This window comes from Notothenia rossii (assembly GCF_949606895.1).
Source record: "Notothenia rossii genome assembly, chromosome: 12".
NCBI lineage: Eukaryota > Metazoa > Chordata > Actinopteri > Perciformes > Nototheniidae > Notothenia > Notothenia rossii.
The window spans coordinates 11,747,218-11,819,306 of record NC_136911.1 but is presented as its reverse complement, the minus strand read 5'-3'; the positions used below and the strand labels follow the sequence as shown (position 1 = coordinate 11,819,306).

The 72,089-nt window shown below is 40.3% G+C and overlaps 1 protein-coding gene and 1 long non-coding RNA gene across 2 annotated transcripts; one reads left to right on the top strand and one right to left on the bottom strand.

The window, feature by feature from the left end:
- Positions 1-17,276: 17,276 nt before the first annotated feature.
- Positions 17,277-56,093, top strand: LOC307026488 (uncharacterized protein). Its single transcript, XM_079661885.1, has 7 exons — positions 17,277-17,320; positions 47,318-47,483; positions 53,484-53,753; positions 54,809-54,871; positions 55,393-55,460; positions 55,592-55,635; positions 56,020-56,093. Exons 1-7 carry the CDS (start codon positions 17,279-17,281, stop codon positions 56,066-56,068), a joined length of 702 nt encoding a protein of 233 aa, XP_079518011.1. The 5' UTR covers positions 17,277-17,278; the 3' UTR covers positions 56,069-56,093.
- A 3,752-nt stretch (positions 56,094-59,845) lies between these two features.
- Positions 59,846-61,126, bottom strand: LOC307026555. The gene is made up of 2 exons (XR_013804401.1): positions 61,041-61,126; positions 59,846-60,874 (listed from the first exon to the last, which is right to left on the bottom strand). It is a non-coding gene; the product is annotated as an uncharacterized lncRNA (long non-coding RNA).
- Positions 61,127-72,089: the final 10,963 nt, after the last annotated feature.

Below are 72,089 nucleotides of genomic sequence, written 5' to 3'. Positions count from 1 at the left end.
CACACTTCATTGTAGACTTATTGTAGGGGCTTTAAACTTCCAACATTTGAAAATAAATAATAATAACTCACACCCTCATCAAAACGTATGCCATTTGTATTAACACAGCCAAATGATGGGAACATTTAAAAAAACAAAAATATTCCAAGCCAACGTAGCCATGCACAAGGATTAAAAGGCGGGGGGAATAAATAAGAATCATACCACACACAACGATGCATGGTGCGCTTGGCAGGTCATCAACTTCCGATGGCAGACAAGTTTCATCAAGTTTCAGGAACATCTTGGCCTGGTCTTCATTGAAATGCCTCAAAAGAAGCATCAGACATCCGGGAAGATCAGCATCTAGATGCGTTGCTTTGGCTATTTCCATGTCTGATAGGATGTCCTCTATTTTGCTCTTCTTCTCACGGGACATGAGGTATGACAAAACTCTTCTGCATTTGCTTGACATAGCTTCTTTGTCAACATTCATACCTGTGAGTTATTTGAAGTGAGCCATCATGCCGCACATCTCAAACAGATATGGCCACTCTCTTAGCAGAACCGGGGTTTCCATTCCCTTTATGATATCATTTCTCTGGGTGTAGAATGTTGCCACCATTTTCTCCTCAATCCTTTTGGTGTCCTTGCTCCTCGTTATGTGCATGTTCTTTAATTCTAATTTTAACTGTTCTTGAGTCTCCCCAGTTTCACCTGGTGGTGGTCGCTGTGGCTGCCAATTAATACACCCATAGGTATCGAGTCTCATTGTCTTGGGAGGTTGGTCTTCACCCTCACGTGCGCTTGTTGCCTTTCTTTTTAAGTAAAGGGAGGTTTTTCCCTTTTTAAATTGTCCACTCTGCTCTGCAGCTGCTTGGTTAGAGAGTCATAACTGGTACCTACAACTAAGTATTCAATGTAGTCTCGGAATGACATTGGATACATTAAAACCATCTCCCTGGCAATTTCACTTAGGTGTTTTTTTCCTGGCATAGGCCAGATGGTTAGGATCTCCCCTGCGATCAGGCGAATCACCTCACGCCTCTCACATCCCGTTGGCCGCTCGTTGTTTACAAGCTTTCTTGTTATCTCTGATGGCATTTTACTCCAGGGGATCTCAAAATTGAAGTGCCAGTTATTGTTCAATGGAGTTCGTCTATGCAGAGTTGAGGTAGACGGGGCACTTGAGGTAGACGGGGCGCTTGAAGTAGACAGTGGAGAGTTGGAATAGTCTGCAGAGTATTCGCCTGCAAAGGGAACCAAATGATGTACAAATAGTGATTAAATACATTTTTGCATTTATTATTGGCCCTAAACACAATATTTCTACAACGCACAGAACATTCTTGATAGATTTTGGCTATACTAGATGTGGCTCTCGTCATGCATCTCATAAACCTCTATTGTTTTAAAAATGTCTATTAAACCTAGTCACAGAGCTCAATTAAATAGTTTATCTTGCAACTGGTTTGATGCCTACACCTGGCGTATGGGTAAAATGAGAATATTTCAGAGGAGATAAAGTAGAAAGCAGGCATCGACCAGGTACCAGGTTTTTAATAGGTGGGGAAGCAGTAGGGCTTGGCGATATATCTACTGTTTAAGGCAGTGGTCGCCAACCAGTGTGGTGCGGGTAGATCGGACCGTTAAAAAAAAAGTAACAAAAGAAAGAAAAATAAAATTAAAATAATAATGTTTGAAAAATACGTTTTTAGATGTAAACCTATCATCCACCACCCCATTAGCAGGTGCCACTTGATTGACGTATATTTGAGACACCTCAGTAATATAATACATTAACCGTGCTTTACGTGAACCTCATCATGACCAACCCAGTCTCACGGCATTTCGTGTTCACCAACACGATTTTTTATCTATTGATTCGTGTTCACCAACACGATTTTCCCCTTTTTTTCGTGTTGCACAGCACGATTTTAAAAGCAATGTATTTCTATTGGTAGTCTCACAACATTACGTGTTATAGGAAGACCGGAAGCTGTGTGGTTCATAAAAGCATGTTCTTACTCAATATCAAGCCACAATTATTGCTTTTATTTTAAATCGTATAATTTCTGACTTTTGTTGCCGTCTGTTAGGAAAATAAATGGGGCTGAGAGCCTCAGGATACTGAAATCTGTATATATGTAAATCTTTTTTTCCTTCTAATTTATTATTCTTTTCAAAATAACACACTGTTATTTACTCACCAATAACACACAATTATCCTTGTTTTTATTTATTTGTTTAATTCCATAATGTCTGTTTTTTTTGGCGTCCGTCAGGAACTGAATTTCAAAATAAAAATAACCGGAAACAGATGTACGCATTTCGAGTTCAGGATGGCCGAAAACACTACACTACCCATAATACCCAGCTATCGTTTAGGAGTACAGTCCCCGTGATTAATCTTCAAGCTCTGGGATTGAATGTTGGAATGGCAGTGCGCCAAGGTTACGCAGAGCGTCAAATAGCTGTTTGAAATGGAACGAAACCACTCCAGACTATCCAAAACTGGAATCGAACGCCCCCCCAGGACTACACATGCTATGGGACGTCTCTACTGAACGTTTTCGTTTTTACCACAATTAGAAGTTGCCAGTATTAAACACATTGATGTTATCAAATGTAAAACATATAATTAATAAATGCGTGAAAATCGCTTGTGTCCATAATGCGCAGCATTAATATATACCCACATGACAGCTCATTGTTACTTTGTAATTCTACTCCACTACAATTCAGAGGTTAACCTGGTATTTTTACTCCACTACATTTATTTGAGTTACTTTGCAGATTCTGATTAATGATGTGAAATATAAACAACCCTTAAAGCAGATTTTAGTTACACCTGAGTAAAATTCAGGGAAGGTGATTGTCAAGTGCCAACAATCAGGAGAGATATTTGATAGTTGGTGCTCGAGAAGACTAAACATTTATCTGCAATTGACATGAATGGAAACGAGTAATAAAGTATATTCATTTCTCGTTATTCTCTACTAATAGTTAATTAAAGACTGTATAATGGCTATTTTGCACATCCCTTTCAAGATTTCAAGATTTTCAAAGGTTTATTGAAATATCATAATACACAACTGTATATGCAATGAATGAAAAACTTGGGTCACAGGTTCCTCAACAGCGCATTACAAGACATCTATCAATATGTGTGTACCACCATGGTACCACCACCATTAAACTGTCATATTCTGCACATTCTTATACTATCTACATACATAAGAGTATAATTCATATGTATGATATCAGTTAAAATAAGTGCTTCAACATAGTCAACATTGCAGGAAAGCAATATATTAGACGTTAAGTACTTTGTCGGGTTTAATATTTATCTGTAGATACCCTGAAGTATTATTGGAGTTATTTGAAGTATTAAAGTAACGTGTTATGGCAGGAAAGTTCAATCTGGTATATTCATTTTAATGTCACCTTATATAGAATATGTGTTAAACTTGTGATTTCTGCATTGAGTGACTTCTGCCTAGCAGATACCAAGAAGAGGCCCCTAGGGTCTCTCTGTTAATTATCAATAGTCCTTGCAATTAACAGGGGAAGTCCCAGATACACTTTCAGATGATGTAGTTAAAGTCTTGTAGAATTAATGTTTATCTCCTACACATCCTGCAGGCCTGGAGACTTGGGTCACCCAGCAGTAACCAAGATAAACGTCCTTTTGAGCTTATCAATAAAATGTATTCATTCCTAGTAAGCTATATTTGGGGTGAAGGGAAGTTCAGGGAAGCCATTAAGCCACAAGAACAATTAAACTTCTGTTAATCAACCAAAACTCATGACTTTCAGGGGACAGGACATTCGGACCTATAACAAGGGTCACTTCATAGAGAATATGTGTGTGTATTTCTTACTGTGATCAGATGTCCTGTATAATCATTTATCAACTATTCCTGTATTGGTGTTTTATTTGATTCCTCTGCTTTTATTCTTTCATATGTGGGTACTGGAGGGCTACAAACAGTGTGGAGAAATTAGCTTAAACATGTTTTATTACTCTATGGGAAATGGAAGCAGCATGTCAAATGATCAGGGAAATCTACTTGTTTTAAATATATGTTTGTGGTTGATTACTTTGTATTAATAATAGCAGTATGTGTAAAGGGAGCTGGAAATATGCAATGTGAAACCTTTTATTTGAAATAAAGATTCTGCAGGGAATATTCTTAAAGAACAATAGCTCAAGTGTCTGGAAGAGCTGCAGGCTAAATGAGTGTGCGGTACTTTTTACTGCTTGAGATCAGAGCTGAGGTTTTCCTCTTGTTATTATTGTTTGAGGTTAAGGTAACTCACATGTGTTATTTGTATAATCCAACTATACAAAACTAAATCTTAAAACTATCTTTATAAAATGCCAAAAGTATGTGAAACTTGCAAGGAGGGGTTTGTTATCTCGAATGTAAGGGTCGCCTCTGGCTCGCGCTGATTGGCTGTCTTTTCTAAGTGGAGGACCCCTCGGGGGGGGGGGGGGGGGCAGCCGCATAGCTCCTCCTTGGGTTTTGGATATAAGCCTATGTTTTCTTTAGACCAGGCTCTTCTTTTCTTCAAACTGACCAGATCCGTGAGATTGGAGGAAGAGCAGGAAGTACTTCCTTTGTGTTTGTATTTGTATTTGTATTTGTTGTATTGTTACTTTTTATCATTAAAACAAGATTATTGTTTAACTTGCATTCTGGTGTTTCTTAATCCCTTCCTTTTTACGAATGTACCCAGCTTATCAAACGACACGCGGAGACGAGGTTGGTTTTGAACATCCTCCAAATCTCCAACAACCCCCAAAGCTTTTTTCTTATTTAAAAGAAGACCTTAATCTAAAGTATTATTTAATGTTTGAATAAAGGTTAATTCGTTTTTCTGTTTTGCACATCCTCATATTAATATCTTTGTACATCCGGCACTAAACTGTTTTATTGTAGAGATCACTTACAGTATCTTCTTGATTTTTTATATTCTATATTTCTATCACAGACCTTCTACTTTCCCCCTATGAAAGTATGTACTCTTAATATTTTTTTAATCAAATATAACATATAAAAACAATAATTCAATAACATGCTTTAACCACTAGGCGGTGCACACAAGATGCACACAGCCATAATAACTTTTTATTATTAGTGTAGGACACTTATGTATGTACAACATCTGAAGATGTGTAGTTTTATTCATGCTTTCACATAATTTTACAGCATATTGCTATACAATTTCAGACTCAGTATTTACATTCTTATATTCAAAGAAAATCAGTAATATCTTTAAAAACTACAAGTCCTTTTATATCAGCTGTGCACCGTTATGGTGTAAATATAACCTATCTACCAATTGGATCAAATGTAAAAGTCAGCCGAATTAGTGTTGATACTGCAAGGAGACGAATTGTGTGAAGAAAAATTGAAGATGTTGTTTAATTGTTGATATATATATGATCCACGTCAAGTCTTCAGTTTCGGCGGCATTTCTTCCAGTGTTTCCAAAGGTCTTCTCATCAGGGTTCTATAAATAAAGAACTACGGCAGATCTGTAATATTTAATGCAGCCGAACCGTCCGTGTATTACAATGCCGTTATGTGATGACTTTCAAAGAGAAAAGCAAGAACACACGGAATTAAGTATTATTTTATTCTTTTAAAATGTTTTCCGGATTTCATATCATATAAACACCAAATCCCAGCATGCATTGCGGCTAAAACATCCAATCGGCGAGCTTAAACCATAGCTGAGGATCTTGGGTAATCGCTCGAAATGCCTACGTCTGTTTCCGGTTATTTTTATTTTGAAATTCAGTTCCTGACGGACGCCAGAAAAGCCAGAGATTATGGAATTAAACAAATAAATAAAAACAAGGATAATTGTGTGTTATTGGTGAGTAAATAACAGTGTGTTATTTTGAAAAGAATAACAACTTAGAAGGAAAAAAAGTTTTACAAATATACAGACTTCAGTATCTTGAGGCTCTCAGCCCCATTTATTTTCCTCACAGACGGAAACAAAAGTCCGAAATTATACGATTTAAAATAAAAGCAATAATTGTGGCTTGATATTGAGTAAGAACATGCTTTTATGAACCACACAGCTTCCGGTCTTCCTATAACACGTAATGCCGTGAGACTACCAATAAAAATACATTGCTTTTAAAATCGTGCTGTGCAACATGAAAAAAAGGGGAAAATCGTGTTGGTGAACACGAATCAATAGATTAAAAATCGTGTTGGTGAACACGAAATGCCATGAGACTGGGTTGTCATGACACGAGAGGACGATAGGACTGCAATTTCCCGTTTTCAGTGAATGCAACAGAGGCAAGACACCAGACCAATCAGAGCGTTGCATGGAAATAAACATGTGCTTGTGTCATTCAAGCTCGGCTCTGTGTGCGTGTGGCGATAGCGTATTTAGTGTGATAGAGAGAAGGAGAGGAGAGAGGGAGAGAGAGAGAGACGGAGAGAGGGAGAGAATGAGAGAGAGGGACCGGTTCTAGCGGGGACCGTGATGTTAGCATCTGGTTAGCTAGCTGCACTAACGGACATAAGGAGCTGTTTCTACAAGAAGCTGGAGGAGAGTCCTCCCCTGTCAGACTGAGGGGCTCAGGTGAGCTAAAGGACTCTCAAAGTGTTTAGAACGGTTTTGTCACAAATGATTCAAAAGATTATTTCCGCGGCACACCTTCATATGATCATTATAGTTATACAAACAATAAGAGAATAAATGAAAAACAGGTATGAAATACTATATGGCAGTTAAACAAAAATACAGTTTAAAAAGGGGAGTGATTTGTAAAATATCCATAAAGAAGAAGCCAACCTCCTATCCATCCCCACCCACATCAATCACCGGACCTGGGGGGGACAGAGCCTTCTCCGTCGCTGCCCCCTCCCTCTGGAACTAATTCCCACAACCCATCAGAGACTGCACTGACCTCACCACCTTCAAAAAACTTACAAAAACTCACCTCTTCAATCTGGCTTTTAATGTGTGATTGTTTTTGTATTATTTGACTTTAACTTTAACTATATATTTATTTGTTGTTCCTTTCTTTTCTCTTTACTATATCTGTAAAGCGTCTTTGAGCACCTGTAAAAGCGCTAACAAATTAAATCAATTCTTATTATTATTATTATTATAAAGAAAAAGTAAATCTGTTTACAGTTCTGTTTCATATGGGTGCTGAGAGATGAATCCATAGATCTCTTCATGTTGCTCTCAAAGTGCACCAGATTGATGCTTTCAACTTCAATATTTAAAAAAAAATCTTCCCAGGGGAGCATCCCCCCGGACCCCCTACAGGAGGTGAGGACCTAGAGGAGGTGAGGACCCCCCTAGGGGAGGTGAGGACCCCCCTAGAGGAAGCGAGGACCCCCTAGAGGAGGTGAGGTCCGCCCCCCACTCATAAAAAATTGCACTTTACCCCTGCCTATATGCCGTGAGCTGATTATGGAAGCTTCATTGTAACAGTAATTCAGATGCAGTTAGCCTATATAAAAGGGCTCAAATTGGAAGCACTGTCTGGGCCGTCTTTTTCACTCAATTCTGCAATAGGTAGATCTCGCCTTTCACCTAGGCCGAGGTCGGTGATCTTGGGCTTAAAAAGGTTGGTGACCACTGGTTTAAGGTATATCTATATAAGATGAAACAATACCATGTATATCGATATAGTTTGATGTTGTGTTGCATAACCTGTTTTCTCTGTAAAGCTGTGCCAGTGTGTTTGCCTTTCTTCTCTCACACTCCGAACGACCTCCCCCTCCCTTTTTTTGGTTGGAGTGCAGCAAAGCGGGAGTTAGTCCTGGACTGAGGGACTGACTAGAATGATAACGTTGCTGAGTGATGAAGTTACTCCATTGGTCGAAGTGAGTTATAACTTTAGAACATCAGCCGACAGTGATTCTGCTGGTTATGTCGCCTCCGCGATCAATCAGCTGATCAACTCAATACACACGCAGATGTTTTTTTTCCTGTCGGACTATGAAATGTATTTTTTCCTGTATACCATTTTTATAAAGTCATTTATATTTTCTCACACATACTTGCAGGTGGATAGTCTCTGCGTGGCTTTTCACTTCTCATTATTCTTCTTGGTGTGGCCATAGGTGTTTCTGGCTCAGCTCTGGGAGGCGGGTCAGGAATCCCACTAACTCCCACCTAACATGTCACCCATTGAGCATGTTTGGGATGCTCTGGATCGGCGTATACGACAGCGTGTTCCAGTTCCTGCCAATATCCAGCAACTTCGCACAGCCATTGAAGAGGAGTGGACCAACATTCCACAGGCCACAATCAACAACCTGATCAACTCTATGCGAAGGAGATGGGTGACATGTTAGGGTTAGGGTTTAACCCTAGGGTTTTCGGACCCCCCCAGACCCCCCCCAATAAAGCAAAACTGCACGTTTCAGAATGACCTTTTATTGTGGCCAGCCTAATGCACACCTTTGCATAATCATGCTGTCTAATCAGCATCTTGATATGCCACACCTGTGAGGTGGGATGGATTATCTCGGCAAAGGAGAAGGGCTCACTATCACAGATTTTTTCAGATTTGTGAACAATATTTGAGAGAAATGGTTATTTTGTGTATATAGAAAATGTTTTAGATCTTTGAGTTCATCTCATGAAAAATGGGAGCAAAAACAAAAGTGTTGCATTTATATTTTTGTTCAGTGTAAGTAGGTATTGATCAATGTGTACATATAGTTTACTATCATTTGTAGTCATGCATAGTAGGCTACTGCCTTCCTGATTGCTTTATTTTTGAGAAACCTATTCTGCACCTACCTTGGTTTTAAGAGAGTCCAATACCCTATGAAAGCCTTTCCCAAACTTAGGGTCGCGACCCAAAATGGGTCGCGGACCCGTTTTGATTGGGTCGCAGATAAATGCATTGCTACACACACACATCGTCAGAGCTGATGGCTGCGTTGCAAATACAATTTTTTTATAATTTTTTATTTTGAAAATGAAATTATGCAATATAGCATTGTATATTGAATGATTTAATTTTCTAAATACAAATAAACAAAAAATAAAAGATAGTATTTGTATCAGCTCTGACGCGTCCCCCGCGGAAGTTTTCGCGCTGTCTGTTTATTGTCTGTTGATTAATCCCGATAGTATATGATGGCAAAAAGATGATACAAAGAGGAGTTTTTAAACGTTGGCTTCACAAAAGCTGTTAGAAATGGAGAGGAGCGGCCTCAGTGTGTTTTATGTTGAGAGGTGCTCAGTAACGAAAGCTTGAAAATGAATAAATTGGACCTGCACCTCCAAACAAAACACCCTCTGCATCGGGACAAATCGAAGGATTTTTTCATCTGCAAAGAAGAGTCTTTCAAGAAGCAGTGTTTTGACGGCGGAAAAGTAAGTCACTCATTTTAATCATTTGTTTTGTGTGTTTGTGAGTTTGTTAGGGTCTGTTGTGAAATTGTTTCGTTAATGCAAAGTTGGATGAAATGCTGACTGAGCCCCGGAGCGGACCGCCAGCTGCGCGCTCTCGCGCGTCCTCTACTCGCTCCCGCGAGTCCACTACATTCTGCAGCGGCACAGAGCGGTGTTTCAACTTTTACGAGCCTGAAATATTTTTAAAACGGCCGGGAGACAAACAGAGAAACAATAACCACAGGTAGATTAGAGGGAAAGTGACCGGCAGTATGAGAAGGAAAGCGAGAGAAAGTATCAGCCGCACGGACGTGACTGCTGCACTGTGATGCACATAGGAATACATATGGGGGTTATTCCCTATCTTTATTCAAGAGCATGCAAATTTGAGAGCATACTTTATTGATTTCACGTTCAGAATATGTATTTATTTCCCTCAAACCCTGTCCTCACACTCAAATAGTGCCTGCTTGCGCTTAGATTTGCTCTGCTTCTGCTCAAACTGTACGCTTGCAATCAGATATATTGCTGCTTACAGGTTTCCTGTGTTCCAGCTTAAAACCTTCTCCTCGCACTCAGGCTGTTTCTGTGCGCACGTGAAATGTCTGCTCTCAGATTTCTTCTGTGCACGCTTGGATCTTTTGTGCATTAACCCTGTCAAAATTCCCTCTGTTGGTATTCCCCACAGTATCGAGTATGTAAGTCGCTTTGGATAAAAGCGTCTAACAAGTAACATGTCATGTAATGCGCTATAAATGCGGTTGCCAGGTCCACATTCGTACGCCGGCTGGTGTTAAAAATCACCCAATAACCCAGCATTGTTAATGATAATATCTTCTCTGTTATTTTCAGGCATTCCAAGGGAACAGAGGGGCACTGAGGGCATCCTATCAAGTCAGCCTCCACAAAAGAAAAGTTAATCAGTTGCCAAGTGTTGGAGTTTCTTTGTCTCTCTCTCAGAGTGTTTTACAACAGCTCTGTTCATTTAAAAGTGTTTAAAAAATGTGTGTACATAGTTTTTGATCTAGTGACAAACTTAATGTTGCACATCTTAGAATTTAAATGTGGTTTCACCTCCGATGTACTGTATACACTTGACTGAACTTCAGTTAGTGTTTTGTCCCTTTCTGTTTACAACATGTTTGTTCTTTGTTCATTTAAAATAGTTTAAAATGGTGTGGACATAGTTTTTGAGCTCGCGATAAACTTAATATTGCACTTTTGATCATTTTATAATTAAAATTTGATTTGTACTGTATATACTTGACTGCACGTCCCATGTTTCGTCTTTCTGCTTTGATCCTTATTTTTTCTGGGCAAGCTCAAAGGGAAGGTTGTTATGGTGAGAAACCTAATTGCTGCGATGCACTTTTATAATTAAATAAATATTTTCATTTACATTTTAAATTCATGGTGTGTTGCATTCTTTGTTTATAACTGTAGATATTATGGAAAATCATGACATTTTTTGAGCTTGGGTCCCTTAGGACCACAACATTTCTGTTTTGGGTCTCATGCTGAAAAAGTTTGGGAACCCCTGCCCGATGAGACTGTTCAGTCTCATAAAACATGCTCAATTAACTTATTGAAAACAAAAGCTCACAATCAAGTCAGATGGGAGATCTACAGAAGCAAAGTATGATAGAAAAAGATGTATTACTGAGATTATTTTTTTAAACAAACAGAAAATAAATCTTTGTTGTTCCACGAGGCCGTTGTACCTACATTCACTTGTTAATCCATTTGCTATAGCAAATGGATTAACAAGTGAATGTAGGTACTTAACCTTCAACTACCTTCTGCCTGAAATCCCTAAGACATTAGTGTTGTAACCAACAAGCTGTGTGGGACATTATCACAATACATATTTAAGCTAAATGACTTTGATTGTAAAAGATCTTTCGCTGTATTACTAGCTTCGTCAACATGCTTTGCTAAAGGCCTATTCTTTCAATATGATGGACTTGAATAGTTGGATATTATTAGATGTCTAAAAGGACAACATTTGGTTGTTTGTTAGTAGAGTTGCTTTACTTTAATTGCAATGCTAATACCAATTTAGCATTGTGGTAGCACTAACTGCTAACAAGGTTTTGATACAGTATTCAGAGGCTGGCTGTAAATGCCTGCTAGCATGTTCAATGTTTTGGGCTGAATTGTACTAGGCCTAGGGGAAGATGCTAATGTTATTTAACTTCTAGATCCTTTCATTTTTCACTTAAAGTGAAACGCAATAATTGTTTTGCATGCTGTCCGCCAATCACTCAAATATTGAGGTAAATCACACATTTTAGAACATTGATACATTTCATAAAGCTACTTTCCTAACAAACGCGGTGCAGTTGCAGCAATCGGTACGAGAATGCACTCTGTGTTAGCTGCACAAGGCACTTTGCGAATAGCTTCACGTCTCTGATGATCTGAAAAGCTAAATGATGTCAGAAATATACACAGCTTTTTCTTGTGTTGAAAGAGATTAGCAGCTCAATGTTACTTGGGTTGTGAACGCACAACAGTTGCAGTTGCTTTACTGTAATTGCAATTCTAATACCAATTTAGCAGGTAGCTAACTGCTAACAAGGTTTTGATTTTCAGAGTAGATTGGCTGTAAGTGCTTTCTAGCATGTTCAATGTGATGAGCTTTTGCTAGGGTGATAAGGCCTAGGGGAAGATGCTAATGTTATTTAACTTCCAGATCCTTTCATTTTTCGATTACGGTGAAACTCAATATGTTTTTTACATACTGCATGTATATGCTCTGTGTGTTTGTGCACATATCCTCCCTGTGTGTGTAATGTGTGTAAACACAACAGAGTAGGGAAAGACATTTCCCTCTGAGGGATGAATACATTATATCTTCTTCTTCTTCTTCTTCTTCTTCTTCTACTGAGAAATCATAAGTGAACGGTTTATTCTTGTAAATTGAATAGGATTTCCTGTAATTATGAAATACAGTTTTTTTTTTTTTTCTGGGGTGTGTGACAGGGAGTTGGTTGGCTCCTCCCAGCAGCAGACGAGACACACCTTTCCACCTGTTGACATAAAAGCCCAGTCCTCTTGCCACTTCCCTGCCAGATAATTCCTTTGTGTTCGACCCTCCGGTGTGTCTCGCTGCTCACCTCGTCCCTGTGATCTTTTCGCCTGGATTTTTGCCTCCTGTCCCTGACGTCTCCGTGCCAGCCAGCTTCCTGCCTCAACTGCCATTTACTGTGCCTCTGCTTAAAATAAACTTTTTGTTTTTGACCATCTCTCTCTCTCTAAGTCTTTTGCTTTGGGGTCCAATATCTCTAGGCCGTAACAAAACAATTGCTAAGCTAAAGGTCTGCACTCTGCTAATCAGCTGTTGTAAAAGGCTGCTGGATTGAGTGAGCAGACTGTCCATCAACAAAATGTCTGCCAATACTCCTTTGGGTGGGTACACAGAGTTATGCTTATTTTTTTAGCAAGTCCTTCAGTCAGTCAGCCACCATGGTTAAAAGATTTAGCACTGTAGGTAGACATCACAATGTTTATTTTTTAGCATTCGAGGGATGGCTTGATTTCAATGGATTCTGATGGGTGTTAAAGAGGACATATTAGGCTTAATGTTATAAAAAGTGCTTTATTTTTCTCAGCACCTCTTTCACCCTCTGTCGGCAACCAGAGCCCAGTCTGCTCTGATTGGTTAGCTTTCAGTTTGTGATTGGTCAACCGCTTAGAAATGTGTTGTAAAACGCATTTTTAACCTAAGTTGTATAAAATCAGTCGAAATGTCAACATTGTTATTTATTTAGAAGATTTTACTCAACAGAGACCCAACCCTAATTCACACCCAATACAGTCTGTTGCAACAGCTCTTTCTTATTTTCTTTTGCGTTTTGAATTATAAGCTTTTTCGTTTAGGTTGCTTTCCCCTACTGGAATGTGTCACCACAATGGTCTGGTCTAGAGGAGTACTGTTTCTATATCAAAGGTACTGCTCAACAAAAACTTTGGAAATTATAGTAATAATCATTCTTGGTGCATTAAATTGCATTTCAACATTATTTTCTGCACGGACAGCATTGTACCCTCCAAAACGATCGGCTGTTTACTTAACAAAAAACCAAGTGGCTCAATAAAGACAAAAGGTCCTCTTCAAAAGAAAAGAGGTCCTTCGAGGCAAAGAATCAAATTGACTCAAAGCTTTCCAAAGGTATAATGGGAAACTGTACAATGTAATGTAATGTACACCATTCCAATTAAGACCCAAATGTATCTAAATATTTTAGAAGTACAAGAATAAGGGTAAGAAATATCCCTTTGTTTGAAGCATCATTGATATTATTAGGCATTTGCATTTCCTGACTCCTGTAACTGACCAAATATGGCAGGAAGTCACCTAAGCTTTACAACATGACTTCAGAAACCCATGACTGACTGGGTTGTTTTTCCTATAGTCAATGCACTGAACCCAGACCATCTCAAGGGTAGCTGCTCTGTAGATGACCCTGACCAGTGACCTGCCCTCCTCAACAAGAGGGCAGAAAAAGAGAGAGTTCTCCCTCTGGACTCAATAGAATATCAAATAAAGTTCATTTGTACAATATCGAGAAGTACACAACTATATATATTTATTTTGTACTTGATGCCATTCAAACCATCAACAGATGGCACACAAATAATGAGGGCTTGATGCCATCGTTTCAAAAATGAGGGATCAATCCCATTATAATTAAAATCTCAAACCTTGCAGCCTTTGTTGTACCAAGACAAGTTTCACAGAGTTGTCTAAAGGTGCCAGTGGACAATGGAAAGCTCATTTACTTCTTTGCACTGTGTAGCTTCCTCTTGCAGAAAATGAATATGTCATTAGCCTGGTTAACCCCAGAAGTAAATTGTTTTAAAACCGGGCTGTGTTATATGCATTATGTAAAGAGGTCCTGGATATGAACTGGACCATTACTTTAAATCATGAAGTCTACTCCACAATTCATTTGAAATGATTGTTCATAGAGAACAAAGAAAATCTAATTTATTTTTGATTTACACGTCATATCGATTTCATGCTTGCATGAATAACATGGCTCGATTAAAAAAAAACTCAGTTCTTAGAAATTAATTATACTCTCGTCTCAGGCATTTGGATCGTTCTACATTGTTCTTTTATGTCAATGCAACATATGCTTTTAAAAGCTTATTTGAAAGCAAATCAAATGTAATAAATGTGTGCCGATCCACTGAGATTCTTTGAAGAGTAACAGAATAAGTCTAAATTAAAAAAGATTGAGCACTGCTGTTAAAAAATGTTTAATGTGTTGAATTTTATACAGAGAAGTAAAGACTGCAATGCATTTATTTCTAGATGTTTCCCAACACTAATATTCTGTGGCAATTTAACCCTTAGATGCAAACAAATCCAGTTTTTAATGTAGCCCCGCTGCATTTTTATGTACCCATTTAACTTTTTTAGAGAAAATAATATTTTCGTATAGTTGCTGTCACAATTCTCCAAATCTACAATGGGTAATGACTTTCGACTTTATGACATTATGTTGACGTCAGTGTTATTTTTTCATCTTTGGATACACACAAGAAGGCAGGAATAGAGAAAAAATAAAACACTTGTCACCAATCCTGCTTTGATATTGATAGTTAAAATTGAACGCTAATTTGGAATGAATTTCAATTTAGAATCAAAATTCTAACACCCCTAATAATTACCCATACTTCACATGAGTGGCAGTGGCCAACTGTAATTCATTATTAACAACAATAATTGCTTATAATGCAGGCATGATCTCTCAGTTAGGCATACATCAATTGAAAAAAGTGTCAGTCCTAAGTAGGGTTGGGAACCGAAACTTGGTTCCAGATGAGAACCGATAAGAAAATACCGGGTACCGTGTACCCATACAAAATACACAATTTTGGTTCTGCTTAACGGTTCCTAAACACGGTAGACCCTGTATTCTACCGGGTCCGGCAGCGACCCGGTGGAATTCAGTGGCGGACTGGCCATCTGTGTGTTCTGGAGAATCACAGAACAGCCGGTCGTCAGCGGGCGGTTGACGGCCGGCTCGGTTCGCTGACGGCCGGCACCGTCCTTCATCTTTTGAAACGGCATCATGTAAGTTGCGCAGACAGGCGACATAGGTCCATAGTTGCCCCGCTGTGAGGCTCCCCCCGCCCTCACGTAGACAATTCACGAGCTCAGTCACTTCATAAAACAAAAGATGGGTCGGGGTAAATGCTCTAAAGTGAGGCTCCAATACACTAAAAAAGAAAAAGACAAGGGACAGTGTAATGCCTGTTAATAGCTTGCCACAGGCATAGCTCAGTTAAAATAAAGCACAGCTATTGTGCATTTGTATTGCATGTATATTTTTTATTTGTAAAAATGTCAGTTAAAGCTTAAATAAATAAAGATATTTTTGTTATCTAAACGTTTGACCTCTTTCTTTTACAATTTTGGAATCCAAACGGGGAATCGATAAGAACCGGAATCGATAAGCAGAACCGGACAATTTCAAAACGATACCCATCCCTAGGCCTAAGGAAGATTCTGCTATCAGTAAGTTGTACATTCTTTAAATCTGACAATTCAGTGATCTCCTAGAAATTTAGAAGCATTGCTGAATATAGAGCAGGGGGCCAGGGAAGGCCAGAAATTGGATTAGCCAGTTGGATGTGATGATAAGCTAGTGAGGATGGCCGGTGCAGCGACTTAGTGGCCTTTCTGATAACAAAGCTAATCCATCCATTTTAGCCTCTTGGCCTCTGCCTTGATTCCCCTCATCAAACATCCCACTGCCCTATTGTTAGCTATGTTTGCTGCCTATCCTGCTGCGGTGCTTGGACCATAACTCTTCACTCGGCAACGTGGCGAGCAGGTCAACTATTAATTTAGGTGAAGTGCCATGTCTGTACCTGCTGTTCAGCTCAGCAAGGCGAGTCGAGCTGCTCGGCTGAATGAAAGAGACATGCTGCTTGTCATCTTTCACCTGCCTGGCACCCTCACTCCTCTGGGCCTCCTTCACATGTGCTTGTCTTCCAAAAGTGCCCACTGTGACCGGCAAGACAAATTGCGATATTATGGCAAAACTATAAGCAGGACATTTACTCTGGCCAAGTGTTAAGCTGGAGTCATAAATCAATCCTAGCAGACAGCCAATCATAGGAGATGGGAAGCAGACAGAGAGGGAGGAAGGGGGAATGCACAGGGTGGGAAATACAAGATAGAGGCTGTAGTTTGCAACAGTGGGTGTTTGACAGAGTGGTATTAAGCACACACATTTGTACGAGTACATTTTGTTTTGGTATATTCGGCTTCAATTAAGCCCTTATATCTTAAACTCTACTGTCTTGCTTCTGGACAATCAATCCACAATTAAACAAATGTAGAAAATTAAACTACAATTACGTGTTTAATATTCCAATTCACCCAAAGTGCAGCAAATAAATCATACTGGTCAATTCAGTCTAATTAGACAAATGGAAGTGATCAGCATTCCACTGCCAGATCGCATCCCCCGACTTTCTTAATCAAGCTGCAATGCTGTCGCCTTTCTCTGGTCATTTGATGCTTGTAATCATCAGACGGCCTGTGGCTCTGAAGAACACAAAAAAATCATTTTAAAGTGCACCTATGATGCTATTTTTAGGCAATAGCATAGGTCTCAGATATATCAAAATATATAAAAAACATGTCTATGAAGTGTTTTGCTCCAAATACCAAACAGATCACTAGCCATGCCTCATATCCCTCTATTTCACTTCCTGTTTCAAAAGTGCTCCTCTGATTTGGGGTTTAACGCTTTAAAAAAAAAAATTGATAAAAGAAAAAAGGAGGGGGATGAGCTCATGCGGGAGATTCTACCGGCAGACACTGCGGTGATGAAACGCCATATAATGGATTATCAAGGATTATTTCTGAAACAGTATGGAGCTCAAAGGCTTTCTCTCTTGCTGGTTATACCACAAGGTGAGTTCCTTTTTATTTCCAGCTTCTTCACACACATGCTCTGTGCAGTACAGGTTAGCTCTGAGTGTTAACGATGCTAATGTAAACATGCACCGACCATATTACGTCTAAAACAGTCGGGCATTGTTTCTGATAGCAACGTTTCTGATAGGGCCGTGGGTGTAAAGCCAGCCTACATTTTCCGATATTACGTAAATGTGACTGCTGCATTCCTATGCTCAGGCTGCCCAAATATAACATTCACAAGAAATATGTCATGACCAGTGGCGACTGGTCATTAGAGGCAGGTGGGGAACAGCCCCATCTAGTGTCAGCAGAAAGTAATTCAAATAATAATTCCAAAGAAATGCAAATAAATGCAAAATAAATACATCTTAAAATATATTTTAAGATCATGTTTAATCATCTGACTCGTCTGTAAATTGCTGTTTTAGTCTGTGTTCTTATAATTAGTGTCTACAGTGTGACTATTGTGCCGTTTTGAGCGACGTGGGTCAAGCCCCGATCTAGCCCCTCTCTCTCACTGTCTAACGGTACGTCCACACAGCGCTTCTGCCCATTCACTTTGAATGAGGTGACGTCAGTTTGCCTCACTTTTCACCGAACTGCATTGTGGGAAGCAAAGCAGAGATTTCCAGGCATCTCAGGATTCAAAAGTTGAGCAATGTTCAACATTTGAATCTTCTAAAGCTTTCGGTGGAAGAGTCAGCCAATCAAATCATATGCCAGTACAAGCTCTAGCCAATCAAACCGCTGCTTGTGTGTCAGGGGCGGGAGATTCATGTGATTGGTCGAGCTTGAGACACGCCCGCCGGCAAGCTTTTTCCAACGCCGCTGTGTGGACGTACCGTAAGTCAGGGTCTCCAACCTTTTTTAGGATGAGGGCTACTTTCAAAAAATAAAACAAATCGTGAGCTACTTTAACTCCTCTTTCTTTCTTTTTTTTAATATATATATATATATATATATTTAGCACATTTTAACAATATTATATGCTTACCTTTAACCTTTGTGTGCTGTTTGGGTCTGTGGGACCCGTTTTCAGTGTTTACTAAAAGAAAATGTATGCAATTGAATTGTTTTAACCTGCTTTATTTGGGGGTGATCCGGGGGCATGCACCCCCGGGAAGATATTTTTGTTTATGTTGAAGTTAAATGCATCAATCTGGTGCACTTTGAGCACAAAATGAATGTATGGATACAGCTCTCAACACTCATATGAAAGGGAGCTGTATACTTTTTCAATAATCCAAAAATCTTTAGAATATGATCACAACCAATAACAAATAATCTAAACTTGTTTATTCTTGTCTTATGTTACCTAGTTATTATTTTTTCTTTTTATTTATGCATATTTTACTAATCACTCCCCTTATAAACCTTTTTTTTTTTTTACTGTCCTGTCCACATTGGAATGATTTCTTATTTTATTTTGTACAATTATAAATTAAATAGATAAAGGTGTGGTCTCTCTCGCTCTCTCTCTCAGTCTCGCTCGCTCAGTCAGAGGCGCTGTGTGCTCCTCCGTGGCGATGACGGCTTGCGATAAAAAACAATAATAAACATATTTGTAAAGTGGGGGGACACAAACAGGATTTCGAAAAGTGGGGGGGACATGTCCCCCAGGGGGGGCAGGTACTGTAGGCTAGGGGCCTTCCCAAATATTTGTGTCACTGCATCCTGGTAAAATACAAATATAATGTATAATGTTTGTGTCTTTGACATTAGCGCTGCTATGCAGCCACCTGTGCCCTGTACTACGAAGCCAGTTCAACATACCCTGGATATGTTTGAGTTATCTTAACTAACGCTAACAAACGAGATCTCGCTAAGCGGTCCTACGACGCTGGTTATGAACTCGGTAAATCAAGCCAGGGTTTTTCTCTCCAGCTGAGAATGCGTTCACATGAAAGGGGCGGGGTTAGCAACATTTGACCAACAGTTTTTAAAAGTAAAAAACAATTTTTTTATTTTTAAAATAATTTTCTATTTACATTTTTTTTTCAGACAGAAAATTAATAGTTATACTGACTGTAACATCCCCAGGACCGTTCCCAGTTTAGGATTCCCCACATCACTGGAAATATCATCATGGAGTTTTTTCACTTCAGTCAAAATATTCATGCTGTTTTTGACACAAAGATGCATTACATCTACAAACAGAGCATACAATGAGAGCACATGATACCCTTTTGATGTTTGTTTCATTTCTTCGGTAATGTTACAGAATGTTTCGTAAAATGAAGATTCCAGGACCACTTTAAATGTTTTGTTTACAATCATTTCCCAATGACCCGGAATAGTACTGCCAGAACGAACGATATCCAAAATGTCTTCTAGTTTACAAACTTCAGCCATTCTGTTTACACAGGGGTCGCTACTCATTCTGTTTTCAATCGTCCTCATCACCACACTTATTAAAAGAGTATTGACTACATTCTGATCAATATATACAGAGCGTTTTGCATAGTAGTTCCCCATTTTTATTTTACTTTAAAGAAAAAGTCGATGTATCGAAAAAGAAAAAAATCCCTGGCTTCATTCAACTGCTGGTTATTAGTCTTCTTCTTCTCCATCCAACTTGGCATTGATCTTTTCAAGTCTCTCCTTGAGGCGTATGCAATTTTTGAGATTGTGCAGAAAAGCCTCCGAAGCGCCTTGGATCCTCCATTCATCCGTGAAAATGTCTTTATCAATAAGAGTCTGGTCAATCTCAGTAATGAAGTTGGTTAGCCAAAGTCTTTTCATTAACGCGTTGTAATTGTTTCTGAAGAAAAAATCGGAAAATTTCGCTACACCGGGAGAGAAACAAGCCAGCCATTCGACGGAGACACTGCCGATCATCAGATAACACAAAGAGCTCAAATAAACACGGTAAGAAGAACCAGTTAAATCAAAAATCTTCAATAGTTTATGTGGGAACCATTAGATTTGTGTGTTTGATGGCGGGCAGCAGATCCTGAGAAGAACTGTTAATTTAATGTTAAAAAAAAACTAAATTTACAACATAGACTAAATATAACACGTGGCGTTGTTCTGGGGCAAGCAAGGGTGAGTCTTTTTCCTTTTCTTTGTTCTTTCATTGACGCTGCCTGATATTAATGTGTATTTTCTTATCACTTTCAAATGTGCTTTATAAATAAACTTTGAATTGATTTGATTTGATTAAGCTGGAAATTAAATGTATGTGTGAGTTTCTTTAAGCCGGAACTATATTAATGTGTTTTTTCAAACCGGTGTATATATATATATATATATATATATATATATATATATATATATATATATATATATATATATATATATATATATATATATATATTTAGTGTGTTGGTTGAACGACCCAATGGAATATATCGTTCTTGGCTCCAGAATAAGAAAGATGGTGTCTGCCTAGGTCTGTTAATACTGGGTTTGTTGAACAACACCGATGGAATCTGTTGTTTTAGTCCCAAATAAGTGAGATGGTGTCTTGCTTAATTGTGGTGGTAAAAGTCTGTGGAAGTCCGAAGTATACTCTTTAACCTGTTAAGCCCGAGAGACCCCGGTACCGGGGTACTGCCGCAACATCTTGCTGGAAACAGTGTCTGCGGGCATGTTCATTTAATAAACGGTGAATGTTTTATATCCATGTAACGGGAAGAAACTCATCTAACTGATCATTTTAACTTTTTTTTTTTAAAAACCCACAATGCTAACGCTGAGCCTCTGAATTAGCAACGAGCAAAAAATGCTAACAGATGACTGCACCGAAATTCACTCACAAAACCTTATTATTTATCTTTGGTGCACATCCAACCCATCGTTTCACATCATGAGGTGACACAGAATCGAAGGGTACGCTCATTATCACTCAATTATATGAACTCGCGGAGATAATAACAAGAACAGACATCAAAACATATGGCGCTAGGTAGCTAAAAACGCTAACATGGCTCACAGGTGTCGTAGTCTGGTCAAAAGTGGTCTTCAATGAAATTAAAACGAAAAAAACGCTGCTGAAGTTAATCCATAGCTTAATCCAATGTGTCTGTGTCCCTTCCTGATAATCCATGAGCAATAAACCTGCTTTTCGGTTTCCAGATGTCAGAGCTAGAGCTATAGCTCTATTCCTTCACTCTCATGCAAAACTGCGTCCGCGAAGCCCCCACCTTTTTGTTTTACCATGTGTGTGAGTGGGGAGACTCCCCTTCGATTTTATTGGCTCTAACGGTCAGAAAGATATGTCAATCACCAAAATCGACCAATGGGTTCCAGAGAAACGATAAAACCCCCATTTCCACCCAAATCACCTCAGAGGTGGAGTTTTTTTGCTAAACACTGGCAAAAAAGAAAAAAAGTTTACACAACCTGAATGTGTTTAGTGTTTTTGAATTGAGGCACCAGGCACTTAGTGCAGTAGATAGGTCTTCACCGTTTTGTTGCCAGCATCAGAGCACATCCTGAGCGCGGTGGCATCTTCCCCATAATACTTGGGAATGCATACGAGTGATGATTTTTTTCTCTAAAAAGGTCAAATGTCACTTGTTTTGCATCAATCTTGATACAGGGTACTTATATGTTGTACTTTGGATTCCTAAAACTTTTAGTCTACCTTATCCAAGGGTAGTTTTCACAATAAGTAAAAAAGAGTTTTTGGACGGACACTATAATTTACAGTTTTTTTACTATGTTCAATCTGAATTTTCTTTAAAATGAAAAACATCTATATTGATTCTGACTTTTCTACATCCAACTCACAGGTATAACATCACTTTGAGAATAAATATTATTAATTTAACCCTTTTAGAAGGGAAGATATGGTCATTTGTTCTGGGAATGTCATTTTCGAGCCTGAGACCTGAAAAACAGGCTTAGGGCTAAACTGGTTAAATCATTGCATGTGTCAAGAAAGGATTTAGGGCATTTCTACGTTAAATAGAAAATGTTCTTTTTAATAGTTTTTGACTAGTCTCCCATTTTGTCACATAATAGCGTGAGAGTTGCATCGGACGGCCATAGACTACCGTATAGTTTGACGGTGTCTACTATTTGGATTGTTATTGTTAACTTGTTTTAATTGTTCAGCATTTTTGGAGTGTGTTTTGCTGTTATACTACGCTAAAGTTTAGCCTGGTATCTAGTTTCTTTGTTAAGATCAGCACCTCATGATTTCATCTCATCGGTGAGAGTCCATTGTGTGCTCAAATTAATCAGTATCCATCTTGTTTTGACCCCATGACGAACAAACACATGTCAGTCGCCATTTTGTCAAAGGAAAAATTAAAAGACTCTGTCAAGGAGTGAACTCTGAGGCATGAACTCAATTGCACGACATGAACTCAATTGCATATCCCAGTAATGAAAACAAAACACTCTTTTGAGGAAAACTAGAACAGTGATCAATAACATAGATCCGTGAAAAGTCCGTAAGGTAAGCAGGAACGTCGGTCATAGAGAGACAACGAACTGACAATGAACAGGAGGGAGCTAACACAATATATACACAGGTAAAGGGGACACAGGTGGAAACAATCAGGGCGGGGAAAATAATCAAGGACACAGGAGACAGAAGGGGGCGGGGAGCGTGGAGGCCTGAAATGAGAGGGAGAATTAATTAAGGGAATACACATAAAGCACAGGACAAAGGGACATGACAAAACTAAAATAAAGAATAAACTTTCACTATAAGTTTCTTAGACATGACAGTACCCCCCTTCTAGGGACGGCTCCTGACGGCCCAGGCTCCTCTGAATTGAGGGGGTCAAAATCCTCAATGAGGCTTTTATCTACGATGAAGCGGGAAGGAATCCATGCCCGCTCCTCAGGACCATAACCCTTCCAGTCAACCAGTAGCTGTCGCCCTCTACCCCTTTTCCGACTAGCCAATAGTGTCTTGACTGTGTAAACCGGACCTCCATCGATCATCCGGGGGGGGGGGGGTTTGGCGGTGGGAACCATAGCGCTCTCCTTCAATGGTTTTAGTTTCCCTACATGGAAGGTGGGATGTACCTTCATGGCCCTGGGAAGCCGTAGTCTAACTGAAACCGGGTTGATGACCTTGGTGATGGGAAAAGGACCCACAAACCGGGGAGCCAATTTAGGGGAGAGTACGTGGAGGGGAAGGTCTCGTGTTGAAAGCCAGACTTTTTGGCCTGGCTGGTATACAGGGGCTGGTCAGCATTTTCGGTCTGCTGCTCTTTTAACAAGTTGTGAATTCCTGCAGAGGATCTTCCTAGCCGCAGCCCACACGCGCCAACAACGCCTGACCAGAGCGTGGGCAGACGGGACCATGACCTCTCTCTCCGTGTCTGGGAACAGTGGCGGCTGGTAGCCATAAACACAGTGAAACGGGGACAGGCCCGTGGCAGATGTAGGGAGGATGTTGTGCGCATACTCAACCCAGGTGAGGTGCTCGCTCCAGGAGGATGGATTCTGGGACACCAGGCAGCGCAGGCAGGTCTCCAGTTCTTGATTTAGGCGCTCTGTCTCGCCGTTAGACTCCGGATGGTATCCAGACGAGAGACTGACCGTGGCACAGATGAGGCTGCAGAACTCCTTCCAGAAGCGTGACACAAACTGGGGGCCCCGGTCGGAGACAATATCCTTTGGGAAACCATGAAGCCGAAACACATTATGCATCATGACCTCAGCCGTTTCCTTAGCTGAGGGCATCTCTCTGACACAGTTTAAACGCATTTCAAGTGGAAGAATTGTTTGTGTCTCCTCTTCGTGTCTCGGGAAGCTGGAAGCTGTTTTATTTTCAAAAAATAAAAATAAAAAAATATATTTTTTAACCATAACGGGTACTTTACACAACATTGAGTCAAACTTATCCTTGTTTTAATCCTTGTTTTATTTATGTTAAATTGTTGTTGTCGGTTAATTTTCCATTTTATTTATTTTGGTTTAAGATATCATTATTTTTTATTTATTATTATCATGTTAGATGTTTAAACTTTTCTGCATTTTATAAGGCAATATATACTTTTTTGTTTTTGTCCGTAGGCTACTTAGGTTATTAAAGAGTTATCGTGTCAAAATATAGGAAATGTATTAATATTTTATTGTATAATCGGTACAGGAAATTACATAATTCGGAGCACCACCTATTGGCCAAAGATGCTGCCACCGGCATTGCGATCCATCCTCTGACAAAGTAAGTTGGGTCACTAAAGTCTGATACATGTTTTGCTTAGATTGAATAATTGGGGCATTTTTTTAAGCCTTTACTCGCATGGTTCATCATACATACTGAACTGTTCTAAGTCTGAGAAATGCTTTCGCCATAATCAGCAAAGCAACATTAATGTGAAATTATTCTTGCGGGCGGCTAGCGAGCTAGCTCACGTTCAACATAAGCTTAAACTAGTTTAGCTACATTTATATCAGATCATAAGTGGTTTGTGAAAAATATTTGTCTTAATTACGGCTACATACGTCGGTGTTAAAGTGTGAGTTATACGTTATCTTAATCGCTTTTGTTTTACACATGACAGTACTAACGCTGGCCGACATTTTAATATATGTTGGGGGGGGAGGGGCATAGTCCATGTGTTTGTTACGCGTATGAAACAGGAAACACGTAAATGAACTCAGTCGGTCTAAAGTAGTTAAACCATCACAATGTGCATTTAAAAAAGCTAGTTTCACTACATAATTCACTTTTTCTGTTCTCTCCTGCAGCTCATGTACCCACACCACAAACCCATACACTGATCTACACCATCATAAAACCAACGGCACTCTTAAGAGCCAAACTCAACCTATCTCCCTATCTCCCTATCTACATATGTAGCACTTCATTTCAGACTCCAGCTTACAGCTTCCTGCCTACGACCTGCCTAACACCAGTATAGAGGAATGTTAAGCCCTCCCACTATTTTCCAAGAGGGCGTTGCCAGATTTTCAATTTCAGGTTTTAACCAGGAGATGGCGCTTCATTCACAAATACAGAAAGACAAGTTTCATGGACTTTCAGTTGTGTTTTGAAGAGCATTTGAACACATCGATATTTTAGATACTAAACTAAAGTATATCTAATCTTGTAATTCAATAATATTTAGTCTTTATATATTAAATAATCATAATAATAATGTAAATATTTTACATTGCAATTCTTTATTTGTTATGCTCATACTTTTACCTTTACAATCGTTTGCTTTAATATGCAGTATATTTTTTGTATATTTTTGTGTTTGCTTCCTCCTGCTCCCTTTCGGACACATACTGTATGATTTATTATTATTATTAATATGAAAATATTATTAAGATAAGATAAGATGTTACTTTATTGATTGAACATTTTAGTTTAGAATGTGCTGTCCCACGGTAATTCGGAAGGTTCACAGACCTGTCACATTCCGACCATTATTTAAAACAATAGGTGCTTTCACACCGTCTACAGTTTGATTTGTATAGACCCTTTTTGTGTTTGTATACAATGATGACGTAGAACGTATGCGCGCACATGGTGGCAACAGAAGGATGGCAGAGATAAACAGCTTGTCAAGCTACGCAAGGGGATTATCAACTAAAGATTGTGAATGTTACCTTAACAAGTTGACTTTGACAAATGGTGTCCGACTTCCAGATCCGTGTTCTATTGATGAGTGGGTTGAAGACGTTAGCAAGTGGCCGAATATACATTGGCCAGATATATTTAATTGAGAAACCGAGCGTGTACACCAGAGAGAAATTACGAGCCTATAAGTCAGTGGATGCTTACGAATACGTTGTCTGTGGTCATGTACAGAACGTCAAATACCATGACATAGACTCAGAGTTTTGTATTTTGAGATCAGAAATTCTCCCTTGTCAAAGACAAGGACACAAGACAACGATGTATGAGGCTTGGGTCATAATCAACCAACGAGAAAACTACGTCCTCACAGCGAATTGCACCTGTATGGCGGGGTAAGTAGCCTATTATTTGGTGTTGTGGGCTTGTAGGTAACAGTTCAGGGGTGTGTTACTGTCCTTTCAGCTGGCTATTACTCTCCTTTCCATATCAAAAATCGTATGCCTTGCCCTGTAACTTTCTCATCATAACCAGGGTTTGAAACTAACATTTTCATGAACAACAACACAGAGACAACAGGGTTCAAAATGTCAGCAGCCAATATCATTCAGTTAAAAAGAAAGGTGTTACTTGGTGATGCAGAGATGAAAACCAACGTGGCATCATGACTTTTTGTAAACATACACGCTCAGTTTGAATAGTTTCAGTATCATTTGTTATGTTAGTTTGAATATGTCTGTCCTTTTGTCTTCAGATTACTGATTCTAGAAATTCGATTGTTTGTTATCTACAGCTTAACTGGTCTGGTTTTAGAATAATTCAGTCATTATTCTTAAAATGTGAACATAATTGTGTCTTTTTGTTGCTCTATTATCAGTGTTGACAGATGATGACATCCGGGAACTGCGGGATGTGAACCCAGGTGCTGCAGTGCTGACGAGCCTGGAAAACAGTGACACGGATATGGCCAGATATGGTGTTAGATGTCGGTTATGGATTGTCTTTCCCTGGTTGTTAAAGTTGTATTACAGTTGAAACAATGAATTCATCATCAGCCTTTTCTTTACATTTGATGTTGTTATTGACAGCTGTGTCTAGATGCACTTCAGTGCAACAAGATATTTTAAGTTTCATTCGGTAATGCTATATATGTATCCATAGAGATAATTTGCGACCTAAAATTATTATTTACTTTTTACAACATACACGTTTGAACCTAATATATTGTACAAAGGCTACTCCTACTTTTTATGTTGTTAATGCTTAGTGGCACTTTAATGGCACCTGAATGGAATGAAACTCTGTTAGTAACAACATTACAAATAAATGTGATACTGCACTCTGAATTGTTGAGATAATCTGGGGGGGAAAGGACCATTAGACACACCAGTGGCAGCCAATGTGGGGAGGTTTATTAAAATGCATTCAGTTTTAAGTACAGTAGGCCTATATACATGTTTTACAAATGTAAAATCACTTTATAAGTCATACATGGTTATGTGTAACTCATTTGGGAACAACACTCTTACAGAGGTTTGTGAGGGCACCACATACAATAACAACATCATCTAGTATGTCAACCTGCGACAAAGGAATAACTGTTTGTAAAATCTTAAAGTTTTTCCACCGACCAATAACTCGCTCTACATGGATCCTCACACGAGAAAGTTGTCTAGATGTGTCCACTTCCTGTGCAGAAAGCTGCTTCTTTCCTTTTGTGAAATGAGGGATACGAAGGGTTGCACCATAGGCCGCAAGCTCATCTCTGATGAGAAATCCTCTGTCTGCTAAAACCTCATCCCTAGGCTCCAAAAGTTTGAGGAAACCTGACTCCTTAGTGATCTGCTTGTCTGAAACCCGTCCACCCCACCCAGGAGACAGAAATGAAATTGCACCAGCTGGAGTGATGCCGATCAAATATTTAATGGTGTTGTGTTTATAGTTTGACCATGTCTGGGCCCTGGAAGTCAGATTACTGGGTCTAGCTATGAACATTTCTGTGCAATCTATTATGCACCGGTATCTTCTAAAGTTGCGCTTGAATATTTTTGGCATATTTTTAAGTACTGCACCCTTACTTGGCCATGTAATGACTGGCTTGAGGACCAAGGCCATAGCAGGGACCCAGCTCCGCAAAATATTTGATAAGGTGGTTTTTGATACCTGAAATCTATAAGCCAAGTCAGTATTACATAGGCCCAACATTAATTTCATCAATATAATCAATAGGTGGTCCTCTACTGTAAGTTTGTTGTGAATTCTTTCTACGCTGCCCATCATTTTTGTAATCAGCCACTCAAAGACCACAGAGGTCAGTCCTGTGAGAAAAATCAATTGTCCAATGTTGCACTTAACAGTGGTGTAGGAGAATCTAGATTTTTGCAGCTCCTCTTTCAGCTTTATATTTTCTGCTTGTAGTGTGTCAAACTCCTGTCGCAGGTTGACATATTCCTCCTGAAGTTGACTGTATCTCAGGTTCAGATCATCGTACTCTCTCTTTGGAACTGGGATATCCTCTTCAGCTTTAATATAGAAAAGTGAAAAATGTGCATGTGCTGCAACCAAGTTCACAATTCAGGGGTTCTCACACATTTTTACCAATGAATTTTCAAAACTTTTCCATGACAGAAGAGAAGATACATTATCGATCCCAGGGGGAGATTTTTCCTCTGCATTTGACCCATCCAGGGGCCAGTGTACACGTCACACACAGACATACATAGCAATTGGAGCAGTGGGCCTGGCAGGAGCACACACACACTAGGAGCACACTGACTCTTTCAGTGAGGGTGGGAACCCTGACAATCAATCAGTTAATTGTAAGATGATATATTCATATATTCATAAATATATTCATACCAGGACAATGATCCATGCTGTATTCTTGTTCTGGATCCATGCTGCATTCTTGTTCTGGAGTTTCAGAAGTAACACGTTGATTTGCTGCAATGTCAGCTCTCCTCCTTTTCCTATGGTACCTACAGTAACAGCAGAAATTCAAAGTTAGACTAATCCATATCTCAAAACAGCAGCTGTAGGCACCAAAGCTTATGCAAGAGAGGTAAACAAAACAAAAACACGACTGAGAGGATGTCAACTCTAATCTTACCTGTCCATCTTTGAATTTGGGTTCTGGCTTTGTTTTGTGTACATGAACACAGATGGCACAAAATCAGGACTACTAGAGTCCAATGATGTCTCGCCTGCAAAAATAAAACACAAACACGTTTGTTTAGCCTAGCAAGCTACTAGGCAAATCTAACGCCAGCTTATCAAACTTTAGCTGCATTTGATTATTATTCTACATCATACAGACAATCACTAATGTAAACAAGGCTCTCCCGTAAAATCAAAGAGTAGGCTAGATCAGTGGTTCCCAAACGGTGTGCCGCGGCACACTGGTGTGCCGTGAGGCAAGTCCAGGTGTGCCGTGGGATTTTGTGACAAACATACGTTATTATTGCAATATACAACTACACAAAAATAATTATTTTTTTATTTACTATATCAGTACTTTGTATGCACACATTTCATAATACAGAGGCAAACTCTATACCTAAAAACGATTATTTAAAAAATAATCCTCACAGAACCCCGTATTCCGCTGTTAACGCAGTTGCGCAGGTGGGATTTATAAGACTGTGACACATCAAAGGCTGAAGGACAATATTAAAACTGAGAAACAAGCAAGCGGGAAAATGGAGCGCTTTCTTGTGCGGAGCAAACCAGCAACCACCAGTGTAGAGACTGCCGACAACCCACCACCGAAAGAGAAGAGGAAAAAAACTGTCAGCAGACAGTACCATGACAGTTATCTGTCTTATGGCTTCATTTGGAACGGGGATGTGAACAATCCTCAGCCCGAGTGCGTCGTCTGTCGGGAGAAGTTAGCTAATGCTAACATGGTTCCAAGCAAGCTGAAGAGGCACTTGGAAACCAAACATCCCGCCCATGTTCACAGTAACTTGGACTACTTCAGAAGAGCGCGGGATCTGAACCAGAGGCAGCAAGGATGTTTGTTGGATTCTGTGAAAGTGTCTGATAAGGCAATGGAGGCGAGTTACATGCTAGCGGAGCTCATTGCAAAGCAGAAGAAGCCTCACACAATAGCGGAGACACTCATCCTCCCTGCTTGCAAAATACTTGCAGGTGTCATGCTGGGTCCAGATGCCGCAAATGAGCTATCGAAAGTGCCGTCGTCTGATAATACGATCAAAAGAAGAATCGACGACATGTCCGAAGACATTGAGGAACATTTGGCAGAGAAACTGCAGGCGAGCGGCAGATTTTCCCTCCAAATAGATGAATCTACGGACATCAGTGGGGCTGCCCAACTTCTGGCAAACGTCAGATATGTTGATGCTGACTCCATCAAAGAGACATTTTTATTCTGCAAAGAAATGGAAAGCCACACCACGGGAGAGTGGTTTGTCACGATATGTGGGTTTTGTGCCCTCACCTTAGCAATGAATCCTTTCACTCTCCCCGTCATGCTCGCCGCACCATCTGTGCAAAGACCGACGCACATATTCCAGGTCAGACTGTTCTCTTGCATTCTGCACCGAGAGGCATTGGTTGCCAAAACCATGCCCCCGGAGTTGACTGAGGTGCTGAATCAGGCCGTGCAGATGGTGAATTACATAAAATCAAGGCCCCTGAAATCTCGCCTCTTCTCCCAGCTGTGCGCCGAGATGGGAGCCGACCACCAAAGCCTGATCCTGCACACAGAGGTACGTTGGCTGTCACGGGGGAAAGTCCTATCCCGTCTTTATGAGCTTCGGGAACAGCTTTTGGAGTTTTCAGGTGAAAACGCTGTCCCACATAAAGACAAGCTCGCGGATGAGAGGTGGTGCGCCAGGCTGGCTTACCTCGCAGACATATTTGGGCATCTGAACGAGTTAAACGCCAAGCTTCAGGGAAGGAATGAAAACATTTTATCGTCCACAGATAAGATTCGGGGGTTTATGGGCAAACTTCTCCTGTGGCAGGAGGCTTTGGAGCAGGGCTCCCGCTGACATCAGCTGCGCCGCAGGCAGCTAAGGAGCGCGCTGTGTATGCGGAACACCTTCAGACCTTAAAAGAGAGGTTTGAGCAGTATTTTCCACGTGTGGCTGACATCGAGGACTATGACTGGATCCAAGACCCATTCCACCAGGAATCCTCCACAGAGAAGCTCTCCATGAAAGAGAGAGAGGAGTGCGCAGAGCTCCGTGTGGACCGCACACTGAAACTCAAATTCAGTGAGCTCCCACTGGATCAGTTTTGGTTGGCTTCTGCATCGGAGTACCCAAGCATCTCCCACCACGCGATTGAGCAACTACTTCATTTTCCCACTACCTACCTGTGTGAGCTGGCGTTCTCTACTCTGACTTATATGAAGAACAACAGCAGGTCACGGCTGTCTGTTGAACAGGACTTGCGAGTTGCCCTCTCTTCAGTGCCACCGAGGATTAAAAAAATCTGCGCGCCCCGACAGGCACATGTATCCCATTAATCTGTAAATAGGCAAATTTTAAAATAGCACATGTTTCAATGCTGATTGGTGAAATGTTATATTCATAATTTGTAGTTCAGGACCATGTTTCCTTGCATTGACAGTTCTCTGTGCTGAGTTTCTGCTGAGTTTCCGTTGCCTCATTTTTAATTTTGTGACCTGTCTGGTTTAAATGAGTGTGTTGCTGCTTTGATGAAGCCTAATTTGCTAAAGTTTAATAAATTATATAATATATATATTATATATATATATATAATATATATATATATATTTATATTTATAAATTAATTAAAAAAAAAGTTCGTTAATAAATATTTCATGAGTAATATAGTTGTCTTTGTCACATTTTATTTGCCATTAGTAAATAAGTATGCACATTTACAGATATTTTACATGATATGAGTGATAACACGTGTTATAAGGGCTATTTTAGGGTAGGTGTGCCTTGAGATTTTTACTTGTCCTTTGGTGTGCCTTGGGCCCAAAAAGTTTGGGAACCACTGGGCTAGATAACCTCATTACCTGATATAAAGTGGGCGCTGCAGACGCGAGCATTTTTGATTATGTCCTCATTCCACGTTTAATCGCCTGCAGCCACAGACGCCGCCGGTTGCTCTGAAATGGTCGTGGTCCTCTCGGAATCCTATAAAACTTTAGTCCGCCGGTGGAATAGCGATTCGTACAACCGTATACGCAACAACCAGACATGTTGATGCTGGGTACAGTTTGTAAATGCTTGCTAACCAGTTGCTACCTCGTCTTTGTCATTCAGAACTGCTTGAAAACAACACCACTTCCGTTGCCCACATGCGCGCGCAACTTTTTGATGACTTCGGCTGTAAAAGGGTCTATAGAGGGAGCTCTGTGGCTGAATGGCCAGCGATTAGGTGTGGCGCATTTATCATAGGTGATCAGAGCTAACTGCCTGCCGTCAGATTTCATTTAAAAAACAGATCTGATTTTAAGACTATTTTTGCGCTCATAAAGAATGATAAGAATAAGAATAATGCGTATTGAACTGGTTTAATTAATTAGTGAGTTTATTTAACACGAGAACCACCAATCGGGTCAATTTGTGTGATGTGTGTTGTGCGTGTGCATTGCAATGTAACTTTTTTTCAATAAAATATTAAAGTCTCCCAGTCCGTGACTTTTCCTGAAAGTGTGTTATGTAGCACCCTATGTTGTTAAAAATTGCATTCTAATAGCGGGATTTGACGGTTTAGGTAGGCCTATACAAAAACCTCTGGCGTTTCTAGTGTTAAAGAGCATCTTGCAGGTTTTTATTTATTCTACATTTATGCTTAAACTTGCTTGAAAATTACAATTAAAAAAGTGAATGCAGGATTTGATATGTTTTACGAGACATAAGGGCAGGAATTCAAAGGGAAAGGAGCAATTTTGAGCTCTGCACTTAAAAACGGCTTTTTTTTAAGGTCATACGTCAAACGCGTCATATTACATCACACAGGGGAAACATCTCCGCTCTCTGACCGCGGGTATAGTAGAATTGCGTTGAGTAGAGCGGTTGTGTTTTAGAGCTGCTAATTTTCGGTAGTTTTACATTGTATTTCACCATTTGTAATCATGGTGCAGTATTGTGTTTGTGCAGGTTGCACAAATACCAGCCTGTCAGGACATCGAATCCACAGTAAAAAGGACCGGAGCTAGCGTTCGTTCCTGGGTGCGTTGTGCATCCACCTCCCTGCAGCACATACTCTCCACAGCTTTATCAGGAAACCGTATTACTTCTCTCTCCCCCCCCCCCTTCGCTGCTCTCTCTCTCTCTCTCTCCCCTCCGGTACACGGCACCGTAAGACATTGCATTAGGTAACGCTGTGGTGGCTGTACTGCTCCAGCCGTCTCCTTTGTGTTTGTTTGTTTCCCCCTGTCTGTGTTGTTTGTGTGTGCGTGGTGGCTGTCACTCCTGGCTCCCGGCTCAACCTTCACTCACCTGCTGCAATCAGCTGTGCACCCTCCCCGACTACACACCTGCTTTCCATCAAGCCATTTACAAGGACATATCAACGGAGGCTCCACAACCTTTCTCCGCCAGATCGTCAAGTATCAGCCGTATCTCGCGTCTCTCCTCCGGTACACAGCACCGTAGTGTGGAGTTGCATTAGGTAACGCGAGATACGGCTGATACTTGCGCATGAGTTTCTGTTATGGATCAGTATCAACAGTCCTGCCAGTAACGTTACTATATTATCAATGCTACTTTAGTTATAGCCTGATATATGATAGCTAACTTTACAATGTTGTGATGTGACGTTAGCTAACATTGTGTAGCTAACGCCGGTCACTCACCAAGATAGCTGCCCAGTTCTCCACTGGTTCTCTTCACACCACAGCTCAATTTCTCTCCGATGGCCATTATTTCTTCTAATCCTTGGCTGCTCCTGGTCTCTTGGACGCCTAGCAGGCTCATAATTATAAGGTTGTGGTCCGTCATATGCATTCGAATATTGATGTTCAACTTCTTCTGTGTCGAAACTAGCATTGGGATCCATGTTTATTAATACGTTACACCGGCCGCTCTCCCTCTTGTGTCTCCCGTGTTACGTCACACGCGGGAGGTCACGTGCCGAGGCTTTTTTAGGTGGAAGTGAACATTTCTTACAAAAATGACGCCAGATGTCACTGTAGTGTATATTTCTGTATATCTTTTTGAAAATCTAGTGTATTCATCATTTTCCTACACATTTATTCACAAGTGTCTTTAACCTGGAAGTTGCTCTTTAAGGTAATTAGGTACAGTAGAAGCCCTTTTTTATCAGTGACAAATTTAGCAATTGAACATAAAAGTCAACTAACTGAGGGTCACTTGCAATGACAGTGTTGTGTCTATTGTAAGCTTGTCACTCAGAGTAGCCTACAGTTAATTTAGCTGCTGGAGAAGAAAGATCAGGGGGGAGGGGGGGAGAGAGCTGTGGTTGATGGGCCATTAGTTGTGTAAATACACAGCTGAGAGCTGCTGTTTCATTCAGACTGTTTAAAAAACGGTAACAACGGACTATTTTTCAAGATCAAGACCTCCGCTACGCTTTGGGATCCTGATCTGCCGACGAGGCTCCATTAAAATATAAATATTTTTAGTGAATTACTGAGTTTAGGCACGTTAATAACGTTTTAATTAAGTTGAATACAGTATATTCATATTTGTCAGTGATTTCATGTCAACTGTGTGTGTGTGTGTGTGTGTGTGTGTGTGTGTGTGTGTGTGTGTGTGTGTGTTCGTGTGTGTGTGTGTAGAGGTGTGTGTGGTTAAAACTAGGGCCGGGACTTTAACGCATTAATTAAGATGAATTAATTACACAAACATTAACGCGTAAAAAAAATTAACGCATTTTAATCGCACTTATTTTTGCCCTGCGGAACGTTTCTCACTGGATGAGTTTCAGGTGTACCGATTATACTGGAGCACCAACTAACGTTCATGACTTCACACAACAACAAACCACAGTGAACAATAGTCAAACATGAACGAAGAAGCTGATGAGACCGCTTTGGTTGGCCCCGTGGATGGGGAATTTTGTTTGAAAAACGGACGGATGGAAGCGTTGATAAGAGCAAGGTTGTATGCAAAAAGGAATTCACATATCACCGCAGCACATCAAGCCTCAAGTATCACCTCAATACAAAACATATAGCAGCTAGCGTGGAAGCTAGCGTGGACGTTAGCCCGACTCCGAGTACAAGGACCCACACCATAGTTGCCCTCAGAAATCGGGAGCATTTCAAAATGCAAAATGTGCGGGGGGGGGGGGGTGCTAGTGGATCGCCGGAGCTGTTAGATTAACATTAACATGCTTATTGTAGTTTTAAGTGCACTTCCTTGCGGCCTGTAGCACCGTCCTTGATGGAGCATATGTGTGGACTTCACCTGCATTTTACAGGAAAGGAGTGAGCAGAGAGTAGAGTAGTTGTCGATTCTTTTATCTGTTTTCTGTGAATATCTGCATTACCCTCTCAGACTTTGAGTTGCGCGCGCTACTAAAGAGACGTGTTACCATGGAAACCAAACAATGGTGTAGCTGTATTAAAGTCCGAGTGGAAACAGTCGTGTGTAAATCTGATTTTGTCAGAAATCGGGAGAAATGCGGGAGAAATATGACCCCGGGAGGAAACCGGGAGAGGGCATTGAAATCGGGAGTCTCCCGTGAAAATCGGGAGTGTTGACAAGTATGACCCACACCCAACCCACACTCAACCAGATGACTGGTTTCAGGGCCAGGACAACTAAGTCCACGTCTGGAAAAATAACCAGCTCACTGGATTGCACTCGACTGTAGACCACTTGAAGTGGTAGAAGATAAGGGGCTGCAAAAGGTACTACAGATTGCATCGTCTGACACAACATATGAGCTGCCATGCAGAAAGACAGTGACAAAAAGAATACAGCAGCTTTATGACAATGAAAAGGAAGATAAAGAAAATTTATTGGAGAAAGCCGAATGTGTCGGCCTGACTGGGGATCATTGGACCTCGGTAAGCAATTCAAATTACCTCTGTGTGACGGCACACTTTATTGACATCTTCTCACTGTTCTCAGGTCAAATATTTATATGTGATTAAAAATGCGATTAATTTCGATTAATTAATTACAAAACCTCTAATTAATTAGATTAATTTTTTTAATCGAGTCCCAGCCCTAGTTAAAACACTTTCATGAAGTGAAGGAGGTTTTCCTTCTATAAAACAGCTGTGGGCAGCAGTGAGTGTCACGGACATGAATTCATAGATCAAGGCAGACTGGTGCACACTCTCCTGTCCTGCCAGGCGACACGCCCGTTCTAAGCCGTGTCCCTCACTCCTCACATCACAAGCTGCATCAAAGTGTATTATGTTGTTACATTGTTTCAGATGTTATGTTTCAGTTGTGCTTGATGCAAACTTGTCGAAATTCGCCGTTTTGAATCCAAAATAAGTCGTTTGTGTGATTCATGTAGATCTGCAATAAAAATATTTTTGGGGTATGGGGGGGGTCTGGGACCCGGAGTAATCTGCGGCCGTGAGCTGTTATGTGCCATCATGACACGCATGGTGTTCTTTTTTATATATATTATAATGAAGTACGAGCTGTGTGCTCGAGTCTTCCTACCTTTTGGCTCTGCTCATGGATGTATAATAAGAGTCTGCTGCTCCGAGATGATGGTCTAGCTTCAGCAGCTACATTACCTACGGGTGCGTTCGTTAATATTAACTGCGCGTCCGGAGTCACTGTGGCACAGACTGGACCGCTGGTGAACAGCTGTTAGAACGGGCCATTCAGGTGTTCAGAGCAGAGCTCCCTGTCGGAGCGGCAGAGCGTGATGTGAACTGAAAAGTTTTTCTGTGGCAATATTATTTAAGGAATCGTTGAGCTAGCTAGCTAGCATACATTGTCACTATCTGCTAACGTTAGCTTTAGCCTTATATTTCTAATAGTTTTTTTCATAGGCTATAAACAGAGGTGGTATATATATATATATATATATATATATATATATATATTGTACTTGAGTAAAAGTAGAAGCACTCAGATCTTGTACTAGAATAAAAGTAGAAGTACTCAGATCTTGTACTTGAGTAAAAGTAGAAGCACTCAGATCTTGTACTAGAATAAAAGTAGAAGTACTCAGGTCTTGTACTTGAGTAAAAGTAGAAGCACACAGATCTTGTAGAGTAAAAGTAGAAGTACTCAGGCCTTGTACTTGAGTAAAAGTAGAAGTACTCAGGTCTTGTAATTGAGTAAAAGTAGAAGTACTCAGATCTTGTACTTGAGTAAAAGTAGAAGTACCAGAGTGTAGGAATACTCTGTTACAGTAAAAGTCCTGCATTCAAAATGTTCCTCAAGTGAAAGTAGAAAAGTATTCTCATCAAAATGTAGTGAAAGTAGCGACAGTAAAAGTAGTCATTGTGCAGATTGGTCCATTTCAGAATGATATATGATATGTTTTATAATGATTGATCATGAAACTGTTCTCAATGCTGCTAAAGGTGCAGCTAGTTTGAATTACTTTGTATACTGCAGGGTAGCTTGTGGATTTACTCCAGGTGGAACTAAAGTCTGATTTAATACTTGATTATATTTCACATCATTCATCCACATCTCTAAAGTAACTAAAGGTATTAAATACATGTAGTGGAGTAGAAGTACACCATGTACCTCTGAACTGTAGTGGATTAGAAGAACAAAGTAGCAAAACATTTAAATACTTAAATAAAGTACAAGTATCTCAAAATTGTGCCCAAGTATAATACTTGTTGAGTTTATGAACTTAGTTACTTTACACCATGTGGCTATAAAGATAGAAAGACTAAGCCTTGCAGTGAGGCATGAAAATACATTTTCAAAATGCTCAACAGTGCTGCCAAAATTATAAACTGACTGCTGCACAATTAAAATAAATGGTTTTATATATTTTTTATTAGATGTGACTCTTTGGCGTTTCTGTTATTATTAACACTGCTGCTTTAGTTGTTCTGACTGCTGAAATCCTCTGTCATTCCGTGGGGTGGGGGAGCCGGGGGCTCGGATCCCTGTCACCTTTTTCATACAGATGAGTTTGCATCCCAAAGCCTCAGTCACCTTAATTCATGTAATAAAAACATCTCAGTAACACTCAAAGCTAAATGTGCAATACCATGTTCAGCTATGTTACTATTTATAATGTTATTGTTGTTACATCCGAAGAAGTACATATTGGAATGATTTCTTAACTTACAGTAGGCTATTTTTTACAATGTGTGTTGGAAGGATTTATTAAATTATTATGAATATTGTCATTGTTGAAGGCTTTTAGAGAAGGATGAACTATAAGCCTGAATTACATAACATTTTATACCTCAAAACATAAAAGCCACAATAAATAAATCACAATTATTGTAGTTATTTTTACCTCCCGTATTGCTTTCAACCAACCAGCTTTTATGGTGTTGTTACGTCACTAACTGTAAGCTTGTCACATACAGTCTATGGTCACTCAGAGTAACCTACAGTTAATTTAGCTGCTGGAGAAGAAATATCAGGGGGGGAGGGGGGAGAGAGCTGCCGTTTCATTCACACTGTTTAAAAAACGGTAACAACGGACTATTTTTCTTAGCGGATGCATGTCAATTTAAATCAATACATCCAACTATTTTTTAAATCAATAAAAACATTTTCTAAATCAATAAAAGCATTTAAATTAATATTGGGGGTCATGTCGTTACTTTGTTGAGAATGTGGCCATGTAATAAGCGGGATAATTTGCAGCAACTTGTTCCTTATGGGGAAAATAACACCCGTCATGCAGACCAATATCCCTCCGCTGCGCGTTGGGATCCTGATCTGCCGACGAGGCTCCATTAAAATATAAATATTTTTTGTGAATTACTGAGTTTAGGCACGTTAATAACGTTTTAATGAAGTTGAATACAGTATATTCATATGTGTCAATGATTTCATGTCAATTCGGCGAACATAAACATAAATGATCGCGGTGAAGATGATGATTAAATTAGGATTAAAAATCGAGAGCCGGGCTGCATTTCCTCCCGTTCGTTTTTTTCGACTAAACAACATTATTTTGTTAAATAACAACATGGTGATGTTTTTTAAATGATTACATATCTCTTATTTAGCACAGAGTATGATATCCGTGACATATGGATCTTAACAAAGTTCCGCTGTACATCCAGCGTACTGTATCTGACTTTATTTCACATGAGCTCCAGTGTGGAACCCAACTGCACCCCCTGGTGGATCAATGATCCATTGCAGCTGGCTTCATTATAATTACATTTATCTATAACGGGGGCGGTCTCAAGTCAAGCTGGAGGTTTTCCCTTGAGCGAGGGCAGATCACGTACCAATCACGGCCCTCGCGTTTCAAACTGTCTGAAATGAATCGCTACATCTGTAGCTCTCTTATATCTATCATCTATTTCTTTATTCACCCTTCTATCTATGCTGTGTACTTCTCTACTTTCCTGTGTTTGTCAGTCTGTCTGTTTGTTTGTAATCCCGTGTTAATCAAGCCAGGTGGGTCTACAAAAAAGACAAGTCCCTTCTGTCAGAACATTTTATTTTGTGCACAGAAGATCTGTGGACATTGCCTTAAGGAACAGCCAAAAAAGCCGCGCCTTGAGAAGAAGCTCAAGAGGTTTGATGAGAAGCGAGGGGGTTGGGTGTCAGGGCGGAAGAAGAACCACAACATTGCACAGATGGAAGGCTGACAGGCAGGTAGGCCATCCAGTTACTTTAGCCGGGCCGGCTCAGATGATTAGTCGTGTTTTTTACAGTATTACGGCTTCCACAGATGACATTTTTTTATGGATTATTTGTCAAAGCACTTAAGATTGGGTGATTGGGTGACTGTTCAGAAGGGGCATAACGCGAAAACCGCAGGTCCCCACCAACCTGTTCACGTATCTAACAGATATTCCCCACTCAGCGAGACACCCGCTGAGAAGCCAACTCTGGTTATTGGTAGCTCAATTATGAGACACGTGAATTTAGAGACCGAAGCCTCCACAGTCACATGTATTCCGGGGGCCAGAGCGGGCGACGTTGAGGCGCATCTTAAACTGCTGGCTAAAAATAAACGTAAATACAGTAGGATTGTTATTCACGTCGGTGGTAATGATGTTCGTTTACGCCAACCAGAATGCACCAAACTTAATGTGGCGTCGGTGTGTAATTATGCTAAAACAATGTCGGACACCGTAATCTTCTCTGGTCCCCTCCCCAATCTGATCAATGATGACATGTATAGCCGCATGTCATCATTTCAGCGCTGGTTGTCTTTGTGGTGCCCAGCAAACAATGTGGGCTTCGTAAATAATTGGACAGCCTTCTGGGGAAAACCTGGTCTGATTAAGAGAGACGGCATTCATCCTACTTTGGAATATGCAAATCTCATTTCGGCAAACATTTCAGGGCTTTGTGGACTTAATCCATGACAAACTGGAGTTGAGACCAGGAGGCAGAGTCGCAGTCTTACACGCTTCTCTGCGCTCTCTCCTAGGCAGTCATCCATAGGAATCCCGAACCCGATAAAATACCCAATATTAACGGTGTGTGTGTCTGCCCAAGGACAATTTAAGGTAAAATCTAATAGAGGTGTCATACATAATAACCTAATAAAAGTAAATGTAACAACTACTACAGTGCAACAAAACAGGAAGATTAAATGTGGTCTCTTAAACATAAGATCTCTAGCATCTAAAGCTATTTTGGTAAATGATTTAATATCAGATTATAATATTGATATATGCTGTCTCACTGAAACTTAGTTGAGACATGAAGAATATGTCAGCATAAATGAGGCCACTCCACCCAGCCATATCAATACTCATATTGCCCGAGGCACGGGCCGAGGAGGTGGAGTTGCAGCAATCTTTGACTCAAGTTTACTTATCAATACTAAACAAAAATTAAATTATACCTCCTTTGAAAGCCTCGTTTTTAGTCTTACGCATCCGACCTGGAAAACTTTGCAGCCAATCTTATTTGTGAAAGTGTACCGTGCACCAGGTCCTTATTCAGTATTCGTATCAGAATTCTCTGAGTTTTTATCAACTTTGGTACTTAAAACAGATAAAGTAATTATCGTAGGTGACTTTACTATTCATGTTGACGATGATAAAAATAGCCTTACTGTTGCATTTAACTCTATATTAGATTCTGTTGGTTTCTGTCAGAGTGTAAATAAACCAACCCACTGCTATAATCACACTCTCGACCTTGTTCTGACTTATGGTATTGAAATTGAGCAACTATTAGTCGAACCGCATAATCCTGCTTTATCCGACCATTTCTTCGTAACTTTTGAAGTACTGTTACTAGACTACAAAGCATTAGTCAAAAGCTCCTGCAGCAGAAACATATCTGTTAGTGCTATAGCCAAATTTAAGGAAGAGATTCCACTAATACTTAACTCGATAGCATGTCTGCATGTACAGGACTGTCTCAGAAAATTAGAATATTGTGATAAAGTTCTTTATTTTCTGTAATGCAATTAAAAAAACAAAAATGTCATACATTCTGGATTCATTACAAATCAACTGAAATATTGCAAGCCTTTTATTATTTTAATATTGCTGATTATGGCATACAGCTTAAGAAAACTCAAAAATCCTATCTCAAAAAATTAGAATAGTTCCTCAGACCAAGTAAAAAAAAAAGATTTATAACAGCAAAACACAATCAAACATTTGAAAATGTCCATTAATGCACTCAGTACTTGGTTGGGAATCCTTTTGCACGGATTACTGCATCAATGCGGCGTGGCATGGAGGCAATCAGCCTGTGGCATTGCTGAGGTGTTATGGATGCCCAGGATGCTTCAATAGCGGCCTTTAGCTCATTAGCATTGTTGGGTCTGGTGTCTTTCAGCTTCTTCTTCACAATACCCCACATATTCTCTATGGGGTTCAGGTCAGGGGAATTTGCAGGCCAATCGAGGACAGTAATGCCATGGTCAGTACACCAGTTACTGGTGGTTTTGGCACTGTGGGCAGGTGCCAGATCATGCTGGAAAATGAATTCCTCATCTCCATAGAGCTTTTCAGCAGACGGAAGCATGTAGTGCTCTAAAATCTCTTGGTACACAGCTGCATGTACTCTGGGCTTGATGAAACACAGTGGACCAACACCAGCAGCTGACATGGCTCCCCAAACCATCGCTGACTGTGGGAACTTCACACTGGATTTCAAGCAACTTGGATTTTGCTCCTCTCCAGCCTTTCTCCAGACTCTGGCGCCTTGACTTCCAAATGAAATACAAAACTTGCTTTCGTCTGAAAAGAGGACTTTGGACCACTGTGCAACTGTCCAGTGCTTCTTTTCCTTAGCCCAAGTCAGACGCCTCTTCCGTTGTCTTGAGTTCAGAAGTGGCTTGACCATGGGAATACGGCTATTGTAGTCCATTTCCCGGACACGTCTGTGAACAGTGACTTTTGATACCTGGACTCCAGCTTCAGTCCACTGTCTTTGAAGCTCCCCCAAATTCTGGAAGCGACTCTTCTTCACAATGCTGTTAAGGCTGCGGTCATCTCTCTTGGTTGTGCAGCGTTTCCTGCCACATTTCCCCCTTCCAACAGACTTTTTGTGGATGTGCTTTGAAACTGCACTCTGTGAACAGCTTGCTCTTTGAGAAATTTCTTTTTGTGTCTTACCCTCCTGATGGAGGGTGTCAATGACGGTCCTCTGGACAGCAGTCAGATCAGCAGTCTTCCCCATACTTGTGATTTAGTTTACTGAACCAAGCTGAGTGTTTTTCAAGGCTCAGGAAACCCTTGCAGGTGTTTCGAGTTAATTAGACGATTCAAGTGATTCGTTGAACACCCTACTAGTATACTTTTTCATGATATTCTAATATTTAGAGATAGGATATTTGAGTTTTCTTAAGCTGTATGCCATAATCAGCAATATTAAAATAATAAAAGGCTTGCAATATTTCAGTTGATTTGTAATGAATCCAGAATGTATGACATTTTTGTTTTTTTAATTGCATTACAGAAAATAAAGAACTTTATCACAATATTCTAATTTTCTGAGACAGTCCTGTAAGGGAGGAAACTTATACAAAATGTACACCACCCCAAATTGATCATGTTGTTGATAGAGCTACAGATGCGCTGCGAATAAAATTAGACTCTGTTGCTCCTTTGAAAAAGAAGAAAATGAAACGACATAGATTAGCTCCATGGCGTAATGCCGAAACCCACAAAATAAAGCAAAAGTCGAGACGACTTGAAAGGATATGGCGTTCCACTAAACCTGAAGAATCTCGTTTAATTTGGCATATTACTCTCAATGAATATAAGAAAGCACTGCGTAAAGCGAGAACAGCCTACTACTCTTCATTAAAAGATGAGAATAAGAATAATGCAAGATTTCTTTTCAGCACTGTAGCCAGGCTGACAGAGAGCCACAGCTCGACTGAGCCTTCTATTCCCATAGGACTAGCTTTTTTAACGATAAAATTGTTACTCTTAGAAACAAAATCAATGACCTCTTGCCTTTGACCAGTATAGTGTTATCAACAGCTCCCGGAAACGTAAGTTCTAATATTACACTAGATAGTAAACTAGAATGCTTTTCAGCAATAAACCTTGAACAATTAAATTCAATGATTTTCTCTTCTAAACCATCAACGTGTATCTTAGACCCGATTCCAACTAAGCTGTTAAAATAAGTTTTTCCATGAATTAGCACTTCTTTATTAAATATTATGAATATGTCTTTATTATCAGGCTATGTTCCACAATCATTCAAAGTAGCAGTGATAAAACCGCTTCTTAAAAAGCACAACCTCGATCCAGAGGTTTTAGCCAACTATAGACCTATTTCTAATCTTCCGTTCCTCTCAAAAGTTATTGAGAAAGCAGTCGCAAAACATCTGTGTGATTACTTAAAAAACTATGATTTATTTGAAGATATTCAGTCTGGCTTTAGAACACAACATAGCACAGAGACAGCTCTGGTTAAAGTCACAAATGACATTCTAATAGCCTCAGACAAGGGACTTGTCTCTATTCTTGTCTTGCTCGATCTTAGTGCTGCATTTGATACTATCGACCATGATATCCTATTGCAAAGACTAGAGCACTTAGTTGGCATACAGGGAACTGTTTTAGGCTGGTTTAGGTCCTATCTATCTGAACGCTCTCAGTTTGTACGTGTCAACGATGAATCTTCCATGCAAACCAAAGTTAGCCATGGAGTGCCACAGGGCTCAGTGCTTGGACCTATTTTGTTCACACTATATATGCTTCCGTTAGGCAATATTATAAGGAATCATTCTGAAAACTTTCATTGTTATGCGGATGATACTCAACTATATTTATCAATCAAGCCTGATGAAATTAATCATCTAAATAAAATTCAAGACTGCCTCAAGGAATTAAAAACGTGGATGACCTTACATTTTTTTATGTTAAACACGACCAAAACTGAAGTTATTGTACTTGGCCCGAAGAATCTATGAAACAAATTATCTAAAGATATACTAACTATGGATGGCACTAATTTGGCCTCCAGTGAGACTGTAAGGAATCTTGGTGTTATATTTGATCAGGATTTACCCTTTAACACCCACATAAAATCAATTTCAAGGACCGCCTACTTCCATCTACGTAACATTGCAAAAATCAGGCATATCTTGCCTCAAAACGATGCAGAGAAACTAGTCCATGCATTTGTTACTTCAAGGCTGGATTATTGTAACTCCTTATTATCAGGGTGTACCAAGAAGTCAGTCAAGTCGCTTCAGCTGATTCAAAATGCTGCAGCTCGTGTACTAACCAGAGTTAGGAAAAGGGACCACATTACTCCTGTTCTGGCTGCCTTACACTGGCTCCCTATAGAACACAGGATATAATTTAAAATTCTTCTTCTGGCCTACAAAGCCCTTAATGGGCAGGCGCCATCTTACCTTAAAGAACTCATTATACCCTACTGTCCTACTAGGGCATTGCGTTCCAAGAATGCAGGGTTGTTGGTTGTTCCTAGAGTCTTTAAAAGTACAATGGGAGCCAGAGCCTTTTCTTATCAAGCTCCACTTTTGTGGAATCAGCTTCCAGTTTGTGTTCGGGCGGCAGACACCCTATCCGTTTTTAAGAGTGCACTCCTCCTTCCTTTTTGATAAAGCTTCTAGTTAGGGCTGATTAGATTCAGCCCCTAGTTTTGCTGATATAGGCTTAGTTTGTCGGGGGACATCTTACTTCTTCCTTCTCTCTGTCTATACCTGTGTACTCTCATGTTCCGATTAACCCAGCCTCCCCAAATTTCTTTCTTTTTGGTGTCTGTATCCGCCGGGATCCGGAGTCATGGATGATCCTGCGGTCCTGTGTCATGGATCGCGAGTCCTGGATCTTGAGTCGTGGCTGTGATCCTGGATCATAAGTCCTGGATGGATATCCTCGTGGATTCATCTTCCTATTATACACACATGCATTTCCAAACATTTGGACTACCTATGTTGCAAATGTATTATCTTTTCAATTTACACACTATTATTTTTACTATTGCACGTCTGTCCGTCCTGGGAGAGGTTGCTCTCCCTGAGGTTTCTCCCATTTTTCCCTTTAAACTGTGGGTTTTCTCTGGAAGTTTTTCCTTGTACGGTGTGAGGGTCTAAGGACAGAGGGTGTCGTATTGTCATACTGATATTCTGTACAAACTGAAGTCCACTGAGACAAATGTAACATTTGTGATATTGGGCTATATAAATAAACATTGATTGATTGAAGATATTCATTGCTATCGGGATGTTAAGAGCATTCCATGGAATATAACAAAAAGTGTATCTCGAGCCGGTTTTTCAAACTTACCTACCCCACCTTTAATAAGACTACATAATTGTATGTTACTACTCTATATTACTCTTACGACTGCAGCCACAACATACGGGAACGTTTTACATCGTAGCACGCAATTTCAATTTCAACAGTGTCAAGCTATGCTTGGATTGTGTTACATTTTTAATTATGCAATAGTCATTGTAAGTGTTAACTGTTAATTGTTGAGTGGTCACACATTTGTATCTTATTGTACTTTAACTTTAAGATTATCAGGGTTTGAACTGGAACTCAGGATACTGATTTATTTGTATTTTGTGTTTGTCTATAAAATATGTTCTGCTTCTACTGTGTAACCCTTCCTGGTAAATACATGATTCTGCAAAAGCTTAACTCAGCATCTAGGTTTATGAATGGCATACAACTAGATCAGGGGTTTTCAAAGTGTGGGTAGGTGAGCCTCCCCTCAGAGAACATAAGAACAGCCGCGCCCCCCCTCCCAATTATTATTGCTGTTATTATTATTATTATTATTATTATTATTATTGTTGTTGTTGCTATAATGCAGGGGTATTCAATTGCATTTCAAAGAGGTCCAGTAAGGCGAAAATGTAATTAAATGCTCTGTTTTCGCTGTCTACCTTCCACCGTTTGAAATTACTCCGACTGTTTCTCTCCTCTTGTCTCGTCTCTGTGTGTGTGTGTTTGAATCTATCGTGCTGACTGCACCGATTTGATTGGCTGAGTAGCGTCAGCTCCTTAAAACATTAAACAATAACTTTTTTAAACCTTTTTATTTTTATGTTTTAAACATATCTCGTATAAAACTCCCCCACTACTTGGACTATTCCTTGCACCCCTCTAGAATAAGCCCGAATGGTCTAAACCATATTGCATCAGTAACGTGCACTTGTTATTATAACAAGATCGCAAGGACACTGGTAGCGATCGGAAAATTGACTGTTGTTCAGTTTGTGTGTTGTGGAACATGCGTGTCCGTGCATGAAAATATACCACACACCAAATTAGAATTACATGTTCAATTCACTACCCTGGAAGTTAATACAGTTGTTGAAGTTAGAACAGCCTGTGGACAGCCGTTCTTCCTTGCATGTCAGTCGCCGACACCTTCTTACAGAGGACAGGCACATCCAGCTGCAGCACGACCCGTATATTTCCGCACGTCGTGTTCTCAAGACATATTCTTTTTAACATTTTCAACATGGTGGATAAATTCTTATATGCTCCCGGTAACACACTGAACGTCAACTTTGCCTCCTTATTACACTCACCCCTACTTTAGTGGGAACAATGACTCTGTGTCTTTGATGCACACAGGAATAAACGCAGATCATACTCTGGCTGCAGCCTTTACCGGTACTTGCTTTTGATCAAAGTCAATGCAGAAAACCTGCACTCACACAGGTAGGTAGAGGTGAAGGGAATGAGCACTTTTACAGCCTTTTTGGCGAGGTGGGGGAACTCGGTCTCCACAGACAGCCACAAGTGGGCAAGTGTCACTTTACTCGTCTTTTTCTCGTTCTTTTGTGTCTCACGCTGCGCCTCCCCTGAAGCTCTCTGGCGCCCCCCAGGGGAGGCGCGCATCACACTTTGAAAACTGCTGAACTAGATGCTGTCATCAGTAATGTTATAGTTGGAGTTATATAGTTGTTGTTGTTGATGTTTCCTTTCCATTTCTTTAAACAGTAAATATATTATTTTGTCATTACAGCTTGAGAAACTCCATGCCATTGGCTTTAAACCAGTGCTGCTTCTTGGCAAGGAGACCATGAAGAAGGACGTCAAATGTGAAATCCAAACCCCTCGCTGCACACTGACCGCCTATGCCCAGGATTACCTTGACAAGATAGACACTTTTTATGAGTACCTTTGTGAAGGTGAGATGCTTGCACTATATCTTCACAGTTCACAGTATTGTGCACACAAAATGTTTGTATCAATGGAGAGCTTAACATTTCCTTATAACCAACACAGTTATATGGAATGAGTTTGGATCAACTCATTTAATAAAGTCAGTTAAGTTAACAACGACTTACAGCGACTGTTTTCAATCCATCCAAATCTTGTGGGACAACCATCAATCAATCAATGTTTATTTATATAGCCCAATATCACAAATGTTACATTTGTCTCAGTGGACTTCACAGTTTGTACAGAATATCAGTATGACAATACGACACCCTCTGTCCTTAGACCCTCACATCGTACAAGGAAAAACTTCCAGAGAAAACCCCACAGTTTAAAGGGAAAAATGGGAGAAACCTCAGGGAGAGCAACAGAGGAGGGATCCCTCTCCCAGGACGGACAGACGTGCAATAGATGCCGTGTGTAAATTGAAAAGATAATACATTTGCAACATAGGTAGTCCAAATGTTTTGAAATGCATGTGTGTATAATAAGAAGATGAATCCACGAGGATATCCATCCAGGACTTATGATCCAGGACCGCAGCCACGACTCAAGATCCAGGACTCGCAATCCATGACACAGGACCGCAGGATCATCCATGACTCCGGATCCCGGCGTATATAGACACCAAAAAGAAAGAAATTTGGGGAAGCTGGGTTAATCGGAACATGAGAGTACACAGGTATAGACAGAGAGAAGGAAGAAGTAAGATGTCCCCCGACAAACTAAGCCTATATCAGCAAAACTAGGGGCAGAATCTAATCAGCCCTAACTATAAGCTTTATCAAAAAGGAAAGTCTTAAGCGCACTCTTAAAAACGGATAGGGTGTCTGCCGTCCGAACACAAACTGGAAGCTGATTCCACAAAAGTGGAGCTTGATAAGAAAAGGCTCTGGCTCCCATTGTACTTTTAGAGACTCTAGGAACAACCAACAACCCTGCATTCTTGGAACGCAATGCCCTAGTAGGACAATAGGGTATAATGAGTTCTTTAAGGTAAGATGGCGCCTGCCCATTAAGGGCTTTGTAGGCGAGAAGAAGAATTTTAAATTCTATCCTGTGTTCTATAGGGAGCCAGTGTAAGGCAGCCAGAACAGGAGTAATGTAACTTGATCCAGTATTTATCCTTTGATACAGCCAGAAAGCAGTCATTCGAGCCATTTATTTGGGTTTGGCAAACTATATTTTTGTGAGACAACTAACACACCTCCTTTCTACCTGTTAACTTTCACTATTTTTAGCTGCAAAGTATTACAAAAGTTGAAAGTAATTGCAAAATATTTAGGGTTATGGACAACGTTTGACTGTTTATTATTTTAGCAAACTACATACAATAGATACATTTTTAAACACTGAGTATGTAGCCTAATGAGACATGGCTTACTCTGCAGAGAGGACTTGTGGACATTTAACTGTTATTTATCAGGAAATAGTTAGGCAAGTTTACGTGAATTTGAAAAACCATTTTGGGGTATTGTGCTACCACTTGCGCATTCCTTGTATACAAATTGAAAGTTGTAAAGTTGTTAATGTCAAGGTAGTTAGGTTTGATGACTGAAATGTATGTTTAGTCTTGAGCCATCCCTTAAGCAATTTCCTTTTAGCAAACCGTTCCTAAACGGTTTCCTTTATCAACGCCCAAAAGGGAGAAATATTTTGAGGTTAATGGTAAGAGCACAATACATGAAGACGATCCCAGTTGACCACATATTCAGTTTGGCAGTTCTGTATTAAGGTCATGTTTCTCGGGTTTGTAAACAAAAGCAGTTATCCAGTGCATCCAGAGGTCCCTTTACATTACATTTATGTTTTTATCCAAAGCGACTTGCTACTTATTTGATTGCACTTATGCAAAACACGTTTGCGTCAGTCTCATAAATTCTGAACAAAATGTGTGGATGTAAATAATGTAAGGGAACATACATGCACACGTCTATATGTTGTCTACCGACAAATTGACCTTTCACATCACATGGAATGTAGACACAAATCGGAAGAATAATATCGGAAAAACAAAACCATAAATGGTTGACTGGATAAATACCACTATTTCTCTGCTATTAACTTTGACTGCACACAGTCCTATGACATGACGAGTATATCTTTGACCCTGTCTGGAAACATACCTTAAGCACGCTGTATTTCTTATTTCTAGATATATGAGTTAACCTCTTTGTCTTACGTGAGAGGACGCTGGCGTTGCTTGTTCGCCGCTTCTCCGTCTGCGTTTTAACTTTTCTTGCCTTGTAAAAAGTGTTCGTTTTGACTGCTGGATCATATATACAGAACTCTCAAGTCTCAAGCATTTGGCGTGAGACACACGCATTTCACTCCATTCACACGCTCACACGCCACACCTTGTATTACTCACACAGAGATTTCTTTCCAGGGTACCGCCCACCAAGTTGCGCCGCAATTTTTTAAACAAACTAGGCTTGTTTGAGACGCGTGCACTCCACTAGCACCCACCCCCCCCCCGTTGACATTCGCGATACAGAGGGCTTCATACTCCACTAGCACCCCCCCCCCCCCGTTGAAATTCGCGGTACAGAGGGCTTCATGGGAACTTTGAGGGGAGCCAGAAGTTGGAGTACCAAACACCGCTGCCAAAATCTCACTCTGAACTCTGTTCAAAACTTGAGAGCCCTGTATATAGCCTACTGTTCTGTCACAACTGTGTGATGATCGCATTGTTCAGTTTTTTCATCTGGCTACTCACCATTTCTGTAGATCAGCTGTCTGGGGCTAGCTACCTGTCAGCTGTTAGCATCGACAGCTGCCGAATCCCGTTTTCCCCTGGGTTTTTGGCTCGGACTTCCACCTCTCTCGCCACCTGGATTATCCCTAAACCGGATTGACTGTTGGCTTGAGGGCCGAACTGTCCGTGAGTTAGCTCCGATCATTGCACCACGGAGTGCTGTTGCTCGAGGCTCGGTCGCTAGCCGGTTAGCTGCTGTGGATATGGTGCTTCAATACTCCGCTCTCCAACTTCAGAGTTTTTTCAGCTCTACTGCACCAGTCTGCCTGGATGCCATCAGATCATCAGGACTCTTGCAGCGCCCCCGCTACATACACAGATCATCCCGCTACAAATTTATTCACACAAATTCTAGTATTCCTGTGGTACAATCGGCTCTGCATTTCCTTGTTGCTTGTCGATGTCATCTAAACACACGTCACGTGCGCACCAGCTGTTTGAAGCCCCTGGCCTGCTCTGACAGTAGCACTCCTCCTGTCTCCTCTGCAGTCACCTTCATGCTGCTCAATACCCGCTCCCTCAACAATAAAGCACTACTCATCCATGACATCATCATTGATAGGAAACTTGATTTCTTATGTTTAACGGAGACATGGCAGAACCAGCAGGATTTCTTCGCTCTCAACCAAGCTACTCCCCCAGGCTACGTTTACCTCCATAAACCTCGCTCCACGGGCCGCGGCGGCGGGCTGGCTGTCATCCACCGAGTAGGCATCCGGGTCAGGGAGATTCCCTCTCCCAATATCACATCATTTGATTGTATGACATTCTCGCTCTCCGGATCACCTCTACTCCAGGCTGCCCTGATTTACCGCCACCCCAAAGCTTCCACCACCTTCATGTCCGAGCTGAGTGAGCTTCTGTCCTCTCTCTGCTCTAAATCACCTTCCACCTATCTGCTGGGAGATTTTAACATCCACGTCGACTCCACCAGCTGTAGCTTTGCCGCAGAATTTCTGTCACTTCTTGACTGCCTCAACATAACACAGCATGTCCAGGGCCCCACCCACTCCAAAGGTCACACGCTGGATCTAATCTGCTCCACTGGTGCCCCCCCCTTTCACCTGCAGCGCCTAGACCTGGCAGTATCAGAACACCATGCCATCATCTTCACCATCCCCATCCCCCTGCCCAGGTAGCGCCCCAGGCACACAATCACCTTCAGAGACACCAAATCAATGAGTGCATCAGCCCTATCAGACCTCCTCATAACCCACATGGCCCCGGCTCTCTCCGACACTTCGCCGGACGTGTTGGTGGCCCGCTACAACAATGCCCTCTCTCTCAGCCTGGACTCTCTGGCTCCCCTCAGAAGCCGGACGGTGTCTTTTCTCCGCCCGGCACCATGGTTCACCTCTGAACTTCGCACAATGAAGCAAACTGGCCTTCGGTTGGAGCGGCTTTCCAGACGAACTGGCCTCACCGTCCATCGTATGGCCTTGGTGGACCATGTGAGGTCCTACAAGGAGGCTCTCTCCAAGACCAAGACCGCCTACTACTCCTCCCTCATCACCTCACAACAAAATCACCCCAGATCCTTGTTCTCCACCATCAACCAACTGCTCCGCCCCCTCCCTGCCACGTACACTGCTGAAGCTCCTGACCTCTGCTCCAAATTCCTCAACTTTTTTCAGGCTAAGGTGATCTCCATTCATCAACAACTCCTGGTGCCCGCCCCCTCCCTCCCCCTCTCTGCACTGGCCCCTGACACAGAAATGCACACTCCCAGCTCAACCCCTCAATCCCCAATGCTCTCTCTCCTCCTTCTCCCCAGTGGATGTTCCACTGGTCTCGAAGCTGGTGACCAATGCTAAGGCCTCCACCTGCTCCCTTGACCCCATGCCCACGGTGCTGGTCAAGGCCTGCCTTCCCACCCTCTGCCCCATCATAACAGACATCATCAACTCCTCTCTCTCATCTGGAATAGTTCCCTTCTGCTTCAAAACCGCCTCCATCACTCCCATCCTCAAGAAGCCTGGTCTTGACCCTGAGGAGCTGAACAACTACCGACCGATCTCCAACCTTACTTTCCTTAGTAAAACCTTGGAAAGAGCAGTCGCCGCCCAGCTTCATCAACATCTGTCCAACCATGAGGTCTATGAACCCCTACAGTCAGCTTACAGAGCACATCACAGCACAGAGACCGCCCTCCTCAAGATCACTAATGACCTCCTTCTCGCGGCTGACTCTGGACAAATCAGTATTCTCATCCTCCTCGACCTCTCTGCGGCCTTTGACACCGTTTCTCATACAGTCCTCCTGAAATGCCCCTCCGACAACCTTGTTATCACTGGCACAGCTCTGTCATGGTTTCAGTCCTATCTCTCAACCAGGTCTCAGTTTGTCAGCATCAGCGGCTCATCCTCCCCCCCGGCCCCAGTCAACCATGGTGTCCCCCAAGGCTCCGTGCTTGGTCCCCTACTTTTCACCATTTACATGCTCCCCCTTGGCCAGATCATACGTCACATCGTTCTCAATTTTCACTGCTACGCTGATGACACTCAGCTCTATCTCAGCACCTCACCATCTGCCCAGCTCCCTCCACAGTCTCTGGTCAATTGTCTCCATGCCATAATAACCTGGATGACAGCAAATCTACTACTGTGCAGAACTCGGCTGCCAGGGTGCTCACTCACACCAAGCCCTGGCAGCACATCACCCCCACCCTCATCCACCTCCACTGGCTCCCAGTCAAGCACCGTATCACGTATAAACTCCTTCTTCTGAACTACAAATCCCTCCATGCCCTCGCCCCCCAATACCTGTCTGACCTTCTCCGCCACCACACTCCATCCCGGAAGCTACGATCGTCTGGACAGGATCTCCTCTCTACCCCCCGCACAAGGTTGCGGACTTTCGGTGACAGAGCTTTCAGTGTAGCATCCCCCACCCTCTGGAACTCTCTCCCCCCCGAAATCCGCAGCACCCCAACCTTGGACACTTTCAAAAAAGCCCTCAAAACGCACCTTTTCACCAAGGCTTTCCCCACTATATAGTTAGTTTGATAGGTTTATTTTTCTGCTACTTGCTTGCCCCCCTCCCCTAAGCTGTCTGCCTCTTTTCCCCTACTCCCCCCCCTACCTGACTTGTAAAGCGACCTTGGGTTTCGTGAAAGGCGCTATATAAATATTATGTATTATTATTATTATTATTATTATTATTATTATTATTATTAAGCAAGTCAAGACCAACATTTGTTTAACTTGCATAGGTTGGACACAGGACTCCACTGGCCAGGGGGTTGCGGAAGATCCTGAGGAAGAGACAGTCAGGCTGAACCTCACACCCTGTGACCCATCTGAACCAGAAAACAACTGGCAGGAGGCAGGGACCACAGAGACTCAGGTGCCAGAGACAAGCACAGTGCAGGTGGAGGTGCTGAAGACCCCCCCCGTGAAGCAGTGCAGCATCATAGAGGTGGCGCAGGAGGAGCAGCCCCAGCGGGATGATGTGAGACAGGCTACCACCACGGAGGGGCCAGGTAATAAAATAGATAGGTAGAATCGGAGGGATGAAACCCTCTTTAATGGTCACACATGCAGAGCACACAGCACACACAGTGACATTTGCAGCTTTTATATTTATAAAAGTCAAGAGTGTTTTCCGATATTTTCCTAAAAAATTATTGTAGGTAACTTGTTGACAAGTCATGCTTCTACAATATCTCAAAACACCTAATTGCACTTCTTGCATTTTTGGGAATAATGATTGTTCCAATAGATAAATAATAATAACAACAATAGTTTAATCTAAATAACAATTTCACCTACAACTTCCTAAATATGAAAGGAAATGGGATACTTGGGTATGTGTATATCCTTAGGTACTCGGATATACATAAATATTAAACGTTTAGAAAAATACAGTCTTTCATTCCTGAACAGACATGTGGTTACTATATGGTTATACCTTTTTCACACAAAAATGCAAAGCAACAGCAGGCTTACTTTACATTTGATAAATCACAAAATAAAACTCCTATGTGATTTGGTTTACACACAGAAAGGGTCTTACATTGTAGCGTTGGGCAGTAGGTCGATTACATCAAAATAATTTGGCTCATGTCCATATATCGTACGAGAGGTTGATTTCATTAATATTGTGGTCTACCTAAAGCAATCCCTGACCATCGGGGTAAACTTCGAAGCAACTCATGCAACAACGTCATGCAGCATATTTAAAGTTTATACTCAAGAACTGCATTTAGATACGACACTGTCTCATAATGAACATACAGGGAATAAACTTAGGTTTTTGAATCAAAGTTAAATTCATTTAACGTTACAGCACAACATGTTAATATTTATCAAACTATTCCTTACACATAAAGTATGGAGTCAATTATATAGGCAAGACAACAAAACACCTAGACTTCATAGATCAACCTCAATTAAATCGCAATAACAAAAAAATATCTGTACCTAACACCTATTGCATCATGTGATGCTGCATTTGTGGGATGTATTTTGAAACTTGAGTTTAGGCTTAACTTGGTGTACTGTATGTATATAGTAATATTTATTCTTCAACCCACAGCTGTCAGGACAGGGTCCGTGAGGGACACAGTACTTGGTCCTAGACGCAAAAAGAAAAAGTCAGGTATATTAACAGTATTAAGTATTTTGACTGATTATAAACATTTGCATGAGTCAAATTGATCGGTATTCTAATAAATCTATCGACATGTACTTTAGCAAAGTGCATGTAAACGCAATGATTGATGCTTCTTCAGTGAGTTAACAATGCTATATTGTGACTAATAACTATAATGATACATTATCCAAAGGGCTTTAATTGTCTAATTAGACTAAAATACATACAGTCATAGTTGATAAGTTGGTGATGAGAATGCTAGGCAGTAAAGGAAGCAGCAGTGCAGTATTTTCTTTGGTCATCTCAGGCTCAGCAGTGGTATGGCCATTCAAACAAGCATCCCATGTTAGGACTGAGAGCAGCTTGGTTCCATTTCAAGGATGTATACAGTAACTTTTGACCAGTGATAACAGTGTGGTCACTTTTCATTGTGCAAGTTTGGTTGCTACTTAAGTGTTCATAGTTGTATTTATTTTTATTTCTAATATGACTAATACTGTATGTGGAACCTGCTTTGATGTTCACAGATTGCTCCTACCACACTCGCCTAGAAACTTTCCCCATCAGAAGTGTAATAAAAGAAAGAATGAGAAAGGTTAGACGGGAATAAAAGTAATGCATAGGGTGTGCTTTATGATTTACAAACTTCCAACACAATTGTTTGCTAAATAGCTAATATGCGTTTGGTCTTTCCGAAATTAGAGATTTGTTTTCTTCTCTTGATAGGGAAAAGCAGAAATGTTGGTGGAGTGGGAGCCCTGTCCAGTATGGTATATATCTTCCAGTTACTTGGCTTCATGTCATCTGATGTAGTCCCATGTTGGAGAACAAACACATGATATTTAACAAATGCAAAACATCCAAATCTACCACCAGTCCTCTTATATATTTCACTGCTGTTATTCTGAAGCAGCTGAAGTAGTGTAGGAACAAATGATTGTTTAACTTCATTGTTGTTAATGTATGTGTTTTTGTTTGTTTTTATTGTTTGTTAGAACATTTGTTTTCATTTCTATGTTCACTTTTTCTAAATGGTAAATGAAACATTTACTTATATAAATTGAGTTATAAGATATTTGCTTCACACATGGTTTATGCTTTTCGGAAAGACGAAACCAGTAACTGTAACTAACATTATTCCATTCTGTTTTCAGTGGCAAGGAGTGGGCTCATTCCTGGCAGCCAAAGAATTCTCCGGGATAATGCATAAAAATAAAATCTGTTATTTGAACACCAGTTTTGTTTTTGCACGTTTCTTCTCTTGTTTATATGCTCCATTTGAGTCATATTTAATATGTTTCTCTTAGAAATAAGATGAAAACCTCCACCAAAATGCATTTGACTTTTTAGGAAATTACAGTTGAAACACTACATGATTTCATTGTCAGTGATAGGAACACCATAACCTATTTTAAGTATATTCATGTGTGAAATCTGGTACTTTGCCATCCACTGCCTTATCTAATTTGTTAACTTCCGAAGTATAACGCTTTGGAGGTAGGCTTGCATATAAAAGCGTCTTTGGGTTTCAGAAAAGCGCTCTAAAAATAAAATGTATTATTATATCATTTAATTATAGGCCTAATTAAAATGATCCTGATCTGGATCACTGGTTTTGCTACTACATTTGAAAGCTTTTGGGGACAAATGCTTGAGATATTAAAATGGTAGTGATTACTTTGAATTTTCTTTACACTTATTGAAAACCACAACTCGAGTATCAGGATGGTCTTTATCTGGAAAGTTATCCACATCTCATCACCACGTTGTCACGGCGACCCTTTGTCACGTCACAGATACGGTATCCGAACTCAGATCGCCACCCAAACGATACTGCCGTTGCTAAGGAGGCAAAAGTGCAAATTTGTATTTTATATTTTTTTAAACACAGGGTTTGGTTTCGGATCGCGCCCGATTGACGGATTTCTGAAAGGGAATGGAGCCTATACGGCCGTCAACGCAAGACAAGTCGAACGAGTCCACACACACACGCCGGAAGAACTACAAATATGTCAGCTCTGTGTACTTCGTAACGATTGTTGGGCTCGTATCTAATGGGAATTGTAGTTTGTAGCACTGCTCTCATATAATTTCAATGGGTTAACTTTCTATTCTTCTGTGTTTTTGTATGTTTTGAGCTGAGGTGCCAACTCAACATACAATGTTGATGAAATGAATGAAATTTGGTGATGATTCATGGTTTTTGTGTGAATGTAATAGCAGTTAAAACAGGACCGGTCAAATTTGACCGCGAACACCAAAGTAAGGGGGGGAAACGAATACAATAGGAGGGTTTTAATGTAACCATTGCTTATGACATTGATGATATTTTAAATCCAAAAACATATTCCCTCAAATGTGGAAGCTCTGGATGCCATACGAATGAATAGTTGATATTTTTTTAGGGCCACAACTTTGGCACTAGAGCACCTAGTGTTATCAAACGCATTTCAATGGTGAAACTGTCCAAACATATTGCATATGACAACATTTTCCACTACGATGAAAGGCGTGTAAGCCAAATAAACCTTATTCTGGTTCCATCATGTTGACTGCTGCAGCTCCGCTGTCACAGGAACCGATACAGGAAAACATTCCCACTGCAATAACTCTGTACACAACACGTTCTCACTCCCAACCGGTCACATGTTGACGGAAGGTCAACTCCTTGCAGTATCAATACTAATTCGGCTGACTTTTATATTTGATCCAATCGGTATATTGGTATATTTACACCATAATGGTGCACAGCTGATAGAAAGGGACACCTAGTGGTTAAAGCACGTTATTGAAATTTATTATTTTTATTATTAGATATTAATAGGAGACACAGACAGACAAACTAATAAGGCTTTATTTAAACATTAAAGTATTAAGTATTAAGAATACTTTAGGTTAAGGTCTTATTTTGAATAAGAAAAAAGCTTTTGGGGTATAAATATTAAGCCTGAAAAAGTACTAATATATTGCTTTCCTGCAATGTTAACTACTGTATGTTTAAGCACTTATTTTAACTGATATTATACATATGTATTATACTCTTATAAGATGTGTGTAGATAGTATAAGAAATGTGCAGAATATGACAGTTTAATGGTGGAGGTATACACACATATTGATAGATGTCTTGTCTGTTGAGGAACCTGTGACCCAAGTTGTTCATCTCCGACCTTGTCAGGTATTGAACATTCAATAAATAAAGAACACAGAATTATTAAATATAAAACACATAATTTGTGTGATTATACTAAATGATTTACAAATAAACACCACTGCATATTTACAACTGTTACACATGCTGATGTAACGCAAATGTTTCCAACTTGGGATCAATAAAGTATATCTTATCTTAAGATGATCGATGGCTACTGCCATATTTGCAAAATTTGCCTCTGAACCTTGACAAGTGCATGTTTCAGGCTTATCAATTAACAACAGGAGGGGTCACAGACATAAGACGAGCTGTTAAATAAAGCTCTTCTGACCTTAGCTGGCATGTGGGTATATATACCCACATGACAGCTAAGGTCAGAAGAGCTTTATTATTTATATTATATTATATATATATATTATTTATATTATATTATATATATTATATTTATATTTATTATTTTATATTTATTAATGCTGCCCATAATGGGCACATTAATATATATATATTAATGCTGCCCATTATGGGCACAAGCAATTTTCCCCCATTTATTAATTATATGTTTTAAATGTGAGTGTTTCCTATCCCCTAAACCTCCAGGGAGGTACATAGTTGAATACTGGCAACTTCTTATTATGGGAAATATGAAAACGTCTTTTAAAACTACAATTCCCAGCAGAGACGTACCATAGAACAGAAAACACACAATAGTGTGTAGTTACTACACAGTTACTACATTTGTAGTTCTGGGGACGGGGTGGGGGAGGGGGTGGACCCGTTCAAATCCAGTTTTGGACAGTCTGCCGTGGTTCCATCCCATTTCAAAGTGCTGTTTGACGCTCGGCGTAACCCTCGGCGCACACTCAAACATCCAATCAGAGCTTGAGGACTATCACGGGGTTTGTCCATGGATGGGTTTGTCAAGCGAAGCGGAGAGAATACTTACTTCCGGGTGTAAAATTCTCTAAAGCAAATGAGCTGCTCCGACCCTCGGTCCTGACGGACTCCAACTTGTGTTTATTAATCAAACAAATAAATAAACACAAGGATACTTATGTGTTGTTGAGTAAATAACAGTGTGTGGATTAGAAAAGAATACAAAATTAGAAGGAAAAAACGATGACAGATTTCAGTATTCTGAGCCCCTACTCTCCCCATAACTGACGGCAACAAAAGTCCTACATTATTCAATTAAAATAAAGAAGTAAAAACAATAAGTGTGGCTTGATATTGAGTAAGAAAAAGGTTGATAAACGCTGTGAGAATGGATCTGCGGAGAGCATTTCGCCGCGATCCCAACGTGTCTATTACCAACGTTCAGGGAGCTCTATGCAAGTCGGTGACGGGGAGGGGCCCTGACCGTCCGTCAACATGTGACGGGTTGGGAGTGAGAACGTGTTGCTGTACAACAAATCACCTCTGGCTGGAAGATAACTCTCTGCTCCATAGTTTCTCTCTTCACTGTACATTTGACATATTCAGTGTAATATTTAATATTCCATCTGTCACATAGTTGTGTAAATATAATACCTTGCATATCTTGTTATTGCTCATTTGTAAATTCAACATGTATATTTTCTTCTTTATTTCTTGTCTTTTTATTTGTATTGTATAATAACATGTGTTTTAATGCTGCTGCAACACAAAGATTTCCCAAATTGGGATCAATAAAGTTCTATCTTATCTTAAACCAACAACCAGTGTTCCGGATGAGGATCATCTCTTTACAAAAATATTCAAGTGCTAACCCATATTGTTACTTCTAAATGAATTTATTTCCAAACGCATTATAATGCAGTGTGATGTAAACAACAAAAAGTACCACAGACGTATGCTTAATTTATATTTATTCATCAACCAACCACATCAATAACATTGTTTTTAAAACAATAAAATGGTCCTCTCTGGCAATGGTTTACTTATGTGTTTCACCACAATACAAGTAAAAGGCCACCATAAGGGTGTATGTCTTGACTCTAGAACGTTGGGGTTAGTCTAACATGAAAAGCATGGACAACAGAACATAAAATCAAGTTATGCAAACGATTATAACATACAGTATTAAGAAATCATACAACACAACCATTTTTTTATGATTTAACTATGTATATTAAACATTTACATTCTATGTGTAAATCAAATATAACAATTTATAACAATGTATTATTTGGTTTTGAGAACAACAATGAGGTGATTCACCAAATAAACTATTCGTTGTTTATCTCAATGTCCCTAATTATACATCCTAAAAGACTGTGCATTGTACATGTTGAAGTACTTCAATCAATCAGGTTAATAGCTGGAGACAAAAAAGGAAATATAACTGACAAAGCAATTAAAGCAAGTAACGCAAAATAAACAAAAATGAACAATTAGAGGAAAGCTGTTATTGGCCTGCGGTGTAACAGGTGCAGTCATATAAAGTTAATGACAGGTAAATCCTATAAGAGATCGAAAATAATAATGCATAGGCATCCCGTTCTGGGAAAAAAGGGAAAGACCTCCTGCTCTTGGACAATGATGTGCTCACCAAGTTGTATGGTGACCAGCAAGATATACTTGTAGATTTAGGAATTTACATTCTAGTGTTTCAAAAAGGGTCAAAAGTGAATGGTTCATTGCTCAGGATGCATTCCAGGGACGCTGAGCATTTTCTTCAATACAATTTAAGTTGTGTACAAGTGAAATGTTTGGCCTGATGCTGCGGCATAGGGAAAAGTCATATGGTCAACATATTCAAGGGTGATCTTCCATTGAGGAGTATGAATACAACCTCTAAATATAAAGTCAGTAAAGTATTTACATTTCTGATAGCACATCAAGTCTTGGCGGATATTCGTGCTTGAGAGCAGCAGCAATCTGGGGAAATAGAGAAACAAAAAAGAGGGGCAGATCAGAAACCAAATTTGAGGTTTTTGAATACACAATGTATGTTTAGCATTAATGAATACAAAAGTAACAGCAACATGTCTAGGTTGAGGCTAAATCAACAAAGATACTGTACATTAATTCATAAGTAAATTACCTAAATTATGTTTCCTTCTTCATCTTCACTGGTGTCTGGACTGCTTAGGCCACTTTGTCTTTCCTCTTCGTGTTGAAGGAAACAAGAATTACATTACATTACATTACATTGCATTTAGCTGACGCTTTTATCCAAAGCGACTTACAATAAGTGCATTCGACCAGGAAGATACAACCTTTAAGAAAACAGAATCATATAAGTACATCAGGTTTCATAGAGCCAAACATTTCAAGTGCTACTCAACTGGCATTTAGAAAGCCAGCCCTTTATTAGTATATAAGTGCTTTGTTAGTAATTTTATCGCTCGAAGTGGAGTCTAAAGAGATGAGTTTTCAGTTTGCGTCGGAAGATGTGTAAGCTATCTGCTGTCCTGATTTCAATGGGGAGCTCATTCCACCATTTTGGAGCCAGGATAGCAAACCCACGTGTTTTTGCTGACGGGAACTTGGGTCCCCCTCGCAGTGCGGGTGCAGCGAGCTGTTTGGCTGATGCAGAGCGGAGTGCACGTGCTGGGGTGTACGGTTTAACCATGTCCTGGATGTAGGAAGGGCCAGATCCATTCGCAGCATGGTACGCAAGTACCAGTGTCTTGAAGTGGATTCTAGCAGTTACTGGAAGCCAGTGAAGGGAGCGGAGGAGCGGTGTGGTGTGGGAGAATTTGGGAAGGTTGAAGACCAGACGAGCCGCTGCATTCTGGATGAGCTGCAGAGGTCGGATGGCACATGCAGGTAGACCAGCCAGGAGGGAGTTGCAGTAGTCTAGGCGTGAGATGACGAGAGCCTGGACCAGAATCTGCGCTGATGTCTGGGTCAGCTGGGGACGTATCCTCCTGATGTTGTAAAGCGTGTATCTGCAGCAGCGGGTTGTAGCAGCGATGTTTGCAGTGAAGGACAGTTTGTTATCTAGGACCACACCCAGATTCCTTGCAGTCTGAGTCGGGGAAACAACAGAGGTGCCGATGTTGATTGTTAGGTCAAGAGTGGGACAATCTTTTCCCGGAAGGAAGAGCAGTTCAGTCTTGTCAAGGTTGAGCTTGAGGTGATGAGCAGACATCCACCGAGAGATGTCTGCTAGGCAAGCAGAGATGCGTGCGACGACCTGGGTCTCTGAGCGGGGAAAGGACAGAATTAGTTGGGTGTCGTCAGCGTAGCAGTGGTATGAAAAACCATGCGGGCTAATGACAGACCCGAGCGAGTTTGTGTACAGGACAACTTTGCATGTACAGTAATCAGGACCTAAAGCAGTCTTGTACTGCTGCAGTACCACCTGCAACCTCTCCAACGCCTCAGCATGCTTCCTTCTTAGGGTGCACCCAAGTCCTCCATTCCCCTTGTCTACATCTGAAAATACACAACATATTGTTATATGGACATACTATAAAGTAAGATTGCTTCACGAGGCCAGAGCACTTCAATGGAGTATATTCTCTCCCATGTACATATAAAGATGATTGTCACTGTCAAGGGACTTCATTATGTAAAATGGCCGGGTCGAATGGGCAAAGGCCATTATACTCCATCAAATTTCTGTGACCAAGAATGATTTGGGCTGACTTTTTTTCCTTTAAAACTCATACTTTACAAGGTAGGTTAAGTTTTGCTTTCAACTTACCTTCCTCAGCCACCTTATTTTTTAGAGCAACTGCCATGTTCTGCAACCATGTGCAATGCTGCGCCATCTCCCACAATAGGATGCCTTTCTCCTCTTGCAGTCTCCGTGTAAGCATGACTTGATCAAGTATATTTTTCTTGGCTGTAAAGTTAGCTAAAATCCAATCACAGTTATGTATATACATGAATCACATTTTCATTATAGCATAACAATATGTTTAAAACTCCAAACATGTACTTTCAAAATAATCAAATGTATACATAATAAGAAAACTTAAGATATACCCTTAAACTAAATGAACGTTCTAACACTCTACATCAGGGGTTCCCAAACTTTTTCAGCATGAGACCCAAAACAGAAATGTTGTGGTCCTAAGGGACACAAGCTCAAAAAATGTCATGATTTTCCATAATATCTACAGTTATAAACAAAGAATGCAACACACCATGAATTTAAAATGTAAATGAAAATATGTATTTAATTATAAAAGTGCATCGCAGCAATTAGGTTTCTCACCATAACAACCTTCCCTTTGAGCTTGCCCAGAAAAAATAAGGATCAAAGCGGAAAGACGAAACATGGGACGTGCAGTCAAGTATATACAGTACAAATCAAATTTTAATTATCAAATTATCAAAAGTGCAATATTAAGTTTGTCGCTAGCTCAAAAACTATGTCCACACCATTTTAAACTATTTTAAATGAACAAAGAACAAACATGTTGTAAACAGAAAGGGACAAAACACTAACTGAAGTTCAGTCAAGTGTATACAGTACATCGAAGGTGAAACCACATTTAAATTCTAAGAAGTGCAACATTAAGTTTGTCACTAGATCAAAAACTATGTACACACATTTTTTAAACACTTTTAAATGAACAGAGCTGTTGTAAAACACTCTGAGAGAGAGACAAAGAAACTCCAACACTTGGCAACTGATTAACTTCTTTTTTGTGGAGGCTGACTTGATAGGATGCCCTCAGTGCCCCTCTGTTCCCTTGGAATGCCTGAAAATAACAGAGAAGATATTATCATTAACAATGCTGGGTTATTGGGTGATTTTTAACACCAGCCGGCGTACGAATGTGGACCTGGCAACCGCATTTATAGCGCATTACATTACATGTTACTTGTTAGACGCTTTTATCCAAAGCGACTTACATACTCGATACTGTGGGGAATCCCCACAGAGGGATTTTGACAGGGTTAATGCACAAAAGATCCAAGCGCGCACAGAAGAAATCTGAGAGCAGACATTTCACGAGAGCACAGAAACAGCCTGACTACGAGGAGAAGGTTTTAAGCTGGAACACAGGAAACCTGTAAGCAGCAATATATCTGATTGCAAGCGTACAGTTTGAGCAGAAGCAGAGCAAATCTAAGCGCAAGCAGGCACTATTTGAGTGTGAGGACAGGGTTTCAGGGAAATAAATACATATTCTGAACGTGAAATCAATAAAGTATGCTCTCAAATTTGCATGCTCTTGAATAAAGATAGGGAATAACCCCCATATGTATTCCTATGTGCATCACAGTGCAGCAGTCACGTCCGTGCGGCTGATACTTTCTCTCGCTTTCCTTCTCATACTGCCGGTCACTTTCCCTCTAATCTACCTGTGGTTATTGTTTCTCTGTTTTTCTCCCGGCCGTTTTAAAAATATTTCAGGCTCGTAAAAGTTGAAACACCGCTCTGTGCCGCTGCAGAATGTAGTGGACTCGCGGGAGCGCGCAGCTGGCGGTCCGCTCCGGGGCTCAGTCAGCATTTCATCCAACTTTGCATTCACGAAAGAATTTCACAACAGACCCTAACAAACTCACAAACACACAAAACAAATGATTAAAATGAGTGACTTACTTTTCCGCCATCAAAACACTGCTTCTCGAAAGACTCTTCTTTGCAGATGAAAAAATCCTTCGATTTGTCCCGATGCAGAGGATGTTTTGTTTGGAGATGCCGGTCCAATTTATTCATTTTCAAGCTTTCGTTACTGAGCACCTCTCCACATAAAACACACTGAGGCCGCTCCTCTCCATTTCTAACAGCTTTTGTGAAGCCAACGTTTAAAAACTCCTCTTTGTATCATCTTTTTGCCATCATATACTATCGGGATTAATCAAAAGATAATAAACAGACAGCGCGAAGACTTTCGCGGGGGACGCGTCAGAGCTGATAGAAATACTATCTTTTATTTTTAGTTTATTTGTATTTAGAAAATTAAATCATTCAATATACAATGCTATATTGCATAATTTCATTTTCAAAATAAAATAAAAAAATTATAATTTTTTTTTATTTGCAACGCAGCCATCAGCTCTGACGCTGTGTGTGTGTAGCAATGCATTTATCTGCGACCCAATCCCGTTTTGGGTCGCGACCCTGAGTTTGGGAAAGGCTGCTCTACATGATATGTGCATAATTCAGCAAGGTATACCTTCATATAACAGAAATTCAAATTAATTATTATGAAATATCTGAAAACTGACCCATGCCATGAACTTCCCACTGCCACAGCGCGGACATGATGCTCCCTCCAGAGAGGGAATGCTCCACCGCAGCAACATCTATGCCTCTGGCAGAGTCGTGTACCAGCTGGTTGTACTTCAGTACCTCCTGATTAAGGCGCTTTTTGTCGTCTGCAAGCTTCCTTCGAAGTCGATGGCGGAGCTTGCTGCTGTCTGAAAAAGACATGAAGTAGTGGGATAGGGATATGTGAAAAACTATGTTTGCAAGTGCAACAAATATATATAATTCAGTAGGTTGAATCTGCAACCTAAAACATTATATTGTTATACCATTCTGTCGGTAAAGGGATTGCTTCCGCTGCCTGACATTTAGGTAAAGCCCCTCAATGCTTTGCTGCAGTGCTGTTTGAAGGATGTCTTCAGAAGTACCCGATGTTTCTGATGTTCCTGTAGAAATAATATTGACAGTAAAATGTACTGTTACACAACACGTAACGGTTTTGAGAAACAAAGTTGTGCAACATATTTAACACCTTTTAACACAAATTGATGGTACAACTATGGAAACTGGAACATATCAGAGATACACATGGACACATAGTTGGCTTGCTATTGCTTGATGATGTCCCTGTCTACTGAAATCCAGTCAGGGTCCCATTACGTGGCATGAAAAATCAGCCTTATTGCCTTCAAATTGGCTGCTCTTTAGGATCAAATCTGTAAATGTAGCTGGTGTTATCTCGTCGTGGTTACCAGATGCCCATTCCTTCACGTCGGAAATCCACGTCGACACCATGTCATCTGAGACACAATGTAGCTCCGTCTTGAGTTCCTCAAGACTTGCAGTCTCTTCCAGGAGCCTCTTACTAGTCTGATAAACAGTAGACGATGGACATTAATCAAGATTAAAACTTGCTATGATTAACAACAAGCCATGTGCAAATGACAAAGGACACAACAACACCTTTAATAGGAGGCTCACCTTCACCTTCTTGTGGAAATTGCCTGATGAAGGGAGTCACCTTTTTTCCTGTTCCATCCCATTGCATGCACTGTGAGCATGTCCAGTCGTGCTTTTGAAAGCAATAATGAGGTTATGATGTGTCATCTAAAAAAACCTTCCACTCACCTGCTTTGGACATGTATTTTGTTGTCAGGGCACAACGGGACAGGTAGCTGTTGACCTGCTCCACCTCTTCCCCAGCGGTCATCCCTGCTCCCTCCTGGTTCTTCCCACTCCATATAATCTGATGGTAAAAGGTTGCTGGAATTGTTGTGCAAAGAGGCTTCATACTACTATACTAAACAGTATAGCTTAGATATTTACTACTTCAGTATTATAAATATAAAAAATATAAATGTACGTGATACAAAAATATTTCACATACCTCGCATTTGGTAGCATGGGCTCGAGCATGCATTACACTGAGGAATGGCTTCATGGTAGTCAGCTCCTGGAGAGCAGGAAGGACACTTGCAGCTTTCTCCATGTACGGCCAGTACTTGCAACATAAAGCCACCTCCATCCCTTCTTCATCCAGCTTCGAAGCCCTCCTTGACGTCTCCCTTGCTGCTGTCCACTGGGAGTCCCCACATGTGCCTCTTCCCTGGGTCTAAGACACACATTACATCATGACAAATCAGTTAAAAGCAATGGAATCACGATATACACCATTTGTTCTAATTATCTGATTTTGGAGTAAATGGTAAGGAGAAGTAGCTGAATTTGAAGAAAGTCAGGGTCGGATATACATGGCTATTTTTGTGATATACCTATAAGGTAAAATGACGAATAAAAACTTGCATTTTTCAGTGATCTCTGTATTTTGTCGACAAATGTAGCCACCGCGCTGTCTTCTGCTACAAAGACCCCATTAAAAAAGGCGCTGCCATCAGAACTGAGGAAAAAAAGATTAGCAAATATATCCATGAAATATAAACAGTAATCAAAAAAGTTAAATAACAACATTGTAAAAACAGCACCTTCCACTTCGCCGAAAGCGATACAGCTTCCTGTTTCCATCGGCAGAAACAGCCAACATCTCCGGCGTGCAGGCAGGGCAGATGAAAGGAGCACCACAGCAGAGCTGGTCTTCCCCATACGAGGCATAGGAGAACTCCAGAAAGCTGCGCTGCAGTGCATCTCCGTTGACAGGTCCAGACTGGAAGATAATTACATATATTGCTGTGATTTTTGTCTATTGACGGAAATGTTATAATGTATAATGTGGTAAAGAATATTTACACTTACTCTTCCTCCACACTTTGTGCGATGCTCCAGCAGCTTTGCAAAGGCCTGTCTGGAGAATCCCAGAGGAGATGACCTTGAGCTCTTCAAAGGAGCTCAGGAGGTCCAAGGTGTAAAGTGTGGAAATACTGACCGAAGCTGGCCAGTATCCACTCTTAAGGAGGACTTTCAAGTCGGGGGTCCACTGCTGCATGCAAGTTTGACAGACATATAGTGGCAGATGCAAGTCATAATGCCCTTGGAACAAGATGACATAATTAACATAATTAAGACACATTTTACAACAGTTCCATCTACAAATAGTCAAAGATGAAAAGATATTACATGAAGGTTTTACTCCAAGTGGAAGCACAATGCCTCAGCCCACAACAGTAAACATATAACAACAATTCAATAGAAATCCAAATATATATATATATATATTAGGGCCGGGACTTTAACGCGTTAATTAAGATTAATTAATTACACAAAAATTTACGCATTTTAATCGCACTTATTTTTGCACCGCGGAACGTTTCTCACTGGATGAGTTTCAGGCGTACCGATTATACTGGAGCACCAACTAACGTTCATGACTTCAAACAACAACAAACCACAGTGAACAATAGTCAAACATGAACGAACAAGCTGATGAGACCGCGTTGGTTGGCCCCGTGGATGGGACATTTTGTTTTAAAAAACGGACGGATGGAAGCGTCGATAAGAGCACGGTTGTTTGCAAATTATGCAAAAAGGAATTTGCATATCACCGCAGCACATCAAGCCTCAAGTATCACCTCAATGCAAAACCTATAGCAGCTAGCGTGGACGTTAGCCCGACTCGGAGTACAAGTACCCACACCCAATTTGCGTTGATCAAACAGTGGCCTATGCAACAGAGAGATTTTATCAGGATATTGGAAGAATAGGAGGGATTGAGGTCAATCACTGGCACTTTTTTATTTTATTTTAAATGGTACAGTACACTTTATGTTGAACTATTTATTATGTTGTTGGTGCAACTGGCACTTTATGTTGAACTGTTTATTGTTTTGGCCAAGGTTATTGAGAGAGTTGGACTGAAATGTATTAGATTTTTTAAATCAACTGTTGGTAAATCAACAAAGTCTGTTATGGCCTCTGAAGCAACAGAGAGATGTTTTCTAATAGTCAGGGTTTCCAATGTTCTGAATGTACTTGAAAGTATTGTGTTATACTTAAAAAACAAAGTGTTATAGTTTACAGAAGGTCTACCTACCTATAGGCTACCTGAATCTTTGAAATGTAGGCTACTATATTCCTAAATATGCTATTGCTACACTTTATGGCAAAAATTGCACTTTTCTGTTGGTTTTCGTTAAGTACCACCTTGAAAAAGATTAAATCAATGTTTTTTGTATAATGTAGCTTAAACATACCGTCAGTTTAAACGCTTTTTTATACTGAAAAAACAGAAATTCTTGTGCACAAGCAGTTAAGCTTTTATTCTGAAAATTCTTCATCTACGGTTAGCATTTAGCATGTGGCTAATATACGATTTCCTAAAGAGGTGAATTGAGTAACGAAATGACATGGAGTGGTGCAAACCGAAACCTACTGATTTAACACTACAACTATAGATGTCGAGATACTACCATGCTGAATATTAAATTTAAGTACAGTTTATTTGAATACATTATTGTTTACAGACGAGAGTAGCATGTGACAACATCCGGAAACCAAACCAGCCGTGAAGTATTTTCTGTATATTTTGGAGTATTGATTACAGCGTTTAGAATGTGTTACATGAAAAGTGATGAAAGAGAATATGAGGAGAAAAGGCGGGTTAAGCATATATTGAATGTGAAAAGTACCAATCCTCTGTTTAAATGCAACAACGGACATTAGAGACGAGGCGAGCCGGCTGGCGGGGAGGAGCCAGCAGAGGATATATATAGCAGCACCGGACGAGGGATTCGCCCTCTTCTCTTGCTCATGAGAGCCAGATCACAGCTGTTTTCTGCCTGAACAATATTCTGTCTGTAACACTACCGCGCCTTTTTTAAATTAAAGTATCCCATTTGAATCTTCTCAGAGACTCCATTTAGTCTCATTTTAAAGCTTCTCTCCTGGACGCGAGAATAACGAACATATTTAACAATTGGAGACCCGGCCGATGTGATCTCGTTTCACCGGGAGAGCAGTTGCAGTTTTCAAAGGAGCTTGAACAATGCTGGCAGACATACACTCGGGCCCATACAGAAAAGTAAAGAAGTACCTTTTATTCAAAATCTTCAATAGATTACATAGTGAACAATAGGAGTGTCTGTCTGTCTGGTAAATTGGACTCCTGAGAAAGACTGCCTAAATTTAAGTTAAAACAAGCCTAAATTGATAAACATTGGTATCCTACCACACGTGGCGTTGCTTTGTCACAGGCAGGGTGAGTTCAATTTATTTTGTTCTATTTAACCCTGCATGCTATTCGTTTGTCTGTTATTACATGTCGGCTAGAGGCCAATCACTTCAATAGGTGTCTTTTGTTGCTTTTTAAGTTAACGTGAATGGTTTTAGGCCATTAAGCAGTCGGGACTGCTTGAGGCAAAGACACAGCCAAAGTTGGAAGCTAAGGTTATTGGAGTGAGTGTTTTGTGTTAACAACAGTGTGAGGCTGTTTAAAAAAAGTCATTTTTTCAAGGAAAAGGCCTGAGGAGTTTGAAGCTTTCAGTGGTTACTTTATTTCTGTTTTCAAAAAGACATTGCGTTGTGGATTACGGCGAGAAGTGCGACATTCGTGCGTTAGATAGACGATATTCTTCTGATTGTGTTTGGATAGCGTCCCATTTTGTCCCATAATAGCGTGTTTAAACAGAAGAGATGACCATACTGGCTCTTAAAGTCAAAACATTTACGTATATGGGTAGAGGGCTATCACGTAAGGGTATAAGGCCCATTTATCATTATAAACTAAATAGAAATGTTATTTTAAACTACAGTGTTGTGTGTTGAATTTACTAGACAAAATATCACCCCACCATTATTTCAACTCCAGGTGTTTTCTCAAATCCCTTTGTTCTTCAGGTCAAAGGTTGGAAAACCAGTTGCCATCTTGTCTTGACCTCATGTTCACAGTGAACCACACGGCAGTTGCCATTTCATGAAATGCTAATTGAAGTACTCTGTTTGCTTTAACACACTGAGGCTAGGCATTCCATCTTCTAAAGAACATCATACTTCTTGTTAGAGTTAGAACTATTGGAAGTACTTCTGCTGGTAAATGTGTATTGGCGGTTTTGTGAATATTCTTGTTTGCAAATGTGTTTTGGCGGTTATGTGCTGTGTTGTTTAACCATAGTGTAATGTTCTTCCTATTTTAAAGATATTTTTAAGGAAAATAAGTTTCTCCTTGTTAAAAACAAGTCAGTTTGGCAACAGCTATTCCCTAGTGGATTAAGTTGGAAATTAAAATAGCAAACTCCGGTGGTAGTACAGAATTATTACACAAATAGAAGAAACACCATAACATTGTGAAGTATAATTTTAAGTGTTATAAATAAACACATGCTTGATCGCCAAGATAGAATTGCAAGTGGTTTCTAATTATAAGAGAAGAAACTTTACATAATACTTTTTCAAAAAACAATTTATTGAAGCTAACACAAGGAGTGACATTAGCATAATTTCATACATTTCGGTATGCACTGTACACAGGAGATTTGGATTTGAACCATATTCATATTTCAAAGTCCAAACCATACACGGTACAACTTTATTTTAACATTTCATATTTTAAATTTGCATAATTTTTATATAATAATTAACTTTATTAATATTTTACCTAAAAAAAAAAAATTCTATAACTTAAAAAAAAATAATCATAAAACCTTGAGCAACTTAAAAATAAATAAATAAAATATTTAAAGTTCGGACGAACAGCAACGAAGGTGCTAGTCAGAAGATTAGTGCTTCATCTTTGATAAGTTAATAAATAATTAGAGAACATGTCACCAAAACAAACGAAGTTGAGACTAGACGCAGAGCCAGGCTCAACAGCAGATATCAAGGGAAGGATACAAATCAGATCAGATGCTATAACAGTTCCAAATCTTAGACAAAAGACATGGAACCACATGGAGAAACTGTTGGAACAGTGGCAAACGAGAGGACTGTTTCCAGCAGATGATCAGCCTGGACCAACGAAAGCCCATAGAAAAGCAGTAGTTGAACATGAGAATGCTGAATACCTACAACAGGAAAAAGCATGGATCAAAGCCGGACAACCCTCTTGGTATGGACCTGAAAACATTGCTATGAACAGAGCTGAAAAAATAAAATCTAGAGTTACAAGTCTGGTACTCCATCTAAAATATGTCAGCCAAGAATCAACGAACAGCATGTATGTGGCTCAAGGAGCCGAGCTCACAGCAAAGGAAGATAAGAAAGAAAAGACAGAAGAAGCTCCAGTAATCCAACCTTCAAAGCTCCTTCCAAGCCTGACAGATGCGCCTCCTCCCTACATGACAGAAGAATACAGTTTCTTTCAACCCCCAATACAAGCTCCAACTCTAGGTGTTTTAGGAGGAGTATTGGAGTTGGACGGTCTCCCCACAGCTACACGTGTCAAAGACTTGGAGTATAAGGTAAGACTCCTATCTGGTGAGCTCAACAGAAGATTGGAAGAACTAGGCATAAGAATGGAAGAGGAGCTCAACAGAAAGATGGAAGAACTCGGCAGAAGAATGGAAGAGGAGCTCAACAGAAAGATGGAAG

Coding starts and splice junctions, on each gene's coding strand:
- LOC307026488 (XM_079661885.1), top strand. CDS start 17,279: ATGGAGCTCAAAGGCTTTCTCTCTTGCTGGTTATACCACAAG. Junction 17,321..47,317: donor CTTGCTGGTTATACCACAAG/GTGAGTTCCTTT, acceptor TTGTCATTACAG/CTTGAGAAACTCCATGCCAT. Junction 47,484..53,483: donor TTATGAGTACCTTTGTGAAG/GTGAGATGCTTG, acceptor TAACTTGCATAG/GTTGGACACAGGACTCCACT.